A 72,089-nucleotide genomic window follows, 5' to 3' on the forward strand; every position below is an offset into this window, starting at 1 on the left:
AATGAAATATTTAAAAAGAATGAACTATCTATGGCTCATAAAAACTTGGTACAAAAGGAATCAGGTTTAGAAAAGAATAACAATGAGTATACACACTATGAGTAGTACAATAGAGATTTTGGTAGATGACAAGGTGGCAGAAGAGAAAGAGATAAAAACTTTAGAGGTGGCAGGTCATGGTGGCACAGCGATAGGTCTTAGTGCTAATTATGTGGCAAAGTAAGTCATATAGTGTGAAATTATTTTCATCAATTTAATTAGAGTTATCAAAATTCCCAAATACAGCACTCCAGTGATCTACCACCACTAAATTTAGCATTTCATCAGTCCTTAGCAACAGAATTAGCCACAATAACCTCCAAGATCCTGCTAGGATTTGGTTGAATTAGTCCCACATTGCTCAGGATAGCAAATGGAGTGGGTGGCCTAGGCTATAAATATGAGGCTAAGTTCTCCATTTGTTTTTGCACCAGTCAGAAACACTTTAAGCTTGTATTTGATTTTTCTTTTCCTCTGTACTCTTTATTAGAGAGTGTTGTGAGGTGTAGTTAGATATTTGCTTTGAGAGAGTGTGGGTGTACTGGGGTGCCGGTGAGAGAAAGAAGTCTATGTGTTGTAACAATTTTCACATAGTGATATTCTCTGGTTGTCATTTGACAACGGTCGTGGTTTTTTCTCCGGTAATTGGAGTTTCCACGTTAAATTCTTGTGTTGTGATTGTGTCTATTTTATTTCTCTGTCAAAGGTGTTTTCTCAAGGGGGAATGGTGTATTATTCCCATCAAGTGGTATCAGAGCTTCGGTTCGGTGGGATTTATTCTTAGTATGCTCTGTGGTTGCAGCCTAGTCTGACCTTCCACATTAGAAAATAATTTTGTCCCTGTGGCTTGAGGTTGATCTTTGGTTGCTGTTGTTGTTGCTAGAAGGCAGTGTGACACTGTGAGAGTACTGTTTGGAAAGGTTCTGGCTAAGGAAAGACTTGGTATTTAAGTGTGTCTATTGTGACCCACCTCTCTTTCCTGGGGACCCTTCCTAGTGCACGGTTGAGTTATACTATTCCAGTATACAGTTGCAACAATGTCAGGATATTCAAGTGCTGTGAAGCTTGAAATAGAGAAATTTGATGGAAGAATATTTTGGCTTGTGGCAAATACAAGTCAAGGATGTGTTGATACAATCAGGTTTGCACAAGGCGATCCTCATGGTATTATCGCACTGCCATGGATAAGGATGAGTTGTGGCAATCGGGTCCACAATTGCACACGGGCATTGGTTGGCGTTGAGATGCAAGGTGTGTGGCGGAGTTAGGTCGATGGCTGAAGAACTTCCAGGAAAAGCCAATTTGGAAGTTGCACCATGAATTTTCAGCAAGGTTTCGATCTGTACCAAGGCGAAATGCTTGGAGTGGTCTAATTCCAAGTGAGTATACTTTCATGGTGGAGTATGATAGTTCTCTGAACTATGATTGTCGGTATAGACAATGGCAGCAAAGAATTGTTGGTGTTGACAATGGAAGCTGAAGATGTGTGACTATTTCAATCAAGGTGGAGATTGTTAGGATTTGGTTGAATTAGTCCCACATTGCTCAGGATAGCAAATGGAGTGGGTGGCCTAGGCTATAAATATGAGGCTAAGTTCTCCATTTGTTTTTGCACCAGTCAGAAACACTTTAAGCTTGTATCTGATTTTTCTTTTTCTTTGTACTCTTTATTAGAGAGTGTTGTGAGGTGTAGTTAGATATTTACTTTGAGAGAGTGTGGGTGTACTAGGGTGCCGGTGAGAGAAAGAAGTCTATGTGTTGTAACAATTTTCACATAGTGATATTCTCTGGTTGTCATTTGACAACGGCCGTGGTTTTTTCTCTGGTAATTGGAGTTTCTACGTTAAATTCTTGTGTTGTGATTGTGTCTATTTTATTTCTCTGTCAAAGGTGTTTTCTCAAGGGGGAATGGTGTATTATTCCCATCAGATCCAACCTAGACCCATAAGCAATACGTATCTTTCCCTTTGGTGCAATTGACACAGGCTAGTATCCCGACTCTAGAGCTTCTCACCAAATCACCTTTGACCAAATGAACCCGATCAACAGTTTTGAGTATGAAGGTTCAGAGCAGATATTTGGAGGTAATGGAATAGGTATGAGAATTGTTAATATTGGAAGATCCATCATGCATGCATCTATGTCTAACCAGTTTTTAAGCTCCACAATTTGTAGTATGTACCAACCATTTCAAAGAACTTAAATTAGTAGTAATTCAAAATTTACATTAGACAATGGAGTTTACTTTGAATTCTAGCCTTATATATGTGCTGTAAAATTCTAGGAATCTAAAAGAATTTTGTTGCAAGGCAGGCTTAGAAATGGGGTGTATAGATTTGATGATATTTGGATTCCAAGATCCATAAGAAAAGTTGAAAAAGAAAACATTGAAAAGGCTGAAAAGAAACTGTGTGCAAATATTGCAGCAAAAAGAGCAGCATAAATAAAGATAATCTAGGCAGTTTTACTTCAATAAAAGAAAAAGAAAATTGTAATAATGACGATGATAAATATTTTTGTTCGTGCTAGCATTAGCAGCACTAGCAATATGTTTGTTGTTCACAACATTACTGATAATATTAATGATGTAAATGTTGAAAATAGAAATGCAAATAAGCTTATTGATTTTCTGCTAAGCCTATTGATTTTCTTTAATTACATGTATCACAAACACAAATACATGTGCTGCTACAATCAATAACAATACTGAAGTTTCAAATAAAATTGAATTATCTACCTTCAACACTACTGCTAATACTATTTTAGTTGATACTCTTGCTACAACAACCACACCTTGCAATTCAAATCATAACTCCACCCTCCCAACTCCACCAATTCCTCTCTTGATCTCTGGCACAAGGAACTTATTCATCTATCTCTTAAACTCACCAAACATGTTCTCACCAAACACAACATTCCTATACCTCATCATAACATCATCTCAGTACCTTGTGATTCCTGCTGCATCAACAAAATCCATAAACTTTCCTTTCCTCACTCACAAACCAAGTACACTCAACCATTAGAACTAATCTTTATAGACCTTTGGAGACCAGCTCCAATCCTCAATAGATCATTTTATAGGTATTATGTCTGTTTCATAGATGCCTTTAGTTGATACACCTATATCTATCTCTTACAAACAAAAGTCCAAACCTTCTGAGTATTTTGCCAATTTAAAGCACTAATGGAAACTAAGACTTGTTGCAAAGTCAAATACCTCCAAACAGACAATGGAGGAGAGTACTTATCTACAAGTGTCACCTAATACCTCAACTTTCATAGAGTTTAACATAGACTCACATGCTCACACACATATGCCAACAAAACGGGTGTACTGAGAGAAAATATAAATAACTTGATGAAACTTGCCTCATTTTACTCTCTCAAGACTCACTATCATTAACCTTTTGGGATGAAAAAATCCTAATAGCTACCTATCTCACAAATATACTACCAACACCAACACTCAATCTTCAAAGTCCATTTGAACTCTTACACAAAACCACACCAGATTACCACCATCTCAAACCTTTTGGATGTGTATGTTTTTTCCTAGTCAAACCATATAACAAACACAAATTTGATCACAAATCACATAACTGCATATTCATTGGATACAGTTCAGATCAAAAGGGCTACAAATGTCATTCCCCATCTAGTAGAATATACATGGCACAAATTTTTTTGTTCAATGAAGGTGATTACCCTTACTCTACCCTTTTCCAAACTCAATCCACTACCAACACCTCATCACCGTCCTTAGTTCTAGCAGTAACCTTCACACTCCCTTAGATAACTACCAATTCTAATAATGTTATTGAACCCTTCACCCCAATTACTCACCCTAGATGTATAGATATTCATGATGCATCTTCCAATAATGTATGTGCTTCATTACATTTTATATTTATTCAAACTGCTGCTAACACTATAAATGCGGATTCTTATGAGATTACCATTAGAGATTGCGATTGGCCCCAATATTCAATTAAGCAAAGTTGTTCCCTCACTATCAGCAGCTCAAAATAGGTTGCAATTGGTCCCAACATTCAATCAAGCAAAGTTGTTCCCTCACTATTAGCATCTCAAAATCAACATGCCATGACAATTAAAAGTGAAAATGACATCTTTAAGCCACGGGTCTTCAACACCACAGTCTCATCCTTGCTTGATTCTGATCAAAGCTTTTCCAAGAGCATTCTCCAAGCACTTGCAATCCCTCATTGGAGAATAGCCATGGAAGAGAAGTTCTCAACACTAATGAGAAATATCACCTAGACATACATTTGTTGATTTGTCACCCCAAACAACTCCTATGGATTGTAGATGAGTATTTAGAGTAAAGAAACACCCCAATGACACCATTCAAAAGTATAAGATTCATCTCGTAGCTAACAGCTTTCACCATAAATAAGAAATTGATTATGACCAAATATTTAGTCCGGTTATAAGATTAGCCACAATTCCAGTAATCATCAGTCTAGATTTTGCAAAAGGATGAAAAATGAAGCTATTTAACTTCAACAATACATTTTTCAATGGAGATCTCCATGTGTATATACTTCAACTTGAAGGATTTAGCTCACCAAATTCAAAGTAAGTCTGCAAATTCTAGAGGTCTCTCAATGGTCTCAAGCAAGCTCCTAGAGTTCGGTTCACAAAACTTAGCTCCACCCTTCACCAATTCGGTTTCTCAAATACCAAATAAGACATTTTCTTGTTCATCAAGTTCACTGCCTCTTCATCTATCTATATAATTGTCTATGTCGATGACATTCTAGTAACTGGAAGTCAGATGATAAAATCAAATGCATCATATCTCAGCTACACATCACTTTTTAACTAAAGGATTTAAGCAAAATGTTTTTTTTTTTAGTTAAAGTAAAGAAATATATAGTAGGGTCAATCATTCTTAGCCAAACCAAATATATCAGAGACCTCTTGAAGAGAGCTGGTGTGATCAATACTAAATCTCTACCTATCCCCAATGACCTCCTCACTAAAGCTATCAGAATTTTGAGATGGAGTCTTCAACAACCCCACCCTCTATAAATCAATAGTGGGTGAATTATAATATACAATAATTACTGTATCTGAGATCTTTTATTTTTTCCAATAAATAAAGTAGCTCAGTTCTTACATAATATTCTTAAAGTTCACTAAAAAGTAGTGAAAAGGATACTCAAATATTTGGCAGGCACACTCAATCATGGGATGAAATTTTTGCTTTTCAAGTTTTCAAATTTATGACTTTTGTGACTCTGATTGAGCAAGCGATATAGATATGATCGAAAGTCAACTAATGAATTTAAAGTATTTTTAGGGTCAAACTTAGTTTCATGGACAAGCAAAAAACAAAAGGCAATATCCAAGAGCAGCATAGAGGCTGAATTACAAGAAATAGCTGACACATTAACTGAGATAGTCTGGTTGCCAAACCTTTTTGAAGAAATCAGATTGCCTTGCATAATCAAACCAGTCATTTACTGTGATAATCAAAGCGCAATACTATTTTCACGTAATATAGTTCTGCCCAACGAAACTAAACACTTTGCTTTAAATTAGTCATTTATGAGAGATTATGTAGCAAAAAGGGAAGTCTTTGTTCAATATATTCCTAGATAGGACTAACTAGTAGACACCTTAATAAAATCTCTTTCAGCTGCAACCTTTCAAAAGTTCAGAGAAAAATTCAGAGTAAGTAAAACTAGTATGTTGACTTAAGGGACAATAAGTAGATAGTAACAAACAGAAGAAGGAACCATTGGTTTGAGGAACATGTTAGAGATGAAGTTTAAGCTAGTTAGTTATACTTTGACAAGTAGGTTTGGATAATTTGTGCTGCCCATAGCTGTCCAAGTTAGTTAACAATCCTTTTTTTTTTGTTCCAAAGTGAAGGTAATTGCATTACTTTAAGAAAGTGATACAAAATCCAATGTGAGACGAAAGAAATAGCAGCGGGGTTCTCCCAATTGAAGTCATAAGTGGCTACAGTAATAACCAATAAACTAACGAAAGAAAAATACATTAGGAAATTAGAAAATTTGTCTTCTATTTGTCTCCTAACAAATTTTTTTTGCTGAGTTCGAAATCTGTTGGATAGGAATTTTTTCAATTTCAAACACTTCTTTATTAAAAAAGAATTAGAATTGATTCTTTTCAATTTTCGCCACTCTAAATCCTTTTGGACGTCCCCATATTGCCCGTAGTGCACCAGGCATGGTACCAATAGAAAATGGCTTTCCTGCAAATATTTTACTGTCAAGCTATTGATACAAGAGCTTATCCCTATCCTTGTGTCTTTCTCATCCATGTTTTTCGTCGTTATCCTTTTTAGAGTACTGCATTCTGACGTGCTTTCAACTATGTAGAGAAGAGATTGTAGAAAAGAAAGAAAAAGAAAAGAAAAAAGAAATTTAAATGTGTAAGAAGAGAATTGACAAAAGTTAAATGTTGATCTAAATGACATAGAAATTCTATTTAAAAAAAAAAAAACTCTAACAGAGCATAGTTAACCCTAAACGATACAAAATACATTATCTTTTTTTCTTTCCTTATTATATATAGTTAGCTTGTAATTAATTGTACCTCATCTTTTTTTTATTTTTCAGTTTTTCTCTCTAATAAAACTCTCTACATTCTCTCTACTTTCTCTCTCAATTCTATCATCTTCATTGCCTCTCTCATCCGATTTTGATATCTTTCATTTTATTCAATGATAATTAAAAAAAATATATACAAAAGTTAAAGCTATATGGTACGGTAAAAGACAAAATCAATGAAATAAAAGATGAAACAAATATTTTGTTATTAAAAGAATCCACCGTACCAAGTAGAATAAATTTGAAAGGTAGGTGAGTTTGAGAGTAGAGAAAGATGAAAGAGTAAAGATTGAAGAATCATTCTTATGATGATTATCTTGAATAATTATATTACACAAAGCAAGTAATAAATTTTGCTAAAGTAATTGATCTTCCTATCAAAATTTATCCATTGATAACATTTATTTCTTTTGAAATGATATGTAAGTTTTCACAATATTTAATTTTTAGGCTCATTATTGTCGTAAATATAATTTTACATGACGTGTTTCTTCTTCTAAATTTTTGAGACAAGTGATTTTATAATATAATATTTTAGTTTTTATCATTAAAAAAAATTTTAAGTTTAATCATTGTTAATTTTAAAAGAAAACATTTTTATAGAAGACGAATAAAAAAATAAAAATTTTAAAAAAATTCAAAAACAATTCTTATGTGAAAGTATGTATACAAGTTATTTAATTTTGGGTTCTATAAGTTTTGATTAGTTAAATTAATCTATTAACATGAGTTGGAAAACTTTTAAAAGATTAACTTGAGTCAAACTTTTAAAAAAACTAAGTCAACCTAAAAAAATAAAATAAAATAAAATAAAAACTAAAAACAATTCACACGTATACCTAAAACAGACCAAGCAATGAATGAATGAATATTATTATCACGTGTAAGCACTCACAAGTCACAAGTGAGTTAGGTGGAAGCTCCAATACAAGTGAAACATGAGGAATGAAATAATGAAGAGTACTAGTTAGTTTATAGTACCCTTTGAAGAAAAAAATAATAAAGAAGAGACAGTGGCAAGTAGAAAAGAAGAAGCTGGCAAAGTGATACATTTGCAACACTAATGCTAGCAAGTTTTGTACTTGCATATTGCATGCAATCACATTTTTTAATTTTAATTTGATGTTGATGTTGGCCTTCGGATAATGTTTTTCAGTACTATTAAAATTTGATTTTTTTTTTTTATGATGTGGGGATCACAAACTTAATTTTTAGATTTGTAACTTTTGATTTTAATTTTTTTTAAACTATAAATCTGAAGAGCAAATTTATTATTTTTTATTTTAAATTTTTTTGAACATTCAAACCTTTAGATTTGAAGCTAATTTTTTTAAGGTGTTAATTGGACCCTCTAATTTATTTTATGGTGAAATAACAAAATTTACTTTAACACAAGTCAAATTACTCTTCAATTTGTGTACCATAAAATTTGACCATCAATTTTTTTATAAATTTTATTACCCCTCAAGTGAAGGTTCAATTTATTAATTAAAATTTTAAAAAATTATATTAAAAAAAATACATCAGCTAATCATTATATTAACTTACACAATGACAAATCTAAAAAATTTTATTAGTGGGATAAAATTAGTATATTAACAATAATAATAAATTAATAATAATAATAAATTAATATAAATATATTCACATATCTTAAATTAAGTATATTAACAAAATTCTAATATAATTTAATTAATATATCAAAAAGCATATTAATTAAGAAGTATTTTCTTCTTATTTCAATATTTTGACAATGTTGTGTTTAATATATTTAATATTAATGTCTTGTCAAATATTTTGTGCCTGTTAGATTATATATTATTAATTATTTTTTATATAATATGAAAAAAACTACATCTCAATATATAATTGTGTGAGAAAGATAACATATAATAATAAAAAAGATAAAAATTCAAATCAAACAATTATAATTTTTTTATATTTAGTCTAAATAATCAAATGTCTTTTTTTTAAACTAATCATTTAATTTTTATTATTTAATTGCAGAGTTAATACTCTATAAAAGTTATGGTAAAAAAATTTTGAACGAAAATAATCATTATATGCAAGACTAAAACTAAATTAAATAAAATAACAAAAATCAATAAATATATTTTAGAAACTCAACGGGGACAAATGCCCCAGACCTTAATGAATAGATTCGTGCCTGCTTACACACCACATCTTCCTCTATTTCTAAAAAAAAATAGCCTTGCAATTAGTGCATTCATTGCATGTGAAAAAATCTTGCATTGTGCATATTGCATGCATTTTTTAGTAGGTGGAAACTGAGGTGGTAGTGCGGTTGACTTTACGTGAAGTTGATAACTGAGAACAGTTAGATAATTTGACTGATCTGATTTGATTAATTTTTTATCTAACGGCTCTCAACTATCAACTTCACGTAAAGTTGACTGCACCTGAATTTTCACCTTTTTAGTACTATTCTTGTGTTTTAAACTTCCCGCATTCTTATAATGTTTGAGATCACAAAACTCAAACTAAATTACAAGACTTGTTAGCTTTTATATCTGCTAATTACTGATCGATTTAGAAGTTTTATTTTGGAAGTAGAAGAGGAAATAATAGACTTAAAGTACAAATAAGTTCCACACTAATTAAAAATATTAAATTAATGGCGATTATTATATAGTTACGTGAATATCATGAATCCAGAATCCTTAAAGTTTTCAGCTAAGATGTGACTTAATAACCATATGACTACAGTTTTTTATTTATTGATAATTTCTCAAACTTTTTATTTTTCTAAAATTATCCATTTGCTATTAATTATCTTCAATTATTCCATTAAAAATCGAAACATCCAAAAGCTTAATTATTAAAAGGGTTATAATTATAAAATGTGCCAATTTGCTGACCTGATATATATTGTGTTAGTCTATTATGTGTTCTATTTCATCGATGAAAAGTTATCACAGTACATAGTGGAGCCATATCTATATCCTTACTTTGTAAGATAGTGATGATGAAATAAATACATGCTGCTCAATAATTATATGACCCACCCACATTAGTGGCAAAATATGTGTGACATACATTACCCTTTTAAGATTTGGAAATTAAAGATATATAACACACCCGTTTAGCCTTAACAAGAATCCAAAGCCATATGAACATGTTCATCAAAAAACATGAAAAGAAAAGAATCCAAAGCTATATAATGAGAACTAATGGATGATTAGAAAAAAGGGGGGGGGTGTTTATTAAAAAATAAATTAAAAAAATCACCTTTTAATATTTGTAAAAATTTAATGAAATTACCAACTCTTAAAACAAAAATAAAATTATTTTTCAGTATTTTTGAAAGAATAGAATGGTTTCTGATTAAAATTGATTCTCAACTTTTTTCCAATAATGTAAAAATTAAAAAAAAAATCATGTTATAATCAGCTTTTGAGAATCATTAACAAACAGACTCAAACTATTAGATTAATTAAATAAGAAGGAGACCACTTTAATAAAGACACTAAAAATATCTTTTTTTAAAGACGTTTAAACATGTCATGTTATTATTGGACATTCTTATTAAATCGGTTAATAATTTATTTTTTATTATAAATCAGAACAAAATCGATTTATTATAGTAACAATAATAAACCTAATTGTCTACATTATAATTATTAGACCCGATCTGATCCGATCGAATCATACCATCTAAACCGAATATTTTTAATTTTTTTATAAAAAGACAATTATATCCCTGACTTTTTGTTTTTTGGATATTTAAATCCCTAAAAATTAAAAAATACAATTAAATCTCTAAAAAAATTGGATTTATTGTTATTTTTATAAAAAAATCAGTTTTATTCTAATTCGTTAAAAAATTCAAAAATAACTGGTTCATTAATACGTCCAATAATAATGCGACACGTAAATGTCTTTACAGAAAGATGTTTTACGCATCTTTATGGGAGCATCCCAAATAAGAAACCACAAAGTACGGAAAAATAGTAAAAACTATGCAACTTGATGACCTAAACTTTTCTAGTCACTAAATTTAAATTAATTTTTTTTTTCCAGAAAAATGCCATCCGAATTATGAGTAGCCAATTAATTTGCTGAGTGCATGGTATGTACTAGTAGACAAAACACAATAGTACCATCATTAGAATTTAGAAGAATTCTATATTCAAATTTCTCTTTGGCTTTGTTTTGCCCTTTGGATACTCCCTCTTGGAGGATCTTGCATTCTCCAGCTAATAAACTTTTCCATTTTCATGGAACATTCTGATTCTTGTGATTGTCTGGGGTGTTTTGCATGCTATTTTGTCCCTCTTATGCTTTACATTTTGAATAATGGAGCTCCTTTCAAATTTATTATGCACATTGTTTCAGGACATTAAATTATACACCGAGTCTTATTACCAGTACATTTGAGAAGATAGGCCTTGTTGGACTTAGCTTATTGTTTTTATTCTTAGACCACAAACATAACACTACTATTGTAGCTACAATATATATATGATAAAAAAAAGTAAAAAAATATATTTTTAGAGATATAACTTTATATATCTTTTTTTATTAGTTTAAATTTTTGAGAGAAGTGATTTTGTGATATATTATCAGAGATTCTATAACCTAAAAATCAAGAGCTCGATTCAATACAAAAATAATTTACGTAAATTCAAAAACAAATTTACGTAAAAAAATTATGTTAAAAATATAATCATTATATATATTTATTTCTGTCTACTTAAATTTTTAAAAGAATTAATTTAATAATGATTATTTTAATTTGCTTTGCATGGGAATTAACCATAAGCGAAAATGGGTAATAATACTTTAATATTTATATATTGTTGTAAAAATTAATTGAAAAAGAAGTCCCATATATTGGTATATGCAATGAAAGTAGCTTTAGGGTATGTAGTGCCAAGACACCCACTTGCATTGCCCCACCATATTCATGCATGTGAAGTTGTAAACATAGTGAAAGGAAATATCTCACTCGGACATAGAGACTTTGATAAGTCATGGAAGCATGAATAACCTTACTTTATCTACTCTTTAGCATTATTAATATCCAATGTATAACTTAATTGTAGCATCAAATAACATACATTTAATTTGGTCAATGTCTCCTTCAATGTTGAAATTTCATGGATTGGTTCACATCCGCAAACTACCCTATAGATATTAGATATATCAACAACACCACGCATGATGATGAGATAGATACTTCTTGATAATTAACTCATCATGAACTAAAATTTAACATGAACTTTATTACAATCAAACTTTTCTAAAATGAAAAACTAATAAAAAATCTAATCACTTTTAAATCAAAATAATAAAATTAGGTGAATGCTATTCTACTTTTTCTAAAGTAACATGTAAGTTATTTTCTATGATGTGTCATATTTTAATTGGGTGTATTATTTTAACCTGAGTTACTTTCTCCACTATTTCATCGTCGTTGCGCCTCCCAAGTATCACCATCTCATTGGTACTTCGTTTTCTCTTACCAAATCATTCTTTTAGAAAAGGTACTCCAACTCTCTCTAATTGCGTTTACTACTCCCCACTCCTTCGTCGTCGTCATTACGCCTCCCAAGCATCACCATCTCATTGGGTGTCTTATTTTCTCGTTTCAAATCATTCTTCTAGAAAAAGGTACTCAAACTCTCTCTAATTGCGTGTCTTGTTGGGTGTCTTGTTTTCTCTTCCCAAATCATTCTTCTAGAAAAGGTTAAATGATAAAAGTTATAAATTTAATGATAATTTTTTTTATTTCTCACGATATTTTTCAACCCGGTATATTAAAAACTAATTTATTGTAAATCTGAATTTCGTTTAAAAATTTGTCGCTAAATAATAGGTTACTATATGCACAAAGTAAAATTCGAACCCTACTAAATTAAGTAAACTAATAAATTAACTATTAGATCAATTAATATTAATTATTTTTTATTTGATTACTTTACCATTCTCTTATCTTACAGAACTTTGTTCCCTTTATGGTATAGGTCATGTATCTGTCAACAAAAAAAGCACGAAACCCTAGTCAAGAGGCATATATATAAGAGTAGTTTTTCATGCATTGTGATGGAATAGAAAATAACAAGAGCAAGCAGTTCAACAACGTGACTGTGCAACAACCTGCAATATATCTCACAGTCAAATAATTGATTATTATTCTCGGACAATTTAGTGTTCAAATTCACAACTATATACATGATCCACAACTTTAGTATATATATATAGAATTACAATTCTCATTTTTCTCAGCCAAGTATTTCCACAAGTTATTTTAATTTCACTTGAGTTCAATCGTTCTCTTTGTTAGAATGTATTGGTTTTATCATAAAACATTTTTACTTGTGAAATTTTAACAAGGGCCACAAATTAAAATTAATATTTGTATTAGGTAAATGTTGGTTTCTAATTGAGCAGGTGAGCATTTTCTTGTTGACTTACTTAGGATTCTTCAAAGATAAACTTGACAGGACTATGATGGATGGTGACTAGTACAACATATTATTATATATCCAATGAATTCAAAAAATCCTATCCTATTGATTGATTTGATCATCACATTATTTAATTAGTACGCTAATTAGTCATGCACAAAACTTTTATTAGTTATATTTATATGTATCTTATAGTTAATTAAGCAGTTCATACTTGATTTTTTTTTTTTTAACAAAGATAGGAGATTCGAATCCGCAACTTTTTAATTGAGTATGAGAAAATTATGTCATTTGAGCTATAATTCATTGACAACTTTTTGTTCATACTTGATGTTTGCTTCATTAATTTTAATTATATTAATCTAATTGATGTAAAATTACTCTTCCTAAAAATTTAAATTGATAGAAAAAAATAACATAAATAATTATATCTCTAACATTTTTTTACTCTTTTTTAAATAAGAGTTTTTTTTTTTCTGCTTACTTGACTTAAATATAGTCTTCTTTTTTTCTTTTATTTGTCTTACTTTTAGGTTTTACTAAAGATCGAACTCTAATCTTTTCGAATATAGAATTCTGATATCATATCATGAAATCACTTCTTTTAAAAGTTTAAGCCGATAGAAAAAGGCAACATAAATAATTATATATATAACACTAATTAACGTAAGAAGTAATAATTAAAATGATTTCTTAAAAATCTTATGTGTGACATTAACTTTTATATTGGCATAATGTTAAACATACTAATATGACGTAAAGAAAATACAATAAATTTAATCCCTCAAATTTAGAATTAAATTTATTAAACCCCAATCTTAAATCTATTTTTCATTATCTTCTTTTTTTTTTTAATCAAATCTACAACAAATTCAAACTCTTTCTCTTCAATATCTGAAAAGAGAGCTCTTGAACCATATACTAATTAAGTAGTTAATACTTAATACTTAAAATCTGTTTCATTATATTAACCTAGTTAACCAATGCAAAGAGATAACAATTAAAATGATCTCTCAGTTTTAATTCAATAATAGATATGTTCTTTTAGTTGTTAAACTAATCAAAATAGTCTCTTAATTTTAAAACATAAATTAAGATGGTCCTTCTATTAATTACTAAGTTAACACTGTTAACAAAAATTCTATGTATGTCATTAACTTTCATGTTGACATAATATATTAGGCGTAAAAAATATACAATCAATTTAGTCTCTTAAATTTGCGATTAAATTTCTTAAACTCCAACCCTGAATCCTATATGCTTTCTCATTATCTTCTCTTCCTTCTCCATTGTATGTGTAACAAATCCAAACTCTTTTTTTATGGAGCCACTCAAATAAAGACGCATAAAACATCTTTTTTAAAGATATTTTTTAACAATTAAAATTTAACATATGTAATCAATTAAACTGTATTATTTCTGTCATAATTAGATCGAACAAATTTATTTGGCCAAAAAATTGATGAACCAAATTTTAAACTGGTCTAAATTAATATTTTTTTATAAAAAATTACTACGATACCCTTATTATAAAAAAATGACTAAAATACTCATTATATATATATATATATTGAGAACCCTAAATCTTAACCCATGACGACATAGAAAGAAAAGAAGAGTTATGATTTAGGATTCTCAATATATATATAAAATAAGAGTATTTTAGTCATTTTTTAGAATAAGGATATTGTTGTTATTTTTTATAAAAAATATTAATTTAGATTAGTTCAAGATTTAGTTCATTAATTTTTTGGCCAAATTATTATATCTGATCTAATTTTAATAAAAATAATACAATTTAATTAATTATATATATTGAATTTTAATTACTAAAAATATCTTAAAAAAAAACATTTTAAACATTTTTATGTGAGTAACTTCTATTTTTTTTTTTTTTCAGTCTCTGAAAATAAAGTTCTTATCATGAATAGAGTCGTAATAGAATTCATTATAACAGCATGTCCACAATCCGAAATACGAGTCAATATAATTTCATGGATGAGTTTCATTAATAGCATTACTTTGATGATTAACGAAAGGGTTTTTTTTATTTACGGTTTAAATTGAGAAATTATTTTGATTAGTTTAAAAACTGCGAGATCATTTTGATTATTAAGTTAAAATTAAGAGATTATTTCAATTGCTATCTCTTAACCAAAATGTAATGTAGGTACCAGTTGGCCACGTGGCACATTCTAGTTCAACCATCTAAATTGGCCCCGTTCATGTGTTTTCATATTCACATGTTCATATAGTTTCTCAAATTCCATATATATAAAGCACTCGCAAACTAACCCTTTCTTTGTCCAACTTTTCTAAGAAGAAAAACAATATGAAGGTGATTCAAACCATGCATATTTATATATTTAAAAATTCTATATTGCATTGTAAATTTAGTTTATTTTGCTTTACTTTTAGTACTACTTAATTTATTTTGGATAGTCACATTTTTGTGTTAGTCCTAACTAACTACTATAGGCCTATGGTATTATTATTTCTTTAATTAATTTGATCTTCTTCAATTGTTGTTTATTAATTTATCACAGATCTTCAATTGGGTGCACAAGCGGTTCAATCATAAACCTCCAAAGGGTTTGATCTTCTAAAACTTAAACTTCAATTCTACATATATACTCTCATTGATTTTCCAAATAAATTACCTTAATGAACAAACAATTCATATTTTAACGAAAATGTTTGTAAACCAAAGAAAATCAGCCAAAAACAGCCATAACTTGCCTTATTTAGTATTCATTAATTGTTGTGATAATTAATTAATGTTAAATAAAGCAAGTTCTTGACTGTTTTTTTTTTTTTTTGTTTACCTAGTATTACCTTTTAATTTAATTTATAGTTCTAATAAATTCAATTGATTATTATTCTTTTTTTTTTCTTAGATGGGTTTGCTTCAGATATGAAAAAGAATGAAGTTACAATAAGCAATGATGATAATAATAAGGTTGTTGGGGATAATGAAGTAGCTTTGTTGAAACAAGTTGCACTTACTAATATGCTTGGTGGTTGGAAAGATGGGATTCTAACCATTGGAACACTTGGTTATGATCACAAAGAATATTTTGGTTTGCAAGTTCAAGATAAAAAATTATTAGGTGGTGATGGAGGGTTAAATAAAAATAAAAATAATAATAATAATAATGTTTTTGATGATTATGCTGAAAATGATGATGAGGAAGTGAATCCATTGATGCTCAACACATTTGAACATCACAACAATAACTTTGATGATGATGATGATGATGATGAAGAAGTTCATGTTGGTGGTGGTGCAAACCAAATTATCATTGATGCTAATTATAATGTTATGACCAAAGAAGAAGTGTTGATCAACAATGAAATTGTTCTTGCTGATGAATCGAATGATGATGATGATGATGGAGAGAGTGATGATGTTGATGATGATCAAAAGAAGAAGATTGTGAGAGGGGAAAGGATCACACTAGCTGATCTATTCTTGGCTGATTCTGAAGTTAAGAAGAAAATAATGGGCCCCACAAAAATCTTGGTTGAGTCAAATGATGATGAAAAATCAAACCTTAAAGTAAAGCATGGAAAGTCTTTTGCAAAGAAGCTTCTTCCCAATGTCAAGGATAATCCTCAACCAATGAAAGATATCAAGAAAGTAAGTATTGCTTAATATGTCAAAAATATTTGAATATTTTTTATATACTAAAAGTGTAAACAATTTTATACAATTATTTAATTAAATTACTTATTTAGATAATTTTTTAAATAATATATTTAAAAATTAGTTAATTTTATTAATGTGACAGTATATAATTAGTTGCTAGAGTAGCATTTTTTATATTGATAATATATGAAACTAAATTATAATTTATAACTAATTTATATTTATTATATTTTAAAATTATATAAGTGAATAATTATGTATGTGGTTTATTAGGAATATGAAGAAATTCTCTAATGTTTCTTTAATTGACTATGTATGAAAATCAAGAGACCCAATGAATTTTGCAAAGGTTGACCTAGTCAAAATTGTGTTTTGTAATCTTTTGTTAACATAAAATTATTTAAATTTTTGGCATAATTAAGTTTTTAGATTTTATAAAATTTTTCTTTTAATTTTAGTCTTGTAAATTTTAAAAGGTCTCTATTTTAATTTCTATCATTAGTATTTTAATTTGTCAATATTTAACTTGTTATGTCAACACTTAACGGATCAAACTAATAACAAAGACTAAAATAAATATCTTTTAAATTTTATGTTATCAAAACCAAAAATTGAGTATTTTATAAAACTTATTTAAACCTGAATTTTTTAACCTTTTAAAATAAAATCTACTCATAAATTTTGTTATCCATGATATTTATTAAAGCTTACTACAAAATTTTAACAATATTGTTGTTGATAAAGATTAAGTAGCTATAAGTAGTGATAGTTAATAGTTTTATATAAATAACAATCAATTTGCAACATTTCTAATTCCATATATTATTTCGAACTCGGAACATAAACTAATTCAGATATATATGTACTAATTGGCATGCATTTTCATGAAAATTAGTCTTTCATTAAGTATAATTTGTTGTGATTATATGTCCTTATAGCTCATGAAGAAAATGTTAAAGAGGAAAATCCACCCGGATTTCGATGCCAAAAATCAAAAACCAGAAAAGAAGGAATCCATTGATGGTAATCACACCAAGAAGAAGGAAGGCCGCAAGGCTTCAATATATTGTATTCCAATTTAAGGTGAATGTTTTTTTTTCTTGTAATTTAATTCTTTTTTTTTTTTTTTGGAGGAAGGTTTATGGCAAATCAGATATTGTGGTTGGTACTATGTTTTCATACATTAAGATACAACTATATTAAAAATACACTAAAATCATCTGTCACTAAAATTAATTATTAACATAAAATATTAAAAATAGTTAAATTATATAAGTAGTTGATTTTAGTATATATTTAATATATTTTTTATTAAGATATTGATGAAGTGTGAAGTGTCTTTAATTAAATATATGGAATTTTTTTTTCTTTGGTTTTTTTCAACAAGACAAATAGATAAGTTCATGTAGTTATCATAAACTTGTGGGTGCAAATTGTTCTGAGAGATGGAAAAAGAGACTCAATATGATGGTTTTTTTTTTTTTTTTTTTTGGTCATGATATGATGGGTTTATTTTTTAACTCATTAAAACCATTAATTTTCTTTTGGCCTATAATTATTAATATGTCAATTCATAAGAGCCCATAATTATTATTGATATGATCTTATCTCAACCGTACCCTACCAAATGTTTTTCACTCCAATTTTTCTTTATTTGTATATATGTTGGATCATCACAAAATACACATGAAAAGGGCCTAATTCTTGAATATCATTGTTCATGCATCTTGAGGGAAGATACATAGGTGCATGCTTGAGAAATATATGTTTCCCAAAAGTCATATTCAATTCCATGTATGTCATAATAACCAGCCAATCATTTATATCCTTAGGCCTACCTTACACAAATAACTAATAAAAAATCCAAACAAAAAGGTCAAAATAATGTAATCTATAACATTATTTATTAAAAAATTAATTTTGATACTGACAGTATAAAATATTTTATATAATTAATAATTATATTAATTTTTTTAAATGATTATTCATACAGTCAAAATAAAAAATAATTATTTTTATTAATATAAAATGAATTAAAATCAAATTTATTTATTAATCAATTTTTTTTTTTTTGGTCTCTGATGACTTGTTACAGGCACCAGCTATGCATTGCTAAGCTCTGTGGGAGATTCCCCTCTATTTATTATGTGGAGATGTAGTTTTGTTCACTATATATTATATTGTAAAATTAAATATAAAATATTATTATTATTATCATCATTATTATTAGTGTATTATATATGAGAAATGCCTTGAACCGTGTGATTTTGTAATTCGTGATTATCCCTCTGTTTGTTTGGCTTTGACTTTGATTTGACCTAAGAATGTGGATCCATGTCTCAATTATATATGTATGAATTAGGTTTAAACTTGGCTCTTCGTTTAATCTAGGCTTAACTTTGAGACTTATTATTTAATTTTATCGTATAGATCTGTGCTTTTTTATTATCATCTAACATTTGAACTAATGATCAATTATTAAAAGATAGAGTAATATACTTATTATCTTAATTAATTTGTATTTGATTATTATTTATTCATATTTAATTAAAAAATGAGCAGATTAATAGGCACATAATTTGTATTTATATATTTTTAATTTTTCATGTACTACCCTATCTTGAATTAATATTGTAGGGTGGAAATAAACAAAGGTTCCTCCAAAAAAAAAAAAGAAAAAAACAAATAGGAAAATCAGTCAACAAAATAAATTTAATTTATTTCTCCATCAATCTTAATTGTTCATCACAATAATTTTTTTTTTCTGCCTGCTATGTGATGTGAGTACCTACAAGATTGTTACTTAATGTTTGTCTTATCAGAAGAGTAGAATAATCGGATAGGGAAATTAAAAACAGAGAGAAAAACAAAAAATTCCAAAGTGAAAGGAGGTGAAAATATTTTACAAACACTGTTGCCAACTTGCCATGTAGATGACTCTGGTAAAAGAATAAGTATTTTCCCGAAAAAAAATGTCAAACAATATTCCTTCTTTATAGATCATTCATCGATGTATTTAGATATGATTTAATTTAGTCAACAAAAAAAATAAAAATAAAAAGTCACCAAAAGAAAGATGATTTAATTTATATTCAAATAACATATTGTTCACAAAATATAAAAAATAAAAAGATTACTGTTGTAATGATGATTCTCTGAAAATAATGGCTAGCCATTGAATGATTAATTATAAAATTAATAATATATAGAATTTTTTATATTAATACCATTTTTTTCTACAGTATCTCTAATTTAACAGACTAAGGATTAATTCGTTACGGATCTAAGTTTTATTTAAGAATTTGTTGTTGGCCAATAGGTTGTTGCATGCACAAGACAAAATTCGAATCCCTAATACTTACTTAAGCAGACGTGTGAACTGATTACTCGACCAACCCAAGTTGATTACCAATTATTTATTATTGGTATCTACCTTTAAATAATAAATACTCTATGTTTGCTCTTTCAAACAATAAAACAAAATCAAATGTTTTTTTTTTTTTTGGGGGGTCAAGAAATCAAATGTTTGAACATCATATTACAATTTTAACTGATTTTTTTATAGTTTGGGCTTAGGAGTAGATCCATCAAAGGCCCAATAAGACTCGCAAAAATTAAGCATCTCCAAAACAATCAGCTTGTAATAAGGCTCAGGCATGGAGGGCTAGCAATAATCTTTCCAGACATTAAAAAAAACATCATTTACATTAACGGGTCTCATCCTGACCAAAAAGCAGTTTTGCTATCATGTGTTTTAAACAACCAACTTGCAAGCCCAAAAAAAAACAAATCAACTTGCAACTGAGATTTTAATTGAGTGGTTAAATATATTGTCTCTTACTATGTTATATTCGGATTCAAATCTTAACAATAACCAAGTAGTAGATAAAATCCTTAAATATGTGTATGAGTGTGATATAATGTTTAAGATTGAGAACGGTCCAATCCATCAACTTGAGTGATTTTAATGATAAATTTAACAATTCCGCTAGGTAGACATGGGAGGTGTGAATAATGGCCTATACTCCCAATTCTCATAACTATGAAAAAATACCAGAGCCTAATTTTACTTTCACTTTTCATATTCTCCATTACCTATTTTCACTCACACCAAACCCTAAACCCTATTTTCACCGCAGCTTTCTACTGCCACCTAACGTCCTCTAAAACATTGTCCACCATCATTGATCAAGAAGCTGCGGTGTGCCACCATTGCCACCTCGTCCAAAACAGAGACGCTATTCCGTGGCTGCTCCATGCTGCACTGCTGCCTCTCCTCCACGCCGCATCATCGCCTCTTTTTCACATTGCACCGTCGCATCTCCATCTCTGAAGCCCGCGAAATGTCGTTGCTATCTCCGCCCTTGCTCAGTTGTTCCCCACAGTGGCACCGTGCATCTGTTCTCAATAGCCGCGCATTCCCAACGAGTGAGAAGGCCGCCAATCGCCCAACTGCGCCGTGCACAACCGCACCGTTCTACTGGTTCCCTATGACACGCATTCTTGCCGAGGAAGAAGGTTGTCCGTCATACAGCCATACCGTGATGACACGACACATCTCTACTTTGTCCTCGTCTTATTTCACCCAAATGATTTGATCCAAATAAACATTCACATCTCAATGAAAAGAACCATCCGTATACATAGTAAAATAAACATCCAGTGGAGCATGTAAATGCAGAATCAAGCAAATCAAGTAAAATACTAATGATATACCCAAATAAACATGCATTTTAAAATGAAAAGAACCATTCGCATACACAGTAAAATGAACATCCGACTTAGTTGATAAGAAACAAGTAACGAGACAGCAGCTGTGGAGGGCACCAGAGTTGCGATACAGCAGCGGCGACCCCGGCGAGGATGGCGGCACAAGATTGCGAGAGAGCGGTTGCGACAAAAATAAAAAAAAATTAAAATTATGATTAATCCTAATTAATTCAAAATTTAATTTTTGAAATTAAAATTAACTTTCCTTTTTTTAACCTATTATTTATGTTGTTAAGAGAAAAAGTGCGCTTTTTATTTTTCGTGTGAGAGAGAGATATATTACAAGATGCTGTGAGGAGAGAATTATTTTACATTGCTGTGGGTTATACAAATCAGAGACACCAATTTGTTTGTATTGTTTTGTTTTTTAAACAAACAATCATAAATCGGACGGTTCGATTTGTGTATTTGAAAATTTAAAAAAATTAATATTAAAATCGGACCCTCCGATTTTTAATTTATTTTTTTTTTCAAATAAATCGGACCGTCCGATTTGAATATTATCAATTAAAAAAATGCCATATCAAAGAAAAACACCTAATCTTTCAATAATAACGTATTACATATATTTAATCAATATAAAAAAAATTAGCTGAAAAAGTGTTGTTCCCTATATTTTCTCTAAATTTAATTGATAAAGAGTGCAACATTTTTACTTAATAAAAATTGTTTAAGAATAAACTATTTAAAACTTAAAAAATTATTTTTTATACAAGATAGCTAAATCTCACCTTTAATTAATGCGTATGATTCATTTGTAATTAGTAATAGTACTTAGTGAGTCATTTTATTTAATGAACTTTAATTTCAAAGAAGGTAACTCACCTATATTTTAATATCTCGTTAACAACGAGGTGCATACAACTCTTATAACCAATTAAAATTTAGATTTTATTAAAAAATATAAAAATATATAAGATTCTCATAAGTCATAACTCATCTCACTAGAAAATAAAAACACAATACTTGGTGAAGTGCCTGACTCATCCACTTTTTCTGTCAATTGTCATCACTCATCTCAATGTAAGACATTTCTTTCAAACTCTTCTTGTCCATTTAAAATATAAAAATGAAAAAGTACTCTCAATGATATTTTTCTTGATATCTTCTAGTATTGGAAATTATTTTTCTCTATTATGGAGTGGGTTTTATGAATAATTTTGAAGTGAGGTGTGTTTGGATTTGTATGTGAACAGTCAGAAGAAGTAACAGAAGCAACATGAGTTCAAAGATTTTTACTTTTGAAGATGTGGCTAAGCACAATCACAAGAATGATTGCTGGCTTATAATCAATGGAAAGGTTAACTTTTGACAATTGCTTCTTATTCTTGATCTGTTGTTCTACATTCATCTGTTGTAGATTTTGGGTTGGATCTGATTTATACTCATCTATGCTTCTAATAAGATGAATACATATATCTGATTCGTATGTGTTTGAGCATAAAAGAACATATTTTTACTGTTTACAAGGACTGAATTGCAATATGATTGGGTTAATTTGGCATTTCTAGAATTATAGGAAAACTGGATTGGCATCTCTAGAAATATTAGGTTCTGGGTTTTACCACTAGAGAGAATACTAATTGAGAGAGCATCAAAGAGAAAGGGGATTAGTCTCTTTCAGTGTACAACCTAACTATTTTACTAGTTTTGTAACTATGCCTTTGATTCTCTTAGAATTACAAGAAAGATAGTAAATTTACTGAGAAATTGTTTTGCTCTGATCTGTGGTTTCTAACTGCTTTTGGAGCAGTTCCATTCACTAGGAATAATTTTAAGAAATTGTTTATTGAAAAATAGGGTTCCTATAGATGTATATTGGAAGGTTCTAGAAGTCAAAAAGGGATAGGGAAGAGGGATACCTTCATAAGCTTGTGCATGTTGGTATTGTTAATTTGTTATATATAGCAAAACTGCATAGTACTTACCTGTGTACTTATTCGTACGCCAAAATCAGCCACTAAAATCAGCCACCAATATATATGTGTGGTTTAATTTTATTTTCAATGTGTATTTGTATTCCAACATGTATTTTATACTTGTGGCTGACTTTGGTGGCTGATTTTGGTGTATACATAGCATAGTCGAATTCAAGCTGTAGGGTAGTTAGACTCATTCTGTATTTTCCTTGATGTTGTTCTATTTTGTTTGGGCATTCACTTATCGAAAAATAAAATAAAATGTTTTGATACATCAGGAAGAGTGTTTGACACTTTGACTTAACTTTCTATTATCTTAAAAAGTTTTACACAAGCATCTAATTATATTGTCAGTGCATAGTAATTAAATTCTTTATATTTTAGCACTTACTTACCGAGTTGAAATGCTTTGTAAAACTATATGGCATTTGCTATCTGGGTTTGAACACAACCAACACTGCTCATTATAGATATTGCCTTAACTGTAGTATGTTGAATAAGGCTATCAAGTGCTGGAATTAACTCGAATCGCGTCAAGTTTAGGTTCCCAATTTGCTATTCAAGTTTACTTAAACTCCACAAGATTATATTAACTCTCAAGTTTCATGCCCTTGGTGTTGAATATTAATTAGCTTGAAGGGGGAAAGAAAATTGAGGGATGTCCTGAAAAGATAGGAAACTAATGTAAGATGGAAGAGAGTATTTGAACTACAATTCAACATGCTAACTATTTGAATTGTGTGTTCATAACCATCATGTAGTATTAGAATCGATTTTTGTTCAGTAGTTGCGTCCCTCGCAGATGTCCATGCTTGCAAATTTTACACTCCAGATGTCAAATTTGTCAAGATTTTCTTGTTTGAGAATCTCCCTCAATTTGTCCACAAAGATTCTTCATGTTCTAGTTTGATCTTCATCACATACTAATTGGGGGACTGTGAAATGTTGGCCTTATGAATTCATATAAACGCGACTATCTAAGAACATCGATGATGGAAATATTTGAATGTGAATTGACTAATCAATTATGCTTCAACACATTGTATGCATATGCTGTGAAACATCATGTTAATGTCTTTTGATGCCATGAAAACTTTGATCACCATCTTTTTAGATTCACTATCTAACATTAGATGATTTCCATTGAAAGAAAAAATGATAGATTTAAGAAAATAATGGCATGGAAAATTATAACATGCATGTCATTGAATCAGGCATATGATGTTACCCCATTTTTGGATGACCATCCAGGAGGCGACGAAGTTTTGCTAACATCTACAGGTAATTAGATTCTCTTTCTCCATCAGCGATTTTCGACTAAAAAACTCTGTTCTTATTTACTTGTTATGATGATGACAGAAAATGAAAGCCTGTGATGGTTAAAAATACTTCAACTTTTTTCATGTATGCATACTGATATGTGTCTGTGTGACTCATTTTCTGATAACAAATTGTCATAGCTATACCAATGATCATACTGAAATCTAGAAAAGAAGAGAGAAAAGCTAAGAATTTTCACATGTGTTTGTTTATAACAGCAAAGGATGCTACCATTGATTTTGAGGATGTTGGCCATAGTGACTCTGCTGTAGAGATGATGCAAAAATACTTGGTCGGCGAGGTAGATACCAACACACTTCCGGCAAAAGCTAAACACAATTCACCACCACCAACACTAGCACCTTCCTCTAGCAACCAATCCTCGGCCGGATTCGTCCTTCAATTCTTGCAATACGTGCTGCCGTTGCTGATATTGGGATTTGCATTTGCTCTGCAGTACTATGGCAAGAAAACCAAGCCAGAAGAAAACTGAGAATATGAGCTTGAACCATGGTTTTTGGTATATCCATTATTGTTATGATTATTATTATTCACACAAATATCATTTTGGTAATCATAGACTTGAGGCAGTGTTGTTTTAACTTGTTTATTTTAGACTTTATAGTATATGAATTTGTTGAAGTGAATTTCATCATAAGCATTGTGGGTAGTCTAAATATTTATGCTATTATGATATATGCCATGTTTAATTATGTAGCCATGGCTAAATGTATTTTTTATGAAGAGAAATGGGTCAACAAACCTTACTTAGATCAAAGGCTTTTGGTTGTGACTTACATCACAAGGCTTTGTTCTTTTTTTTTTTTTTTTGAGTGTGATCTTCATAAGAGCGTGGCCCAATATTAGATAGTGTAATATGTTGGAATAGGCCCAATGGGGATTATTAAGTGGTTGATTACTTGTTCAGGTCCAATACCAAAAATAATCTTGATTAGGCTGTAAATAGTTGTACTACCAACCAAGTTGGGTTGGTCTAGTGGTTAGCTCACTAATCCGTTTAAGCAAGTGTCGGGGGTTCGAATCCCGCCTTGTGCATGCAGCAACCCATTGGCCAGCGGCAAACCCTTAAATGGAGCTCAGTATCGCGACGGATTAGTCCTTGACCCCCCGGATTAGGGGATATCTTCATAACTTTCAAACCAACAAAAGATTAGTTTATTCGATCGTAGAATCTCAAAGTTGAAAAAGAAAAAGAAAAACAAATTAATCGTAACTCATAAAATTACCTCGATGAGGTTCAATCTTAATAGATCATAGGTGATATTTTCATACTTATTCACCATAATCTTTCTCCATATTCTACTGGAACTTAATTATTGCTTGGGCACTTGGTTTTCATGAAAACATTTCTTTTTCTTTGGAAACAAGGTCTAGAAAATTAGAACTTCTTGGAAGAAAAACTAGTGTAACTAATGGCTGAATAAACTCCCTCTTTCCAACAAACAATGTACTTGACCACAATAATATTATGAAAGACTTGTGTCTCAAGTTTATCCTAGTTAGACTAAAACAATTAGAAATATAATTATTAATGTTACTTTTTTCTATTAGCTTAAGTTTTTAGGATTAGTGATTTTATGATATGGTATCAAAGCTTTATGTATGAAAGGTGAAGAGTCAGGTCTTTGGGAAACCTCAAAAAGTAAGTTAGATGCTTAGAGAATTGCAAAAGTAAAAAAATAGCATAAGACAAATAAAAGAAAAAAGAAAGTCTACAAAAAATCAAATGAACCCAAAAGAAGCTCTTATTTAAAAAGGAATGTTAAAAATATAGCCATTAATGAAGTGTTAGACATATAACTCCTAATAGTTATTTTAAAAGAGAAAGTCTAGAGGGCCAACAACTTTTGTGTTTTGTTGCCAACACTTAACCATCAAAAGAAAAGTGAGTGATCTCCCACCATTTAATATAATCTCACACCATTAAAAACACTATTGATGGCCAATTGATGGTTACAAAACACAAAAATTGCTGGCCCCCTAGCATTCCTCATTTTAAAACTTGCAATTTTTTTTCACAATATCTAGGGGTGAGCACAGGTCGGTTTTGTTCGGATTTATGGTAAAATTAAAACCGAACTGGTCAAAATGTAATTGGTTTAGTTTGGTTCAAATTTACGTTTTTTTTAATATGTACCCGAACCAAACCAAACCGATTAAAAACGGATTGGTTCGGTTCGGGTAATTGGATACCAATAACTTTGAAATTCATAAAAAAAACCAATTTTTTTATCTTAAAAATTTAATAAATACAATAAACATGTAACATCAATAGAAATAATCCAAACGTGTTAAACACCAAATACATTAAAAACTAAACTCATTAAAATCCAAACATATTAATATGAATAATCATAGTCTAATAGAAAAGTCATATATATTTTTTATTTTTTTATTTAATTAATATATGATCAGGTTTGCAGGTTGGTTCGAATTCTATACCCTCAGAATCGATACCCGAACTAATCACTAACAAAAGTCATTAGTTTAATTTAGGTTGAACCCAATTACTTGTTGGTTCCAAAATCAATTTAATTGATTCCAGAACCAATTTAATTGATTTAGTTCAGATTCAAATGAATAATCGAATACCCACCCTGTGCTCACCCATAACAATATCCCCTGATTTAATATCGTAAGGACTAATCCGTCGCGATATTCCAAACTTGCAGCTTTAGCGATATAGAAGATGATGATAAGAATTTCAAAAAAAAAAAGATGATGATAAGAGTATGTAATAGAAAAGTTTTGGCCTCGGCTCTATGTATATCCATTGACAAAATGGGCCACATAGTTGTAGACATGATATTGGACCCTTGTTTTTTAATTCAGAGGGCAATAGACAGATGGAGTTATGGAATATGGAGAACCATGTTTGGGTCATAATATTATTAAATGATTCATTATTTTATTATTATAACTTGCAATAATCCACAATTGCTTTTTTTTTTCTCCTTGCTTGTTATATATCGGAAAGAAATCTCTCCCTTTTAAACTTTTTTTTTTCGTATTGAACAATCTCGTCTTTTGCCAATTTTTATTACACTCAATTTTTTTTTTATCATTTTGAACGAAGAAAGAACTGTTAATTTAAATCTTGAAACCCTATATTTTTCGAAAAAATATAAAAAAATTAATTTTTAATTAGTTAACATTACCCAAATCTTTTTAAAAATTCTAAAAATTATCCTTTTTTGAGATTTTAGAATTTAAAATTTTTAATTTAGAGTTTAGATTAAAAGTTTAGATTTTAGAGTTTAAATTTAAGATAAACAAAATAATTTTTAAAAAATTGTTTAATTGACTAAAAAAAGTTGATTCCCTAACAAATTTTTTCTATAATTTATATAGTTAAAAAATTGTAAGTGTAAAAAAAAAAGGATGAGATTTTTCATTTTTGCCCTCTGGATTTTTCTCCCACTTCTCTTTAACTTATGGTAGATAGAGTGATGCTTCTTCTAATAATGCTACTACTATGTTGTCATTGTCATTCACACTTGATAGGGTTTATTATGGTGAGATTCTTTCATGTCTTTTGCTCTGATGGACTGTAACAACCTTTATAAAGAGAAAAGGATAGCTAGCTCCAATCTCTTATTCTTTTCTTTAATTTTTTAGATATGTTATTTGTACTTTTTTTATTTTAAAATTAATTCATAACATTTTTTTACCACTAAAAAGGAGAATAGAAAAGAGTGTGTTATTGACCCGTGATACAAGGTAAAATAAGAATAAGTATATATAATAGTTCTATTTTGTTTTACAGAAATATTAGAGTAATTTATGTTGATAAAATAAATGGAGTCTAAAATTATGCAGATGTCTTAAATTAAAATTGGTTGCATATTTTGTTATGAATATTTTTCTATAAATCAACTTGATTTGATTTATATAGAAATGTTCAACATGGCCTGTAACCAATTTTAATTTAAGATATATGCGTAATTTTAAATTTTTATTTATTTTATCAACGTAAATTACTCAAAATATTATGTATACTTAAAAAATTAGTCAATATGTATTTATATATTAATATATGTATTGTTTTATTCATTTTTAATATATATTTTAATATTATTCTATACCATTTAATACTGATTATTTATGTATATAACTATACATAACATAATTATTTATTTTATTTTCAAAACATCGTTAATGATAGAAACAAAGTTTAATCTTTTTAAAAATTTAAAAGAATTAAAAAAAATAAAATATATTGCAGATGTATCTAAACCAAATGTTTGATCATATACATTCTTGAAGAAGTTCATGAAGAGTTGAGGTTTCTCTATACATTATTATAATATGATTATATTCTTTTATGTATTATTAGACCTTGTGTGAGTTCACACTTCCAAAAGAAACAAACAAAGCTATAAATAATCCAAAAGAAGAATAGATCAGATCAAACGAAATTCTAACTTACCTCAATGAACTATGATGTTTAGACAAATTCATATAATAGGAATTTATTTTAATAACTTTTATTAGAAGTTTTCATCATATATAGCTTAATTTTAAAGGAGAATGCTGTATATATTTCGGCTCTAGTAAGCTCATAATAATTGAGATTTTGGAAACCTGTAAAGCAAATATCTCTCACTAGTGAATACCAATAATTATGATTACTAGAATTCATTGCATGCAACATTATTTCTAGCTTGCACGTGAGCACATTTATCACAATTTTGTTACTTTTAATTCCTAATTATTTCTAATTAAGAAAAATGTGAAAATTTTTTATATTCTTTTGCAATAATTATAGAGTAAAGTATCGTTTTTGTCCCTGACGTTTGGGGTAAGTTCTATTTGTGTCTCTAACGTTTAAATCGTCCTATTTGTATCCTTAATGTTTATAAAAGTGATTCAATGTTATCCTACTATCAATTATACTAACAAATCAGATTATATTTTTCAATTATTCTCACTTGGATGTATTCATTCTCAATTAGGTCTCAGTTGGATGTGTTTGATTTTAATATTATACCCACTATTTGTGTTTAGATTCAATTATGTCCCTAAAAAAGTGAATTATGTAAATATTGTAGGAATTAGTTTTAACATTTGATGAGCTATTTTTCGGAGTAGATCATCGATTCTATCACAGACATTTGTATTCTAACTTTAAGAAGAGATTTTTAAAACTCAAACTAAAGCGCTCATGACGTATAATTGACGGCAGGATAACATTGAATCACTTTTACAAACGTTAGGGATATAAATAGGACGATTTAAACGTTAGGGACACAAATAGGATTTACCCCAAATGTTGGGACAAAAACGATACTTTACTCATAATTATAATAATTCAAGCCAAGAATTTTAGTAATTTCTTTGGAAGTATTTCAAATTTTTACAGAATTCAACATTTTTTCTATTTAATAAATCGATTATATAGATTAAACAAATGTCAAAAACAATGAGCATATATATATGGCAATTTAATTTCCTAAGAAGTGATACTTATTGAGATTAGTTATCCAAGACTTTTCATATTGCATGTGCATGGTTTTAATTAGGGTCCGGAAAAGTTGAAACACTTTTGGAAAAGTTCAATGCACTCTTATTATCACACAATGGGGTTTCCAAATATATATATCATATATACTTATTGAGACTAGTTATCTAACTTTTGGATTGTATGTATGTGCATGATTTTATAGGGTCCGAAATAGTTGAAATTCTTTGGCAAAGTTCAATGCACTCATATTTATCTCACAATTAGCTAGGTTTACTAATTAAGATTCATGTGATCACACTATAGTTATCTAAGACTTTTTCGTGTTGCATGTATGTGCATGTGCATGGTTTTAGGCTCGGAAAATAGTTGAAAAACTTTGGATAAGTTCAATGTACCTTGTTAGCTTCAGTGATGTATGTATCCCAACAATTTTGGAGGTCCATATATATGACCCCAACAATTTTGGGTGTGTGTATGAGCGAAAAAAAGAACAATAAAATTCTCTAATAAAAAAATTAATGACATAAAATATTAAACAGAAAAATTCTTTCATTTATACAGATATTTAGAAAAAATAATAAAAGTGATGATTTTCTAGTAAAAAAAAGTGTAGAATTAGAAGATTTTTTTTTTGTCCTAGTATCATCTTCCACTAAAAATAGTTGAAATCTTTCATGAGAATGCTAGAGGAATTATCTTACCCTGTTTTATTTGTATTTAGCTTTTATTTATTTTTTTTAAAAACATTTGCCCCATTTTAATGCCAAAATATATGTGTGTACGTACGCGTTAAATTTTTTTTTTTTTACTCTTGTGCTAATTACTAAAGAGGTGTATCTACATTAATTAACTAAGTTGAGGGAGATTTAAGCTCAGAGTTAAGTTTTTTTTATATCGTAATTCGTAAATGTTGAAAATAAAATTAATATATATTATAAATTAAAATACAATGTGTGTATTAAAATATATCATTTTAATGCAAAAGTAAAATTACGTAGCATAAAAAATATTAGTTAAAGAATAAATTATTTAAATTCATTTAAAAAATATAATTTTAAAGATATCTAACATTTAGAATAAATAAAATTGAACCAACTAAATAAACATGACCAAAAAATTACATCGAGTCAAAACTATAAATTTAAAGTCAACCTAAGAAATTTTATGTCATACTATATTTTTATTTTTGTTAGTGTATAATTAAGATCAATTAACATCAATTAGATCAATTAGCATCAATTAGTATATTTTTATTATAAGATATTATATTTTTATTATTTTAATTTTTTTAGTATTTATATATATCTTTGTATATTATATTATTTATTTATAACTCAATAATACATTATTTTTTTTAAGAGGAGTGTTAAGGAGTCATCAAATTTTATAATTCGTAGTTATTAATTAATCATTATTAGTATTTTTAATGTGTGAGATTATATTTAATGATATAGAATTGCTTACTTTTTTTTCTGGTTAAGTGCTGATCAAATTTTAATAAAACTACTGGTCCTATAATTTTTTTTTAATTTAATCTCTTATTTCTAACCCTTTTTATTGGGTTGGATTATAATTAAACACTCCTTATTGTGTTATATATTATATTCTATTTTGTAATGATAAGATGCATTACGATAGTCGCACAATAATTACAGAACAATTAAAGTAAATCATTTCATCACTACAAAACCAACTTGTGGACCAAAAAAGCCCTTCGAAAATCAACACTATTTAAGAAAATGGATTAATCGAATGATTAATTTATTCATCTTTAAATAAATATAAAAAATTTAAATTCTATTTCATGTATATATATAATAATTTATTAATCAATTAATAATAAACTTATAAATAGATTTTAAATTTATAACAGACTAATTCTTGATCTGTCAACTGCAAATACGGTAAAAAAAAAAAATTCACATTCCTAAGAACAACTTATTGCATTGTGTTAATAAGTTTATCTTCATCCATTAATTGTGTCACAAACACTGCGAGATTTGGGGGATATGCCACGCTAATTGGTATGAATGACTAATCGGATTAGACACTAAGAATAGCCAATTCCACCAAACAAAAACATGGTAAAATAGAAAGGTTGTCATGGTACGGTTATGTCAAAATCAAGTATAGGGAGAAACATTATTTAGTGCACCACATCTTAGATCATAATTAATCTATTTGATTAGGCCTAGGACAATAACATTATGTTGTTTCTACTCATTCACTGTTTCTAACACAATTTTAGTCTCATACAAATTACAAAAGTAACATCCACATTAACTACACAACCTTAGTCATGGTGCATGAATGGATGAAAACCATCAAGTTTTGCATTAACAATCCGTTATACTTTATTTCTGTTGCCAAGTTTTATTTGGCAATCACATCATTATTTTTTATTTGTTTAAACTCTTAAAATAATTAATTTTATGATATAATATTATAATTTTTATAATTAAAATGTTTAAAATTTAATTTTATTGACACTTAAATTTTTTTTAACATATGAAAAGTATAAAAAATAATTTATATAAAATTTAAGAATTCCATAACAATTTTTATTAAATAAAGTGTAAAATATCTAACTATCTAACTATTAATGTGGTCTAAATTTTTTGGATAAATAATTTTTGATGAAAAAAAGTTACCAAAGATGATTTTCTTTCTAAATTATCTTTCACCATTTTGAAGGAGATGATTTTCAATTTAGTCCCTGAATTTGTATACGAGTCTCAATTTAGTCTATAAAATTTTAATTGTCTTTATTTAATTTCTAAATTTTGCGAACATGACTCATATTAGTCCTTGAAATAATTTTCAATGTATAGACGTTAATAGAATGATGTCATAGATAGGCGGACACTGCGCTAAACTCTGTAAAATAATGTCATTTCAAATAACTCAAAAACAACATCATAATTGGTGTTTATTGAAACTTTACCTAACAAAACAAGTGATGCAACATCATTTTTAAGTTATTTGAATGCCAAAATCAAAATGATATCATTTTATAAGTTTCAGTGTGGCATTTGATTATCCATTTCAACGTTCCATTAATATTTTTGAACTAAAAATTATCTCAGGAACTAATATGAGACATATTTATAAAATTTTGGGGACTAAATAGAGGTAATTAAAACTTTAAAGACTAAATTAAGACTTGTGTGCAAATTTAGAGACCAAATTGAATATTAACTTCGTTTTGGAGAGTTGAATTGTACAGTTTAAATGTTTGTGATTTATTTAAATTGCACATGGGCAAAATTCAAAGGCTTTTTTTTTTGTTTCTATTTTTCTTTTCTTTTCTATTTATTAAATTACTGGCATATGATTAGTTCTATTATTAAAAACTAAATTAACTAAAAACAATCCAATCCAACCTAGCTGATATCCTGTAAAGAAGGGTTAAGTGCTTAAGTTCCTAATAAAATTTATTTCCTATTTTTATAACTAAAACCTAAAACTTCTTATTAAAGAACCAAACTACCTACCACTTTTACCAACCTCAAGGTCGCAATCGAAACATTATCAGTATACATATATAGAAATTGTCTTAATTAAAAATTGCACTAGATAAACCTTGCTACTATACTTTATACGTAAATAACAATCTTTTTAATCATATGTGTACTTTGAGATATACATTTATACGTACTTCCCCAACCACTCAAAGAACTTTGTAGCTAATCCAAATGAAATATATATAAATTGTAACATGTCAATGTCACAATCCTGTAAATGAGTGGTCCTTAATTAGCTTATTAGCCTCAAATCCCCAACATAAAGATTCATTGATATTATCATGGTGTCCTCAAACACACAAATATATATATATATAGTCGTGTTCCTTAGTTTTTTACAAAATAAAGTATTATGATGATATATCAAATTAATTTTAAATTTTTGAAACTTTCTTGGATTGATCTTTATATAATATAAGATCATGTTAAAATTCAACTGTTGAATTGATAAATTTTGTTGCACACAAAGATATATATATTAAGAAAAAATCTAAAAAACTAACTATATCATGAACCAACTCAAACTAATTTTTTGTATTTTTAATTTAAAAAATTTGAAAAATTAAGAGTAGTGAGGTTTTTTTTTTTTTTTATAACAAACCTTCTATTTTAAAATTAATCGGTTCTAGTTAGCTATACCCGCTAATTAAATTCGTAACAAAATCGATATATTAATTTGTGAATATTATTTTCATTAAATTAAGGCAAAACAACTGCCACAGGTATAAGTATCAAACAACTATAGCATATGCAAGCAAAAATAAGCATCCATCTAGATGTGCGATATCAGATTGAAATGGACTTGTAATATGTGAGCCCCCATTGGAATAATAATAATGGAAAACATTATAGTTTGAGCACACTTATCCAAACAAGGGATATTACCTAAGAGACACGAACACTTTCATAAATTATTGTAATTTTATTTTTAATATATATTTTTGAAATAAATTTAAAAATAATATATATTATTATTAAAATAAAAAATATTTTAAATATTTTATATAATTAAATTTTTTTTAAAAAATTAAAAATTAATTTATATTTTATATATATAATATGTCTATATATTTTATACAAATTTAAAATTTATTTATTTGTGTATCTCTTATCGTATCGTATTCGTATCCGTAGTGCATAACATGTTATCCTTTTGTTCCTTGTGCTTGGATTTGCTCTTGGGTCAGTGTCTCTATCTAGTAAGATGCGGGGCAAGCCTACTTTAGGGAAGTGGTCATGTAATGACTTAATTAGGTGCTAATTTTTTTAATAAAAATTATTAATAGATATCTATATATCAGATTCCTATGTGTTGTGCATGCAAAACATTATTTTCGGTTACATAAAATCGCAATATATGATCCTAAAACATTGACCAGTTTTTTCTACAATATATATAAAAATATTTTTCAATAGGTCTCTTTAATTTAAAACTTTTGTAATTAAACACGTATACCACAGGATAATAAATAATTGTTTTTTTTTCTAAAAATTTGCGTACAATTTAAAAAGTTTATCACATAATTTATAAATTAAAAAAAATATTAAATAATAAGAATTTAATTTAAAAGCCAAAAAACAATAGTTCAAATGACATAGTCTCCTCATACTCAATTAAGAGGTTGCGAGTTTGAGTCTCAATATCTTCGATAAAAAAAAGATTTAATTTAAAAATTTTAAACTACCGCGACTTCAAAAAATGGTGTGCAACAGAGAGAAGTGACTCCATCATAAACTATAGAGAGACTTTAAAATGAATAAAATATTATTTTAGTTTATAATATTAGTATTAAATTTTAATTCTGTCTTTAATATTTAAAATATTTTATTTTTATTTTAAATATTTTATTTTATTTTATTTTAATTCTTTAGTAAATTTTTTTTCAGAAATTCCCATTAGATCTTTTATTAGGTAGTGCAAAAAATTGTAATTATAGTAATCATAGTTGTGATTTTAACGATTTAAGAGAAAAAATTATAAAAAGAAAAGAAAAAAATAAAAAATAATAGAAAAAACAAATATATTTTTAAAAATAATTTAATTTTAATTAGAGGATAAAAATAAAATAAAATCAAATGTTTAAAATAAAAATAAAACGCTTTTAACATAAAAATGAAATTAAAACTTAACCAAATTATAAAAAAATTAAAATAATATTGAGTAAAGTATCGTTTTTGTCCCCAACGTTTGGGGTAAATCTTATTTGTGTCCCTAACGTTTAAATCGTCCTATTTGTATCCGTAACGTTTATAAAAGTGATTCAATGTTATCCTACCGTCAATTACACATCATGAACGCTTTAGTTTGAGTTTTAAAAATCTCTTCTTGAAGTTAGAATACAAATGTTTGGGATAAAATCGATGATCCACTTCGAAAAATAGCTCATCAAAAGTTGAAACTAATTCCTACAACATTACATAATTCACTTTTCTAAGGACATAATTAAATCTAAACACAAATAGTGGATATAATATTAAAATCAAACACATTCAAGTGAGACCTAATTGAGAATGAATACATCCAAGTGAGAATAATTGAAAAATATAATCTGATTTGTTAGTATAATTAATAGTAGGATAACATTGAATCACTTTTACAAACGTTAAGGATACAAATAGGACGATTCAAACGTTAGGGACACAAATAGAATTTACCCCAAACGTTAGGGACAAAAACGATACTTTACTCAATAATAGTTTAACTTTCAATGAAAATTGAAAGAAATTATATAAACTTATAGAGTAATTAAATCTTTACTCAATGCATATCTTAATGAATGGTTGGAAAGTCTTTATCAAAATTCAGTATTAGGAGAAAAGGCCTAATTGTCTCTTAGATCATTGTCATGGTGGGTTCCATCAAGTTTCTTCAACCGTCTTAATAAACATGAGCCAAATAGGAAAAACAACTTAGAAGCATGGTTACACGTAAGGACTGACCAATTAGCATTTGTTTGATCATAAGCGTTCACTCAAATATTAATATTAATTAAAGACCCTCAATTGAACAAGTTTAGCAAACACTAACCATGATTAATTAATATAATCATATATAATAAGTAGCTATTGACTTTTAATATTATACTAGCTGTCCACCCGCGCCTCCGCGCGGTAAACATGGAAGAAGTAATGCTTCGTATTGGCAAAATTTGTATCGACATGTGTGAGTATGAATAACAAAGTTTGAAACTTAATTTTAATATTTATTAGGGTTAATTTGAAGATGATAAGCTTGCGATGTAGTACATTGCAAAGCATTAATGCCATATAATTATAATGGAGTAATAGATTAGACAATATGTGTAGGTCATAATTGGGAATTATTTATACAATGAGTTTGTCGTTATGGCTGTATTAATAGACACAATTTATGATAAGAAAATATTTGTGTGCGTGTTAGTGTTTGATCAATTATCGACGCATTTCATATTTGTCATGAATATTTGTGAAAGAAGTTGGTTGGATGAGTTGTTTTTGCAAGTGATTCCAAAGGTATAATGAATCCATTATATGGAACCTAATATTAAAAATGATAAATATATTTATAGACATAGAGATCATACATGGTTTGCTCAAAATGAACTTCTGAAGTTGTGTAAACAGGCCATCCCCTGAAATGATATCAACAATGAGTTTTTAGCATGTTGAGAAAGGTTACTTTTTTTTTTGTTAGAAATGTCAAAAACAGAGGATACATGAAAAGTGACAATTTTTATATGCAATTACTTTCGTAAATTATTGGTGAAGTTATGAAGATAGCTTTATAGAATGTAGGATTAAGGGCTAATTGTTATTATCGATAGAAGAAAATATTAGATGTAGTTGACCTAAGATAACAATATAGATATAGAAAGACATATATAGAAATGGGATTGTAAATTTGAATACGATAGTTGTAATATGGTAATCTGGAAGGTTTGATGTTACCTGATTATTTAGTCAATAGAGTATGCATTTTCAGAATGAGATGAAATGTTCCTAAAGACTTCGTAATAAACCACATTCCTTGTTTCAGTTGAGTTGTTTGAATCATCATGTGAGATCACAATCTTCAAACCATTTTTACTTGTGACGCGCGAGACGGCAACATAAAGCTGCCCATGTGTGAAGACAGGGTGTTTAAGAAGCAATCCAACCTGATTTAAAGATTGTCCTTGACTTTTATTAATAGTCATGGCGTAGGACAGTATCAGTGGGTATTGTCTCCGTTGAAATTTAAAGGGTAATCTTACATCAGAGGGAGTCAAAGTCATCCTAGGAATGAGAACTTTGTCACCAGCGTTGTCTCCTGATAACACCTCTGCTTGAATAATCTTTTCTCCTAATTTAGTGATGACTAATCTTGTGCCATTACAAAGTCCTGCTGAATGATCAATATTTCGAATAAGCATTACAGGGCATCCCTCTTTAAAATTGAGCTCATGATTTGGAAGACCTGAAGTTTTGATAGTTGCCAAAAATTCGGGAGTGTGAAGATTGTCAAACGTGTTATTACCACCTTTAAAGGAAGCTGAGTTACAACTTAGGTATGTTTTCATTTCGTGACTGTTCAAAGAAAGCATGTAGTGATTGACCTCTTCAACGATGTTAGTAGTTGGAGCTAATATTGCGCGACCTTGAAGATGACTAAAATCAGTCGAGTCTTTTAAGTAATCACCATAGATAGCTTGAACAATTGCCTCAATTGGATCATCAAATTCCTTTATAAGAAGCTCAGGTGGAATACTGATTACACTGGCACTATCTTCTAAGTTTCCTAGTTTTCCATCACCCACATCAAGAATCCAATTTGCAAATTTCCTTAAATCTTCAATGTTTTCATCTCCATTAGTAACTCTTAGACGCATATTTTGTGTTAACCTAAGTAGCTTACATTGTTGCCAAAGATAGGATGAATTGATTGATGCATTAACAATATCCTGCCTAGATCCTTTTGTTATCACTGGAAGTATTTGCCTAAAGTCTCCACCTAGAACAACTGTTTTTCCTCCAAAGCTTAATCCCGAGCTTGATTCATTGTTAACTCGTAACAAATCTCTCATCGTTCGATCTAGTGCCTCAAAACAGAATCTATTCATCATAGGAGCTTCATCCCAAATAATTAACTTTGTTCTTATGATTAATTCTGCCAAAGGAGTACCTTGTTTGATATTGCAAGTGGAATATTCATCTGGTGTGAGAGGAATTGCAAACCTAGAGTGTGCTGTTCTGCCTCCAGGCAATAAAAGAGATGCAATACCACTTGAAGCCACTGCTAACACAATTTCACCTTTTGATCTAAGTAGCTATTGACTTTTAATATTATATTTGTCTTTGTTAATCAATGTTAAAGGCATATACATAAAGAGTATTTTGTGAGAAGAGTTATTTGTTATTTAGTATGGATATTTCTTAGTCTAGAATTTAAGTCACCGAAATATTATTTATAAGATAGATTGTGTGAAAACTTTTAATTTTATTAATAATTTTCATATTGAATCTGATTTTGTTGATCTTTTAGTACTTAAGATCAGGAATATCATGACTTGAAAATAATACATATGTTGATATGTGTTGATATTCATTTGATTTTGAAAAATATAAATACGTTGATGAGATCTCATTATTATTACGTGAAACTTTGTTGACCTTAAAAAAAGTTTAAGAATAGTATTTAACGAAACTGCTATATTTTTAAGCACTTTCTTTATTTTTCTTTTTCTATTTTTTTGTTCGTTACTTTTAAGTCATAAAAAAAACATATACATAAAATTAGTTCATACAAGTATAGTAGGCTAGCTCAACTAGACCATATAAATAATTATAGCAAAATAAAAGAAAAGAAAAAATAAGAGAAAAAATTTTAAATAATTTTTGATAATTATTTTAAAAGATTGCTCTATTAATATTTTTTTTTCTGTATTAACAAAACAAGCATACATAACATGTTAAACTGTTGATTTATACATTAAGAGTCAACTAGGATTGACAAATTCTTTTTTATTGAAAATTTCGTTGTCTTTTAAGGATAATTATCAATGCTATATAGTTTTTTTTTATATTTTTTATTATCTTTTTTAAATATATTAGCTAAATTTACGGTATAAAACTAAAAAATATTAATAATTTTTAAATTATTTTTACTTATAAAAATTAAATAGAAGATATATTAGTAATTAACGTGTCACATAAATATGTTTTGAAAAGAGATCGATAAGAAGTTAATCATCCTGCAAAGTTAAATATCAAAATTCGAAAATAATATTTTTTTTTATTAAAAATCTCAAAGTCTTTCGAAAAAATTATTAGGAGTCGAGATGAATATTCACCCAAAAAAATAAAAAAAATGAATTAAGAGAGCATTTGATTCAATTCTTTGAAACCAAATTAAGTAAACCAGTGGATTAGTGAAGGAGGCAAATTAAAGAAAAAACTAACGTATGAAAAATTCCACAATGTTGGACTAGAAACATGAACAAACTATCAAGAAATGAATTAGGGCACAATTAATGGTTTAATACTGATGACATGTGCAAAACGTATATATATCTTTCACGGCTATACCAATAATCTAAGTAGTAGAGTGGGGAAAGGCAAGGATTAGTCATCATGGTTTAAACAAAAAGTTGATGTGACAATTAATATAAATAAACAAATATTTATGTTAGTAATTTCAAGTGTGTTTTGTAGATACAAGTACTCATCAGTGAATACGTACGGTATATACGTATCCATTTGATGATGTTGATGATATGAGTTTTTAACCGTTCCTAGTCAAAATTTTAATTTCATCCACTAAGTTTAACTCTATGCATGCTGATATATTTTTAATTTACTTGTCAACCAAGTCATCATTATAGTACTAACTAACCCACTGAATAGGGTGCTTTTATGTACTAAGTAAATTTTTTATTTGTATTATTAATTTTTATTGGCTTTAATTATCATAAATTTAGTCTATTTTGATGGTTTACAAGATTAATTTAATTAATTTTTGTTAAATTCTTAGTTTATTAAATTCTAAATTCATTTTAATATTTTAGAAAATTAATTTTTATTAAACCATACTAAGGACGCTTGAAATTGTGTTTAAATTGTGTAGACGATATTTTAAATTTATATTTTTATTGAATAAAAGTTTAGAATTTAACACCAAACCAATCATATGTGCATAGCATATTCTAAATATCAAAGAAATTTGAGAACGGGAAGGAGATAAATCCCAAGATAGACAGAACAAAAACATTGGCATATTTCTCTATGTCGTCCACCAATTTGGGATTGTCATCCCAATACTCATGTTGTTTCCTAAAATGTTGGAATGACAAGTTTAATGTGTTTGGGCCCATTTAATTTCCATAAAAGTGCTACTTTTGTATGAACTATATAGCCTTAGTTCTTATCGTGAATGGCTGTTGACATTCAATAGTTTTATTTGGTTCTTAGTGTTACGGCCTTGTTAATTAGCTGAAAATTTTCAATTGTGAATTCAATTTCATATTAATGTTGATAAGATTATAAAAATAAAAAAATATTCTTATTTATATATATTTATGACATAAAAATTTAATCCCTTTTATATACATGATTTTTTTTCATCAAATTTGAGATATGCTAGGTAGAAATGTAGAATATTTGGTTATAAAAATGAAGAAAAATGAAGTTTGTTAGGCAAAAATATTTGGTTATAATGAATGACAATATTTAGAGTTAAATTTCATTTATTGTAAAAGATTCAAATGATATACATTTTGATTTTCTTTGAATAAGATCTTGGATTTAAAATTTTGTATCCGAAAAAAAAAAGAAAAAAATCTTATAATTAAAATCTTATAATTCAGATTAATTATATCTCTTAATTTTATAAATATATATGGTTTAAAATGAATATAGAAAATGAAGTTATGCTACCTTATTATATAAATGAACCATGAAAAAAGAAGGGACAAAAAAGTGGGGGAAGAAATCATAAATTGACAAAAAAAGGATAACTAAAGACCATAGTCAACAAAACTTAATCGTCCAACTATGGTAATAGCAATCTATGTACTCATAGAATGTCGTAAATGTCCTTTTGCAATCATAATTTATAAATTCTTTTTACCTATCATGCCATCATGATAATAACCATTTTCATTCAAATGGGAGTAAAGTCACTGCCTGAAATTAATTTGAATTGTCCAAAATGAGAAAATATGACTCAACAAAGGGAATTATATGTACTAAATCTTAGTAAGATTATTGTACAACACTCTCTTGTCAATTTACATAGATAAGTTGAAGTTACAACTATATTCATACCATTCCCTGCAAATGAAAACCTAACAAATAAGGGTATTAAAATTGTGATCCAAATTCTATAAAGATAATTAACACAACTAGTAAAAAATAATTCCTTTATAAAAAATGAGTTTGATTTTTGCTCAATATAAAACTGAATTATTTTAGTAAATAATTTAAAATTTTTTATAAATATTAAAAATAAAAAAAAAATTAAATCTGATCACAATCATAATAGAATAATCTATCCTGGCTTTGGCTAAATAATTTTAAATCTTAAACAAAAATGTGTGGTCCTATTTTTGTGACAAGGAAAGAGCTTATAGTATAGACAGTCATGGTGGAAAGGAGGACAAGTAGAAAAACCAATATAGCCCCACACTAAATTAATGGCAATGTCTGTGTGCGTTAGAGTCACAATCACAGTTGCCAAGAAACTAGAATGCCTAGGGAACCATGTAGTATGTGAGGAGTCACATCATGCTAAGGTTTTCTATCTGTGATTGTATAGTGCTAACTAGTTTTAATTTTTTTTTTTCAATAATTAATATATATTTTTTAATTTGTGTTGTTCTATTCTAACAATTCAAATATTTAATCCTTATTCATTTATTATTTTTAATAATTTATTAAATAAAAAAGTTGATTTCTTAATGTAATTATTAGTTTTAGCTTTGCTTTGTAACTAATATTTTAATTCTATAATCAAGTATTAGTATATTAATTTGATTTAAATTTTATAATTACTTTTTCAGATATAGTCCTTTAAAAAAAACTGTGTTTGAAGCCGCAAAGAAAAAATTTCACAAAATCTAATAATGTTAGATCAACTCAATAGTGGTTGCATAATGCCAAATTGCCGATATCATTCAAAATTTTATATATAAAAATTAATTAATAATTTAATTTGACAGGTCCTTGCACGATAGATAAAGGACCATCCCAAGTTGCAAACAAAAGCATATTGGATCATGCAATTTGGCTTTCTACTAAGAGAATTTTATACGTGCATATACCCTTAACTATAATAATATTTTATTTTATATTTTATTTATTGTGCATCTTTACAGTTATGTGCTTGTCATAAGTAAAAAAAAAAAAAAAAAAAGTTAATTATGCATGTCAACTGGTTGACAAGAATTGTTTAAATAATTATAATAGTATACACCAGCAAAAGCTAAATTGTTGTTTCTTTCTTTAGTGTTATCTTTGTTGATATTTAAAAATTTATTAAAAATATTTATAAAAATTTAAATATTATAAGTGATAAATATACATAAAAATTTAATTTGAATATAATTTAAAAAAAATCTAAAATCATTAATGAAAAAAGTTCACTAAAATATATATATAAGTAATAAAATTTTTTATATGATATTAATCTCCTTGTTAATAATTTTATCGGAAAACATTACTTCTTTGAAATGAGATGATTTTTTTTAATAAATTTATACACAGATCTTTTGTCTAATCTTAAATTTTGGAATACTTAAATTTTGAAATATATTTAATTTTAGTTGTATAAAGATAAAATACTTTAGTCTTTCTAAAAAGAATGTTTTGACTTTGCAATAAGTGCCTCAACTTTATTTGATTACTTTTCATCATATTTCTTAGCTATCTTGTTTTGTTATTGGGATTAATGATTGACAAAGTGAACAAATTATTGTATATGTATGTACTAATAAAAAAATATATATTTTGATATTATTGGTCAAAAATATAAAGTTGCATGTCTCACCTAAGAATAAATAAAATAAATAAAGCATGGCAAAGAATTTGGCTTTCTAGGTAGTGTGGATCAAACAAGAGATTTGGCTTGATCATCTTTGTAATATCTTTTATCCATTTAGTCTTTTCTCTTCTTTTTTCTATTATTATTTTTTTAAATTAAATATCCACAAAAGACTTAAATCTTCTACATACTAATCATACTTAAACACATATTCATAAATTTGACAACACTTTTTTTTTTTCTTTTTTGTCTTGTTTTTTTCTTTTTTGTCTTTTTTTTTTTTGGTATAATTTTACTACATCTGAGTGGAGGACAATCATAAAAGAAGATAGATTCATTACAAACTTGTATGGGATACAAATGCATCCAAATCAACAAATGACTTCAAGTTTTTCAAGCTTTAAAAAAGGTTACAATATAATGAAACCTTTGTACTAATAATTCATTGTCACGAAAAACACATGTTTACAACTTATACAACCTCCACAGTACACTTTAAAAACAGATAGTTTTCTCCCTTTTTTTTCGCCATTCATTGAAAACAAATTTATGATAATTGAGTTTGTTTAATTCAATTTAAAAAAATGTTATTAAATATCTCTGAGTACTTCAAATTAAATTGAATAAATTTTAATTTTATATTAGAACTGAGTACTTATAAGATATTCTTAGTTCAAGCAAGATTAGTAACAAAATTAGGTTGTTCTATCTCTCATAATTGAATAAAATATTATATCTATTTTACATTTTTTATTAAAAATTTCATTAAATAAATCAAATAATTAAGTTATTATTATTATTATTGTTATTATTATTATTATTATCCATCTTTCTAATATGTTGTCAAGTTATTGAATCTAATATAATAACTAATAAAAGAAAACATGGCAGCATGGATCGCTAAATAGTAGGCGATTATGTTAGCTTTCTCTATATGTGTGAAAGAATAGTAAACTGATGGAACCACACAAGGCCTGCATAGTGTTAAGAGAGTACTATATATATCATAGTTGTGAGCTTTATTCACATTAATATTTTGTCCTAACCTTATAATAATTGATACTTATATATTTTTCTATGTAATTCTTTATAAGGAAAAAAAATTGTCTTATTACTTAATGATAATAAATTTGTAGAAGGCATTAAGCTAAGAAAATGACAATAGAAAAAAAGATAAAACTTAAAAAAACTTGTATTAATTCCACCAATATTTACAAAGGCTACTTCCACCTTTAACACTAGGACAACTTGATACTTAATTGTTAAATAAAACAAAACTAAAAATAAAAATAAAAGTAGAAAACCTGAAAAACCCATCATAGAGAAAAAGAGCCAACCCCATCCTCATTTGTTCAATCAATTATCCATTGATTCCATTCAAAAGACCATATATCTGCCACCAAACCCCTGCCACATGCTTCACCTTAAAACTCTTGTCTTCATTCTTTTCTTTTTTTTTTTTTTTCCTCATTTTTTCTCTTACCTCCTTAATATTTTCCCACTTAAGATTAGCATACTTTTTTCTAATTTTCATAATTAGCCTTAATAATATCATTAGACACATGCCTAGGGCAAACCTTAACCGTGAGAGGCTTAGCCATTTCACAAGAGAGCCTTAATACCTCGGAGAGATCAACACCGTCCATTCCATCTAAAGGTAGCCATTCAAACTTGTGTAAGAGCGATGCCACCCAAAACATCACAGTAGCCAAACCTAAGGTTTTTCCGGGGCAAACCCGTCGACCAGACCCAAAAGGAGCAAGTCTAAGATCCGACCCGAGAACAGAAAACTCAACCCCTCCTTCATTCTCAACGAACCTCTCGGGCTTAAATTCAAGCGGGTCCTTCCATACAGACGGGTCACGAGCTATAGCCCACATGTTGACCATAGCCGTAGTCCCCTTGGGGACATGATATCCATCAACGATGGTATCGGTTATGGCCAACCGGGCCCAGGAAAGAAGTGGACCCGGAGGGTGAAGCCTTAGAACTTCCTTTACCACAGCCGGGAGGTACACCAATGCCGCCATGTCATCCTCTGTTATAGTGCCACGTGAGCCAATCACCATATCCAGCTCATCCTGAACCTTGCGTTGCACGTCTGGATGAAGGACCATCCTTGCTAGTATCCACTCTATCAAAACCGAGACGGTGTCGGTTCCCCTAAAAATCATTTCCTGAAAGAAAGAAAAAAAAAATTAAACTTCAGCATTTTCAAATTAAAATATATTATTCAAACTTGCGTTGAATGATAAATAATTTTGGTCAGAATACTCCCAATCGAGCAAAGTTTTTTATTTATGTTTGTTGAAAGAAACAAACTTTTTATGATTAGGCATTATCTGCACTAAGGTGTGGGCCAATAAAACATATTAAAATCACAAATATGCATTTAAAAGTACTTCTAAGATTTGTTTTTTTTTGCAAAAATTAATAGTTCTCACTATTTTGCCTGGACATTTCTCATATGGTATAGACAAAATAGATAAAGTTTGATAGCATATTTTCTCATCCTTCCGAAGTATTGTCTCGCATAAATAAAATATTGCAAAAATTTTACCAACTCATCATATGTATAACTATTTATAATAAAAATTATTGAGCCTCAAAATTAATTAAGTGTATCTAAAATAAAATAATAACTGCGTATGTATGAAATGTTAAATTTGTAAACACGCCAGAATTTCTCAAAATGTTAAAAAGTGTAACATATTTTAAACGTAGTAAAAAAAATTCTAAAAGAAAAAGAAAAGTGTTTCTGACTTACCCAAAGAACAGCAATCATGTCGGATTCAGACAACTTATCGGGTCCTTGGAGAGAGAGCAAGACATCAACAAAATCCTTGTTGGCGCTGTTCCTGTTCTTGTCGGTTCGGTGTTCATCGATGATCGAACCAACGAACCGGTTCACCTTCGGAACCAGTTCCGTACACCTGAACCGGATTCTCTGAAAATCAAAGTCCCTTAGGAAGGGCAAGTGATCCCCCCAGTTAAGGGTACCCAATAGATCATATCCTTCTTCCACTAATCCTCTGAGCTCACCTTCCATTCCCAAGTTTTTCTTATACCCAAAAACCAACCTCATCATGTGGCTCAACGACGCCGTTTTGAGCACTTCACGAACCGTGACGGCGGCGCCACCGCAAGCACCGCCGAGTCTGGCGGCCATATTTGTGGCGATTTCGGCTCTCTGAATCTCCGAGGCCTTAATTTGTTTAGGTGAGAAAAGGTGTGTGGCGGCGATGCGGCGGAGGGTGCGCCAATAAGTGCCGTGGGCCGCAAACCCGATGGCCCGGTTGAACATGAGGCTATAAGCTGATTCCTTAACGGGACGATCAGCAAAGACCGTCCCATTAAGAATCTCACGTGCCACATCAGGATGGCACGTGACTATAGCCCTTGTGTCTCCCAAACTGAACGCCATCAGCCTCGTGGCGTTGCATGCCTTTGCAGCGGCGAGGATGCGATGGTGTGCTAGTTGGGAAGACAGAAGGGCCATACTCCCAATAATAGGGTATCCTTTGGGGCCAGGGATCATATTTTTATCCTCGTTTGATGAAAAGCAACGTTGTTGTTCTTGGTGAGGTTGTGTCGGTAATGATGTCTTTTTTGATGTCCAACTAGAGCAGTAACGGTGGTAGTAGTAGAAGTAGGAATAGTACTTTCCCCAAGCAGGACCACCAGGGTGAGACCAGTAATAGAAGGACATGGTTAGCCATATGAGTATGGCCATGATCAAAAGTGACCATGCAATGTTCTCTTGTGTGCATTTTGAGGCCAAGGCCAACACCCAAAGGTTCTCAATGTGGCTTGTCATGGTTACTACTAATTCAAGGTATTAGTATTAGGGTTGAAAAGTTGAAACTTGAAATTGAAAAGTTTGAGACTTACTAGAGAGATTTTGAGAAAGAGAGAAGAGTTTTTTTTTGGAGAGTGAAGGTTATGTGTGACTTGTGAGTATGATGGAGTTTGGTTGGGTCACCATGGAATATATATAGAGGAAGAATTGAAGGGATATGAGAGAGAGAGAGAGAAAGAGAAAGATAAAGGGGTGAACTCATAACCGTTATGCTTATGTTATTACTAGGCAAAGAAATAATATGTGCTACTAAAGTATTCTGAAACCGTATATTTGCCCAAGACAAATACTAATGATTAATAATTATTGTTATTTAATTAAATTAATGAAAATATTAATGGAATTAAATTTGTGGTAATTTTTTATATATTTATTTATTTTAATTTTTTAAGTTTTTGAGGAGGCATTGTTAGAGCTGCGCCGCCACGAGTGCATGACGAAATCTTCGGAAAAAGTAAGCTCCTAGATTGGGTTGTGCTTCGCCCGCACGCGCCATTGTTACTTTGGTCTATACGTACACCTTTTTTTTCCCTTTATTTTTTCTTTTGTTTTGCTTTAAACTAATTTTTGTTGCTTTGTTTTCTTATAGAGGAAGAAAGTTGTTGGTAATCTTCTCATTTATTAAGTATAGCGTGGCTCTCTTTTCTTATTTTCTTTGTGTAAAGGAATATTCGATTTGATGAAGAGTTTTATTTGGTGTCATAACACACACAATTTTTTATGTCTAATAATCAAATATAAAAATAATTTAGAAATCTACATGCATATATGCATGATGGGATATATCTTACCCAATGTATTTTCCCATAACAAACGGAATAAAAATGGCACAACAACCCGTTTAAGTGTGTATTGATGAATCTTGTATGTTTTTTTTTTTTTCATATTCTAGTGTTATTTTTTATGAGATTTTATATATATTCTTGGGTAGTATGAGGACAATATAATAGTAACAATAATAGTTAGATCCTTAGATGTACGGGTAACACATGAAATATGAGAAGAATAGCAAGTTGTCCCAATGACTTAGGATATCACGGACGACAAGAAGAGAGTAATATTGAATAATTCTTTTTTAAATGAAAAAATTATAAGGAGAAGAAAGGAAGTTTAAACTTCGTTTCATGTAAAGTAGCCTAAAACAACTCACGAGAGTACTTTATTTCTTCAACGATGGTCAACGTAGCGGTGACCGGTTCTTAACCCTTTTTTTTTTCTTCTGAAAAATAATTATATAGAATAAATGACCATTTATATCATAAAAGATGAAAACATTGACATATATATTCACACTAAATCAAAACTAAATTTGTATTTTCGTAAGATGTTTTTTGTGTGACAAAAGTACCCTACGTGATACTTCAACCTTTTAAAGACAGAGTATTTTTGTCACACAAAAAAATCTTATGATGGTACAAATTTAATTTTAATTTAGTATAAATATTTATGTCAATATTTTCATCTTTTATGGGTACAAATAATTATTTATTTTAATTATATAATATAATTTATGAAACTCATACACAATTTTTTCAAAGTGAGACTCACTGATAATTAAGAACTGTCTTACGGTGATTTAGTCAAATTTATTAAATTATTTAATATTTTTTAAATATTAATTTTACATAAAAATAATTATATGTAAATTTTTATTTTTTTATTTCTTTATCTGCAAATAATGATTGTTTTAAAAAACAATTAAAAGTGACCATTTTATATATATTCTTGATCAGCTAACTAATAAAACAAATTTTAACTTATAATACAAAAGGAAAGGAAAATTGTAAAATAATCAATTTTCTTTTAGTAAAATCACAAGTATTATCTTACTCAAAATTAATAATATTATTTATACTATAGTACTGGTTTTAATATTTAACCTTTATGTGAAGCTTTAGTTTCATTTCTAAGTCATATCGTTATTTTAAATATTTTATTTTGTCCTATTTTAATTTTTTATCAAAATTAAATTTTTTTTTAAAAAGATACTTTTTTTATTATAATTTCTTTTTAGATAGCGACAAAAATTATAATTATAGTGGTCATAGCAATGATTATAATAATAATAATAATAATAATAATAATAATAATAATAATAATAATAATAATAATAATAATAATTTCAGAATAAATTTTTTTATTTTAATTAAAACAGTAAAATAAGATAAAATAAAAAAATATTTTAAATATTAAAAATAAAATTAAAATTTAATTTAAATATTTAAAACTAAAATAATACTTCCCTTATTACTCACTATAAATTTATATCAATAATAAGTACGAGACATTACTAATTAACAGATCATATATTACTAGTGGTAGAATTGACCATCGCTTGTAATATGAATTATAAAATACATACAGAATATAGATTACAAAATAGTAATAATTAAATTAATTAATGAACAAGATTCATTTTCAATAAAAATTATTAATCGAGAAATAAATTACTTTATTACTTTATTTCTTATTTCAAAGATCTAATAACAAAATCTTTATTAATGTATTATTTATTATTTTTTCTCATAAACTTTTTAAACCCAAAAGATTAAAAATTAATCTATTATGAATCAAATTTTATTTAAAAATTTATTACTAAACAATAAATTATTATATGCACAAAATAAAATTTAAATTTTTAATATTTAATAAAAAATAAATTAATTAACTACTCAACTAACCTAAATCAATTATATCATCTGTAACTATTATAAAAGAGATTAAGGTGTGTTTTGCACAACTTTTATTTCCAAATTATTATAGTGATTACAGAGCAATGTCTTTCTTCTTTTCTCCTTGCACATGACATGGTCACAATTTGCCAATAGTTTCCACGTTTCCACTGATAAAATTAAAGAGATGATTTCATTTGTTGGAGAAATAGTATTTTGTTTTTCTGTTTTGGCGGTGAGGGAGTGGAAGACACGCGGGGAAGAAGAGCGTGGGAAAGAAGTGAATCCTGGGACGACAAATTAACGTGGGAGCAGTAAAAAAAGAGGTTAGGTTGTCTGACACGTGGGGGGTCTTGTGGCGCGACACTGTCTCACAAGGTGTGTGTGAGTGTGCACATGAGGCCCATAGTGAGGCCCATCCACTTATGGCTCTCAATCTCTCATAGTCTCATACATTGCTTTTAGTCTCTCACCTTCACAGGACTCTCCTCTCTCTCAGTACTCCCATCACTTATCTGATCAAATTCCTATTTGTCCATTTATGTGAGGTGTATTCATTTTTAAACAATGAATCTATTTATTTGGAAAAAACTTATTGATATTTGGAAAATTTGTCTGTTCAAATAAAGAGAATTTCTTTATTCATCTTTTATGTCTTTTTTATAAAATTATTATTTATTGTCAATATAAAGAATTTTAAATAACAAAAAAAAATATTTTTGCCAAAAACTAACACAAATGAATGTTAACATAATAGTATTGACAAACCATAATAGATAAATACTAATTAGAGATATATTATTTATATATATATTTTTATTAATTTAAACTCTTCACAGAAATAATATTTTAATATAATATCATAATTTTTATGATTTAAAAATTTAAAATTTCATCCAAAATTAATTGAAAAAATGACAAATGTTACTGTACTCTTTAAATTTTAAAAATATAATATAATAAATAATTAAAATTTATTAATTGACAAAAAAAATACAATAATTTTTATATAATAATGAATGTTTAAGAATGAATCTGATATATTATACATACACGTGATATCAAAGTCAAATAAATTCTCCTCAAATCTGAATAATAAAACAATTGGGTAAGCAAGTTAATAATTAATAAATGTGATGTTAAGTGAAAATAAATATATATATTAAGTTAGTTTACATATCCGGTAAGTCCAAAAAACCGTTAAAGTTTTGATTTGTCATAAATGTATAATGCCATTCCTATCTTGTAATAAGTTTTCAATATTCTATATTGAATGGAGAGTTATGTTATATGAACATATGGAAAACATTAATAATACGGAGAAAACATAATCATTTGATCTACCTAACCTGCATTTAAATTTGTTACATATTATGTGAACAAGAAAATCTATTAGATATTAGAGTATTCAATCGACTTAGGTTGGTGAGTAGTCATCGTTCATTTAAATAAACGTCAAAAATTTAAATTTTATTTTATATATGTAATAATTTATTGATTAATAACAAATTTTTAAATAAAATTTTAATTTACAACAAATTAATCTTTAATCTGTCTGTCGAATAAAAAAATATTATATACATACAGCAAAAAAATATATTAGCGTATTTCTTAGTTGATTTGGGTTAGGTTGTTCTTTTTTTAACACGTAGAATATTATAAGCGTTTTAAATACGTATACTAATTAATCCTGCATAAATTCATATATAATGGGAATGCTTAATTATATTTGAACTAAATTTTATTTCAGATGGAACTTAAATGTGATTTTTTTTTTCCTCTTACATATATCATGACAATTTCCATACTTCATCCAATATTCATGCACATACAGATATCTATCTATAGGGCAAAAACATATCTCTTTATCAGCAAACATTTCTTGAATGATTTTTATAAGGAAAGAGATTACTTAATTCACGTGCGTAATGAAGAAAATAAATTGGGAAGGAACAGTGGTGGTCTTCTCTTAACCATAGTTATTGATGTGCTATAGCGGATAATTTGAGTTTTTTTATTTATATAATTTTTTATTTAATTTTTTATTAATTTTATATTAAATTTTTTTAGAGTTAATATAAATTAAATTTTAAATTTTAAATTATAAAATTTTGATATTATATAAATTTTGTTTTTTTAATTTAAACTGATAGAGAAATATACATAAATGTGTATGTATCTAACATTATTTAAAAAATTTCTTATGTTTAAATTAAAAAGAATGTTCGAGAGATAGTGTTATTAGGAATCCTGCTAGGGAGACAATTGACTATTTGTACAATGTGTATAATGGATTATTGAGTTACAAAATAAATATCTCTCATACTATCTAGAAGCTTAAACTGATGATTATATCTCTAATACTTCTTAAATCTCTATTGTACAAATATTCTATTGGCTCATCATACTTTTCCTTAGATAAAATACTTAACAATAAGTTTTTATTCCATCTTATAATGAGATTTGGACGTGGCTGAAATCTTTTGTGATAAGAGAAATTTAGTAATTATTTTTCTATCTGGTAATGCTAGAAAAAAATTATTTTATTTAGTATTTGTTAAATAATTAACTAATATTAAATAAAATAAATTTTGATTATTTTAATTAATTTTTTTTGTTATCAAATATTTTTTTAAGGCTATTTAAATTTAAATCGATCTAAATTAAACCACTCATTCAATCCAATACAAATTGAAAACCGATTAAAATCGCATTAATTTAAATTTGATTGGATTCTATTTTTTGTAAACCGCTGGATCTGATCATATTTTAAATCTATTAAGTTCTTGGAATGCTAGGGGGTTGAGAGGTGTTGCAAAATTGAACATGATCAGGAACTTCAAAAATAAGTTTAGATTAGATATGTTGGGGTTGATAGAAACAAAAAAAGAAGAGGTGAATAAATATGATGTAGCTAGAATTTGGGGTAATGATAAAGCGAGCTGGGAGTGTGTTAATTCTGTTGGAGTGTCCGGAGGTTTACTATTAATTTGGGATGAGTCGTTATTTAAATTGATGAATTGCTATAAAGGAGATAGGTGGTTATGTGTAGAAGGTGTGATGACAAAAGATAATTTTTACTGTGCGATATGTCTGGTGTATGGCCCGCATGTGAGAGACGAAAAAAACTTAATGTGGGAGGAATTAAGTTATATTACAGGTTTGTGCCAAACCCCATTTTGCTACATAGGAGATTTCAATGAGATTGTGCGTATAGAGGAAAGAAAAGGGGCGACCAACTTGTCAGCTTCTGCTGAAGACTTCAAAACATGGCTCAATGATATGGAGTTAGTGGACGTGGCAATCAATGATTGGAAGTATACATGGTTTAGAGGTCAATCCTACAGCCGTATTGATAGATGCCTGGTTAGCTTGGAATGGCTAGATGCGTACCCAGATTCTCGCCTAAGAGGAGGCCCGAGGGGCCTTTCAGATCATTGCACTCTGATAGTAAAAGATAGAAGAATAGCTCAGGGACCAAGACCGTTCTGAAGTTTAGACGCATGGTTCACGCACGAAGGCTTTCTAAAGATGCTGAAGGAAGAATGGAGGGGTTGGGCGACGTGCAGTTCCTAGATAAACTGAAGGCACTAACAAAATCACTGGGTAGATGGCACAAGCAACACTTTAGGAATATACATGAGAAGATCCAAAGGTTTGAGGAAGAGATCAAGAAAGTGGATGACATGGTTAGCAACGGTGTATACGATGGTACGATAGAAGCAAGAAGAAAGGCACTGGTAAGATGTTGTGAGGTATGGTATGAAAGGCAAGATATACACTGAAAGCAAATGTCTAGATCTAAACGTGCTAAGGAGATGGATAGGAATACCAAATACTTCCACAATATTGCATCAGCAAGGAGAAGGAATAACCGAATTGAGTCTTTAGTGATTAATGGAAGGTTGGTAAGGAATCATGCACGGATTAAGGTTGCAATTAGAGATTTCTACAGGAACTTATACCACCAGGACGAATCACCAAATATCAGTTTTAGAGATGGGTTAGTTAATCGCTTGGAGATGGAGGAAGCTCAAGCACTAGAGGTGTTACCGACAGTGGAGGAAGTAAAGGAGACAGTATGGGACTGTGAATCATCTAAGGCTCCGGGCAGTGATGGGTATAACATGAACTTTATAAAACGATGTTGGAAGGAGATTGGAGTGGAATTCACTAAAGCTGTGATGAGCTTCTTCGAGACAGAAAGACTACCAGCAGACTCCAATATTATTTGGGTAGCGTTGGCTCCGAAGATTGTGGGTGCAAAGGAGATAAAGGACCTTAGACCGATCAGTATGGTTGGTTGCATTTACAAGGTGATATCAAAAGTGTTGACAAGAAGAATGAGGAGCGTAATGCCAGGATTAGTGGGAGAATCACAGAGTGCATTTGTCAAAGGCAGGCGAATACATGATGGAGCATTAATCGCCTGTGAAACTGTGCACTGGCTAAAAATGAAGAAGAAGGCATCAGCTATCATCAAATTGGACTTCCAGAAAGTCTATGATAGAGTCAAATGGAATTTTGTTGACATTGTACTAGAAAAGATGGGGTTCGGTAGAAGATGGAGGGCATGGATTACAGAGTGCATTAGATCAGCGTATATATCGGTAATGGTTAATGGAGCTCCTTCCAAGCCGTTCAAGATAGAAAGAGGACTTCGACAAGGCGACCCGTCATCACCTTTTCTATTCGTCCTCGTTGTAGATGTAGAGCTATCTCACCTCCAGTTTGCTGATGAAACTATCTTGTTCTGCCCACCAGAGGAAGAGACAGTCAGAAACTACAAGAGACTCCTGAGATGTTTTGAGGTCATGTCGGGATTGAGCATCAACTTTGACAAGTCTAGTTTGATACCAGTAAATTGCAGTCAAGAGTGGGCCAGTCAAATGTGCAGGTTGTTAGGATGTCAGGCGGCGAATCTACCAGTAAAGTATTTGAAAATTAATTTAGGTGCAAACCCCAAGCTGGTAAAAACGTGGAAGCCAGTAATAGATAAGGTGGAGGAGAAACTGAGTTTGTGGAAAGCAAATGTACTAAGCAAAGTGGGAAAGCTGGTTCTCATCAAATCCGTGATCAATAGTTTGCCTACGTACTATTTGAGCTTGTATAAAATGCCAATTACGATGGCCAAAAAAATAATCACATTGCAAAGAAGATTCTTTTGGGGGGAAGGACGACGGACGGCCTGGATTGACTCTTGTAAAATGGGAGATGATACAGGCACTGAAGAAATTAGGGGGACTAGGTGCGGGAGATGCGATGATTCGTAACACCGCATTGTTGTTTAAATGGTAGTGGAGATCCTCTAAAGAAGAGTGTCCTCTATGAAAAAAGGTTGTGTGCTCATTCAATAATCTAAACCCTGGGCAGTTATTGTCTACTCAAGCTATACCAGCAAAAAGGGGGACGTGGAGGGATATTTGTAACTTGCAAATCAAGGAGCAACATGTAAGACAGACGATGATTGACGGGTTGGCTATGAAAGTAGGCGATGGCAGACTAACCAGATTTTGGGAAGATACATGGTTACAGTCGGGGAAGTTGAAAGATTCCTTTCCAAGACTCTACTTGATTTCAGATAATAAAGGATCCGTGATTGGGGAGTGTGGATTTTGGGATGGGATAGAGTGGGTTTGGAACTTCCATTGGAGGAAGGAACTCCGACAATGAGAGACCAACAGTTTGAACCAAATGCTTGAGACCTTGCAAGCTGTGAGACTGATAGCAGACACACAAGATAGAGTGGTGTAGAAATTTGAAAAGGAAGGCGTCTATACTACTAACTCTTTTGTGCAGGCTTTGCAGGTACAGACATTGACGGATGATGTACTCAACTATAAATTCACAAATGGAATATGGAAAAGAATTGTTCCACCGCGGGTAGAGTTGTTTACTTGGTTCGTACTTGTAGGCCGAGTGAGTATAAAGGATCGCTTGAGCAGATTAGGCATCATTGAACAAAGTGATAACATCTGTGTTATGTGTAGTAAGGAAATTGAAACTGTCCAACATCTGTTTGTTACGTGTGAATTTGCTTGGCAGGTGTGGTGCGCATGGATAAGTCATGTGGGTCTTGCTTGGAGTTTCCCAGGTTCCATAAAAGAACATTTTGAGAGCTGCAGGACGATGAATTTGAGAAAAGATGTGCAGAAAACATGGCTAGTGAGTTTTTTCTCAGTTATATGGAACATCTGGTTATGTAGGAATGAGGTGATTTTTCAAAATAAAGCAGCGACAGTGGCAGATTGTGTTGCTAAGACGTTTTGTTGCTTCAGAGAGTGGTGCGAAAGGTAACCCATGTTGTTGATGGCTATGCCGAAGATAACATTGGAGTTGCAAAACTGTACTTTTGGCTCTTGTATGCTCCACTAAATGTGTTGAGCTCCCTTTTTTTTCAAAAAAAAAAATCTACTTTTCATAACCGATCCAATCTAATTCAAACCGCACAATGTGCTATAATATTATCATTTTATTATTATATTTATAATTATACTTATAATATGTTCAATTTGTTATATATGTTATATTATTCATATAATATTATTATTTAGTCACCAAAAAAAATATAATATTATTATTTAATAAATATTTTATTTTTAAATTATTATTTATTTATTTATTTTAACTAATCTATAATTTTAATTTTTATTATTGGATTTGAGGCTTGTTATATATATTTATTTTTTTAAATTTATAAAACCGCAAATCCAATCAAATCTAAACCGCTTGAAATTGGATTGAATCAGATTTTTTTTTAAATTATCCAACCCAAATTGCACGGTAAATAAAATTAATATTTAAATTGGATGAATTTTTAACTCAAAATCAATTCAAACTGCATCGCAAACACCCTACTATTTTCTAACCATCTCATAATTCATTACAAGATAATCTCTGATACCATTCTAATCGAGTTAATTAAGCAACATTATTATTATTGACTCCCCAAAGTTTGGTCAAGGACTCAACGTCCCATATCCATATAGTAGTTTTTAAAGATTAAAATGGAGTAAATTGATATTTTTTACTATGAGATATTTAGGTGTAAATAATTATAAATATAAAAATATAAATGAACTTTATATTTATTAAAACAAGAATTAGTCATAAAATTTTAAATTAGCACAATAAACATAATAAATATAAATATTATTGTTTGCATATAAATTTATACTCATAGTACACATATTTTTGCATATAACACAAGTCTTTGCACATAGTACAAATTTTTACTACGAATATATTTTTTTAGTTGGGTGAGTCAATATTCTGAATATATAATCCTCACAAAATTTTTATGCTATACATAAAAAATTTCTATGTTAGGCAACACGATTTTTGTATTGTTAAAAAAAATTTATGCGTGTGTTTAATTGGTTGAGTGTCAATATTTTGAATATGTGGTCTTTGAAGATTTTTTATGCTATATACTAAAATATATATGTATATCAAAATTTTTATACTCTCTAATTTTCTAAACATTTATAAGAAAAGACGAAAACGATGATAATGATAATTAGAAAGGAATTGGAGAGAAAAATAAATAAATTAAACAACAATAATAACATTGTCAAGAAGAAGACAACTGTTATAATGTTATAACAGAATGACAAAGACGACGGTGGTGCGGCAGTGACGACGACAAAGAAAAGAGAAGTAAAGCGCCAATAAATTTTTATTTTTAAACAACTTGTTAAACTTATTACTCGAAAGACTTGGACTAACATTTTTGTTAATGAAAATTAGTAAAAAATTAATTTAATTTATGACAGTATTTCTTACCTAGTAACCTAATAAAATTGAAAGGTTAACTTTTTAAAAATTAAAAATTTATACAAAATATTTGAATGATTATTTTGAATAATATTATTAGAAATATAATGATTTATATATTTTTTTATTAATTTAAATTTTTTAAAAAAATAATTTTATGATATAGTATTAAAATTTCTATGATTAAAATGTGTAGAATTGGATCTTTATTATTCTTAAAAAAAAATAATATAAAATAAATAAAAAAAGGGTTTACGTAAAAATTTAAACAAACCTAAAAAGATTTTTACTTAAAAAGACGTGTTAGAGATATGATTATGATTAAAACAGATCACGAATAAGATTTAGAATCTATCCTATTCCTATCTACGAGTCTAAAATCTCTCTATCTACGAGTCTAAAACTTTTCTGCAATTCAACCGTATTTTATAAAGGAGTGAAAGATCTATCAACCCCATGTACAATATTCAATAAAATTAGTTTTAATCATATACAATATTCAATTATTTTATATTTTATAAACATATTAAAATTAAACATAACAAAAAATCATAATAAAATCGTGCTAAAAAAAGAAAATATGTGTTGGATCACTGTCAACTTGATATATTGTATTAATTTTTAATGGCATAGTATAATAAACATGCAACTGACCAAATATTTTTAGACCGAGTACTAATAAATATGGTTTGTAAATAATAAGTTAAATTTATTTTCAATCAAATATCATATTTCATATTTTTAAATTAAATACCTAATCTTATGACACAAATACATCATATATTAAGAATACGATTCAGACGAATAAGATTAGTTTTAGTTTTATCCTCTCTAACCCTTATTGGATAGGTGGACTTATCCACCTGCTTCGACTAAAAAAGAATGAATTAGATACCAAAATACGAAGACTAATATTAATCTTACCCTTATTATTCACTGTGCATGTGCCAATAGCACTGTGCATATGCGAACAACACGTTATTAAAAAGGACAGACAGGGACAGTTATTGATGGACTAAAAGAATTATATATATTTATATTCAAGGATTTAATAATTATGAAAAGACAAGAAACATTGGCAGAAACCGTAAAATGTGAAAGAGACAGTGGAGTACATAACACGCTTGACACTGCATACAAGTCACTGTGCTATGTACCATTCACATAAATCTGACTGAGACAACAGCAATTAACAGTACAATACATCTCTCCTCCACACCACCCAAAGCAACTCATTTCCAATTTTACTCATCTCCTTTATTAACAGAACGAGGGTAAAAAGGACCCTTCACACCCGGACCACCACACATGGGGAGGCGGAGTATCCGCTGAAAGGGTCTGGCAATCTGGCGTGTCAAAAGCAGTGAGTTTTTAAGAAAGGTGGGACTCACAAGAAACAACGGTCCCTATTCAACCCTTTCCAGCTATGTCCAACCCTGACCGTTGATTCTATCATTGCCGTACGGTCAAATGGTCAACACTCTTTATTCAGTTCCCTTTTGCTTCATACTGTTTACATGCAAAACTGATAGTACTTCTTTCTTCACTCGCTGATCTATGAATATGACGCTCGTGAGAAATTGAGTATATTTAAAAATTAGTGACTAAACATAAAATTAGATAAATTATAGTTTAATATTATAGAAATATAACAAATAAAAAAATTATATTTGAATTTTTTTTTATTTTTATATAAATCGCTGTGATCTTTGTAGGATGTAAAAAAAAATACACAAACAGATACAATGAATGGTGGTTTACGTGAAAATATAAACAAAATATAAATTATACTACAGAATGTAACAGTTTGTGAGTACATACAAAATTAGGTAGCAAACAGCAACAAAAAATGAAATTTGATGACCATGGAAATTTTCACCTTACAGTGTATATAATTATTTATATATATTTTAAATAAATTAAAATTTTGAAGTTAAATAATTTTATAATTTAATATCAATTTTTTATAATAAAATATTAAAAATTTAATTTCTGTTATCTAAAAATTTAAGATAACATGTAATATTGATATATTTAATAATATATAGATGTATAACATATACTAACTATTAAAATATACATACATCAGGTTAAATTAGCTATAAATTTTATTTTTTATTTTATGATTTATTTTAAATATAATTATTTAATATGACAAAATTATTATATTATATCATTTTTATTTTTGTAAAATATATTGAATCTTATACTAGTTAGAGTATTTTATCGTATTCTATTATCATAAACTTTTATAGTTAGAGGATCACTCCAAATATTTATAAAAATATTTATCATACACTTAAAAAGTTGTGTGTTAGTTGTACAATGTACTTTAAATTGGATTTATAGTTAATTCAACACGATTTATATATATTTTAATAGTTAGTAAATACTATACAATTATATATATAAATATTATATGTTATTCTACATAAATTTTTATTTTTATTTTTATTTATTTTAAATTTTATTTAAATACCAAAAATTAAATTTTAAATTTTTATTATAAAAAATTCATATTAAATTATAAAATTATTTAACTTCAAAAATTTAATTTATCCAACAAAATATATAAATAATTATATACTTTATAGAGTAAAAAATTTTATGTTCATAAAATCTCATTTTTTATGGTAGCTTATTACTTTATTCTCGCGTACTCAAAAATAGCTATACCTTTAATAATTTATATTTCGATTATCTGTATTCATACTCCTGCATGTTACAATGGTATATAATTTGTTTAAATCTTCACACAAACCGTAATGTACTATAGCGATTTATGTATATTTGTTTAAAATTCTAAGAGATATAGCGATTTATATAGAAATCAAAGAGGAGTCAAATGTTATTTATTGTATTTGTGTAATATTAAACTATGATTTATTTAATTGTGCAAATTACTCAATATTATTTTCACATAAAAATATTTTTATTGAAATAATTATTTTAAAAATTATTTTATAATATAAAATTTAATAAGTTTAAATAAATAATTTGTCTCTAAATTATACATATTTTTTCAGTTTTTATATAAGAATAATTAATTTTGATTCATGAAATTCAGATGTTATTTATTTTGGTATGCATGGTAACAAATTTCTATTAGCTTGTTAAAAATTAAGACCAGGGATTAAAATAAAATATTTGTATATTTATTATGTAAATTTGTTATTTATTATGGATGATAAAAAATATTTTCTATTTATAAATATTAAATAAATAAAAATTATAAAAATAATTGTCTAATTTAAATTTTAATATAAATTATAATCTAACTCATATTCAAATATTATTCTAAGTTTTTGTTTAAATTCGAGCGAGAGTTAATCATCTTAAGTTTAAACACAAAAACACAAAATCTAGTAGAATAATAAATCTTGTTAAAATTGTTACCAGTTTAATCGAGAGATCTAATAAAAAGCAGGTAAAACTACATATCTTAGAAATTTGTATGCAAACATGATACTCGAAGTTTGAATTATACACAAAAATGCTAGAATTTCAAATGCAGATAAAACTAGGGTTAAAAATAAGTCGAATTAGATCAATTTAAACACCATAATAAAAGCAGCATAAAACTCATCTTACTAAAATTCAAAATGTAGACAAAATTTTTGCGCAAAATGCAGACGGAACTAATTGAACAAACTAATGATAAGAATTAAAATAAATTATTTATAAATTTTATTTAGACAAAATTATTTATTTGATAATATATATTATTAAAATTCTGAAAATATTTTGTTGTAATTGACATTATATGAAAAATTTAAATTTTATGTTTAAATATAGAAAGAAATAGAAATTATTTCAATAATATTATTATCCCACTACATACAGGAATGAAATTTTACCAAAATACTTCAGCCTAATATATTTTTTATTAAGATAAAAATAATAAAAATCTAAACTGGTCCTAATAAAATATTAACTTGGTCTTCGAATTTTAAATATTCCAGTCAAACAATCGTGTATGTATACAAATCAATGGAAATGATATGCTAAGTATTTATTACAATGCAAAAAATCAATTCATCGGGTGATACCTGTTTCCATTAGGATCCCCTAGACAAAATTGGTGATTACTTAAGAATTATATTAAAGAAAGAAAATGCCCCATGACACTTCAAACACACTGTATGTTTTGACTCATCATTATTCCTGATATTTTCACGCCACTGCTAATGACTCACGCTAGGGGTGGCAACCCGTTTTGCCGATCCACTAAGCCCGCTAAAAAAGACAGACTAAAATTTGGAGTCCGTCAAATTAAAAAAATTCGCCGAACCCGTATCGCCAAATTAGCATGTTTTAGTGGAGCGGGGCGGGTTGATCCGCCGAACAGAAGATTTTTATTTTTCTTTTTTTTTATTAAATAAAAGAGTGATTACTATTATAAAATTAATAATTATAAAATTTTTAAATATTTTTTTATTTTTATTTTAATTATTTTTTTAATTATTAATTTTATTTATTTTATTTTACAATTTCATATATTTACTCAAATTATGTGACTTATTTTTTAAAATAAAGATGATTCTATTGACAAATATTATTTTGAACAATTTTATTGAAGTTAAAAAAATATAGTGAAAAAATTATATTATAATTTGACTATTTTTTATTTGTATTTGATTTTTTAATTATTATTTTTTGATTAATTTTAATGAATTTTTTTTAAAAGAATCAAGTGGACTAACCCACCGACCCGCCAATCCACTATAAAATGAAACGAACTAACGGTTTAAACCCATCTTAATTGACGGGGCGAACTGTGCGAACCAGTCCGCTCCGTTTATAGGACGAGCCTCCCGTCCCGCCCCGCTTTAATTTGCCACCCCTAACTCACACCAACCACGAATTTATTCAAAATTTTCCTTGTCATGTACGAAGAATAATTCTCACCCTGGATTAATTTTCTTCCTATTATTTTAAGCTCAATAATGTACTAGAATTTTCTTTTATTTATACTATAAATTTGTGTGTTTTACAACATTTTTATTTTTGTTTTATAAACATCTGATGATTTATTTATTTATTAGTAAAATCAATAAGTTGGACTTTGATTTTTCTTTTTCATCACGTGCGTGGTGTTTCGTATTTCAGTCTGACCATATATAATTCTTCAATTTTAATTTCAAATATTTTGTAGCAGTTATCTTAGCTGTTATTAAAAATCGTCGCTAAACAATTTAACAGCACTTGGTTGGGTACACATTAGGGGTGTACATAAGACCAGGTAAAATCGGGTTCATTTTAATTTAGATCCGATCATAAGTAATTATTGGGTCTATTTTTTAGATTTTTATTCGACCTTAATCGAATCTTAATTATTCAAGTAGTTGATCTAAAGATTTCTAATACATAATATGTCACCGTTTATGGAAATTATTTACACCAATAATAAGAATCACTTAAATTAATTACATATAAATAATTAGAAATCGATTAAAAAATTTTAAATTATAAAAAAATACTTTGTCTTTCGAATAAATAGCGAAGAACTAAACATTTGCTTTATTTAATTATATATGTCTAATTCTTTTCAGATAAAGTTTAAATAAGACGACTTAACATAAAGAACGCCAAAGTTTAGCGGACGAAACCATGAGGGAAAAAAAAAATAAAAAAAAACTTTAGTTAAAAATTGTTTGATCCCAAATTTTCTTTTTTGTTAATAAAGTACAGTTGCTTAAGTCATCTCATCACAATCTTCTTTGCCCACGTGTTTTATCTAAGAAAAATCAAGCCTTTTTTTTTTCCCAATAATTTAATTTTAATATAATTTAAAGTTAATATATAGAATGATCTTCATCCAACCAATCAATTAAATTTTGAATTACCCTAGGTGTCAATTGAATGGCAAATAAGCACAATTAAATATGCAATTTTTTTTTCTAATGTCACATTCCGAAATCAAATTTTGTAACTTGAAATCATTATCAAAATAAACTATATTTGGAGGACAGACAGAGCATTCTAATGGACTATACTTTGACCATTATGTTTCTATTTTATTTTTATTTTTTAGCGAAAAAATTAGTAATAAATTAAACTTCATTTTCTAAGAAACAATAATAAATACATAATATAATTACTAATGTCAACATGATGGTGTATGCATGGTTTATGTAGATAGAGATTTATATACGTTAACATTTTCAATAAATATATTCCATTCCATCCCAACCTGTCGCTAAATTTTGTTGTTGATAGCACTGGTTAACCTAAATAATTTCCTCATTATCCATGCAATTGAAATTTAATTTCAATTAATTATTGTTGGATTCAAACTCGAGCCAATAAAGTGTTGTTCTTCAAAGTTTCACACACGTCGGAGAGCAATATATTTGCCTAATAATAATAATGAGTATGGAAAGGTTCGTGGATATGTAGCTTGATCCAGCTAATTAGTTAATTAATTAAAATTTTTAATTAAACAAAGCACCACAAGCATTTGTTGAAACTTTTTAATTTAATATCCCAAAAAACAAATCAACTTTAAGCTAAGCATGAGTGACCCATGGCTGTTTTAATTTTTTTAACTCCCAAAAGCAATTGTGATGTCCACTTCAAGAACTTTAAGTATTTTAATCAAGCAATAAATTAAATATAAATAACTATTAATTAATTAATAAATTATCATAAAATTATTTCTTTTAAAAATTTAAACTAATAAAAAAATATAAAAATAATTATATTATTAACACACCATTCACGTAAGTATTTCTTTTGGAATTATGCGAATTTTTTACATAATTTTTTTATATTGGTTTTATGCTGAAATGGTTTTTTTTTTTTTTTTGAAATTAATAAGGATCAAATTTTAGATCTTTAAATTATAAAAATTTTGATATCATTTGAAGTAACTTTTTTTAAAATTTAAACTGATAAAAAAAATTATGAATAATTATATCTCTAACATAAGTATTTATAAAGTTATTTATAAATCTCGTATCAAAAAACTCTAATAGAAAATATAAGAAAAGGCCCGAACCCCATGCTTTTGTAGGACATGTCTTTAAGTCTTGATTACCTATACTATCTCTTATTGGCTAAATTAATTAATTTATAGTTAATTAATTAATTAATCAAAGTTTAGTCTACATAATTAGGCAGATCAAATTATACCTTGGCAATGTCGTTATCACCAACAAGCAACCTAGCTTCTAGGAAACCTGTTGTGGGATAATCAATGGGATTAAAATATACAAAAATCCGTTACACCGACAAATATAATATAGTCTCTATGAACCAGAGTTGTACTTGACAATGCCAAATCCATATATTTAATTAACATTGTTGTTTATTGCATGCTTTGTGTCTAGTTAGGTTAGTTTAAGGAATTTAATGAGAATAATTCTCATATGCTGGTGGTTCCCGCGGGAACTAGTTTCTTTGAATAGAAAAACTTAGGTGCATTTGCTAGGAAACTCTTTAATACATATGTTGCTAGTGTCATGAAATAATTTATGAAAAAGTATACGTAGACAATGAAAATACTAAATAATATAAATAATAGATATATTGGATATTTATTTTATTAAATGTGCGGATGGTTATTATAATATTAAGATTTAGGTGGGTAATTTGGAGATATAGTGTGTTTTAATTTGATTGGTAGTTATTCATGTTGTTCAAGAAAGTTATTGGTTATCTAATATAACCCATAATTTATATATCTCAAAAAGTTTAAATTAACATACTCTAATGGTTGGTTAATAATGTGTTTGAATATAAACGTATATAACAAGCTAATTAAAATAGAGAGTTTACCCAAACTTAACTTGTGTAGCTTATAAAAGTCACTAATTTGAGTTGAATGAAGATAGATCGTTTAGAGAAGATTTTAAATTATAGAAAAAGTGAATTGAGTGATCTAAGAATAGAGAAGGAGAGAGAAATGAGTTTTGATCTCTAATCAATTGATGTATTATTCACTTCATTGTTGAATACACAACCCCTACATATTTTTTATAGAAGGTTGTTATAACATATTCTAAGCCAAGAAAATTAACTGCTTTTCTTTGCTAGTTTCCACTACTGTTAATAGAATCAGTTTTGACATCTGATTTCTGTTTTATCATCATTCCTATTAGTCCCCTTTAAGTTTAAGGACACTTTTTTGAGTGATCTTGAACTTAGATTTAAACTTACTAAACGTAAAAAAGAGAGTGGTTTATTGTAGATATCAATAACTTGGTCAATCCTGGTTCCTAGGTATATGAAAAATGTTCAACTTATGTTGAGTGGCTAAATCATAAACAAAATGAATGTTGATTTCAAAATGTTTAGTGCGCTAATGAAGTATAGGATTAGCTGAAAGCTGAACAGAACTAGAATTATCGCAATAGATAGTTGGAACATCAGAGGGAGTGAAATGCAACTCTGCCAATAAATTTTGTAGCCAAATAATCTCTGTAGTTACATCTGCGAGTATTTAAAATTCTACTTTTGTACTTGAACGACTGACACGGTGCTGCTTCCTGCTTGCCCATGCTACAATGTTTTCTCCCAAAAACACACAATAACCTGAAGTTGATCGTCTATCATCCACATCAAATGCCCAATCAGCATCTGCAAAAGAAAATATGCAAAGATCATTAGAAGCTGGGACAGACCTAGGTGAAAAGAAGAGGGGCATTTGCCCCTACAAAGATTTTGAAAAAAGAAAAACAACCATTTGTACCCATTACTTTTGCGAATACTGACAAAAGTACCCATCAAACAAGGACAATAATGTTATACCCATAAAAGATGGGTTCCGTATGACAAAAATATCCAAACCTTACCTTTTTGTTGACTTTTTAATAAAATTGTCAAATTACTCTCACCATTTATCTTTAACCCCAACTCCACCACCGTCTCTTTTTCTCAAAATTTTAAACTTTCACAGCCCTTTATTACCACCACCTTACCCACCTCTTCTCTTTTCTGCTACTTCGCCTTTGATCCTAAAATCCTATGTCTCATCATAAAACTTTTACAACCTTTAGCCATCTATCACACCCAAAAAGAAAAGAATGAAAAGAAACAGAAAGGGCAAGAAGAAAGAAGAAAAGAAAGAAAGAAAGTAGGAAAAGGGAGAGGATGATGGTGGTAGAGGAAGAGTCGCCGCCACCGAGCAATTAGAAAGGAACAAAGAGAGACGGATGAGAGAGAGAGAGAGAGAGAGAGAGAGAGAGAGAGAGAGAGAGAGAGAGAGAGAGAGAGAGAGAGAGAGAGAGAGAGAGAGAGACGAGGAAGAATGCCATGATGACAGACCTAGGACAGAAAGGCTAGAATAGTGACCAAAATCGAGCAGCGAGCAAAAGCTAGAACATAGGCGCGGAGTTTGAATTTACAATGCTCTAAGGAGGAGGATCTTCTGGCAATACTTTTGAAGGAGCAAGCGTAGGCATCAAAGAGTAAGTAGGATAGGTCTGAGCCTATGATATGTGGTGCAGGCGTCGAAGGTTGGAGGTGACAGTGGTAGGATTCTCGTGCAATTGCATCCTATTTGAACCACACACTGCGTAGGAGGAGATCACGAGTAAATCCAACGGATGAGACAGAACATAGCAGCATGATGTTGTCCTAAAATCTAGAAGAAGGATGAAAGATGATCTTTTGATCCATGGAGCCAGCAAGGTATCTCGAGACACGCTTGACTAGTTTCCAGTGAGATAACAAGGGTGTTTGCATGAATTGACTTAGTTTGTTTATTGAAAAGGCAATTTCAGGTTTTGTTATTAGTTTGCAATGCACCAACAATGGATTGATAGTATATAGTATTTTCATAAGCCTCTAAACCATGGTGTGATAGCTTTTTAGATGTGACTATGGGGGTTGGGATATGTTTAACATCACTCATTGCTACTCTTGGCAAGAGATCCTTAATATATTTGCTTTGACAAAAATGATAAACTCCTGAAGATAGTTTTTTTGCTTCGATTCCTAAAAAGAAGATAAAAGTGCCAAGACTTTTCAAAAAAAAATAATATAATTCGGTTTATGCATTAGATGTGAAATCTGTTTTGGATTATTCTCTATGACTAAAATCATCAATATACACTAGAATGTAAATAGAAGAGGATGGCGAATAATGCACAAATAAAGATGGATCAGAATTGGTACTTTTAAAACCAAATGTTGCAAGAGTTGTAGACAATGTACTCTATTAGGCTCGAGGAGCTTGGCGTAATCCACATATAGCCTTATATATTTTGCATACTTGGTTAGGATTATCATTTGTAAAACCTTAAAGTTGCCTTAGATAAACAATAATTTACCATTCAAAAAAGTAGTATTCAAATCATATTGATATATTTGCCAATTAGAAGAAATGGCTATAGTTAGAATTACTCGAATGGATGTTGGTTTGATGACAGGACTAAATACCTCATCAAATCAACTCATTCGGTTTGACGATTTCCTAAAGCTACTAGCCTTACTTTTTATCGAAGGAAAGTCCCATTTGGGTGCCTTTTGATGAAAAATACCCATGGCAAATACCCATTTAAAGCCAATAATAGTGTTATTAGGAGGTGGAGTAACTAGATTCCAAGTGTGCAAAGCTTCAAGTTCAATTTGCATAGTTGTTTTCCAGTGAGGAATAGTAAGAGCAGTCTTGATTGTTTTTAGAACATTCTGTAGATATAAAGGATCAGAAGTTGATTGTGTTGTTGTACTAAACAATGCTTTCAGTTTTGAACTTTTAGATTTGGAGCGTGTGATAATGTGATGGGTGTTTGTGTTAGGAGTAGTGTGTGATATTGTTGGAAGAATAATTTCAATACCCAAAATGGGTATAGAAGATATTGAATTTGGTTGAGGTGGAAGTGGTTGAGATTTTGTAGTTGAATGTGAAGGATTAGTGTGAGAATGATCAATTCAAGTGTTGAACTGAGATGATGAGTGTAACATCCTCTCTATCAGAATGTCACGCTTTCAGCTGCACCACTCTGATAGCAAGAAGTATTACGACGACTTCATACACTTAATAATAAAATAGGAGCCTTTGACTCGAAATTGTATCACTGTTTTCTTTGAAAAGTCAAAAAAAGACTTTATCTTGAAAACAAACAAACATAGACATAAATACAAAAGTTCTTACATAAGTAGCTTATGAATATAATATACATACAAAACATACAATTCCTACTCCTCTTACAAAAATTTTCGTCCTTGAAAATTGATACAAAATGAAAAAGTTTATATCATCTTCACTTTTGAAACCAGACACTTTAACTCCCTGGATTCCCCCATGGGCATGCATATATATATATATATATATGAATTTGAGCTTAGGGCTTTGTCTCTCCCCATGGATGAGCTTGAGATTTTTTCCATGGATATTATTGAGCTTGGGGATGCGCGTACAGAGGGACTGTCCAATGGTTAGCTACCATAGACATGTCGAGTTGGCTGTATAACCGACAGATGAGCTCATTAGCCATAGGGCAGACATGCATCATATGCATTTGCATGATTTGTTTGAGTTTGAATTTGTTTTGGTTTGCCTAATTGCTTAACTCTTATTAATTGCTATCTGAGCTATTTGCTGTAACTGCTATCTATTCCTGTGTTTTTCTTGTCTGTTTTGCCTGTGTTTGTTCTAGTGTAGTACTTTTGTTGATTGAGTATTGATGCTAAATTGATGATAGTGTTGATTGATTTTGTGTCTATTAAATATCTTCTTATGACAATTCTGAAACTCCGTGGTGAGACTGTGTGATTAGGTATCACTTTTCGATACCGCATTTCAATCTTTAAGAAAGTTCCAAAAGATTTTGTTTTAAATTCGTTAAAAATTATATATCAAAGATCACCACGTACTGATAATCACATAATTACTAATAATAATAAATCTTATACAAATAAATCAAAATAAAACTCAGATACAACACCTATCCCTTTGTATAAAATAGTTAATAAGAAAAACAGGTTAATAACGTCTTACTTTTGGTACGATCATGACGTACTGGAAGTTGAGTCGTTACAATGAGGCCAAAGAATAATTGGAATTTCTAGGACCTAGATCAGCGGATGAATGAAGAGAATTAATTTGCCCCAAAATAGGTATACGAGGAAATTGTTGAGGAATAAATGGTCCAGGTGCAGTATTTGATGGAAATAAAATAGAATATGAAAACTTGCTCTCATCAAATAAAACATGGCATGTGATAATAATATTTTCAAATTGTGTAAGGCACCTATGACTAAGGTTAGGTGTATATATAACCTAAGAACACAGTCATTTGAAATCTATAGTTTAATTTGTTGTCATTATATGATCTCATAAGAGGGAAACATTCACATCCAAAGGTCTTTAAAGATAGATAATCCGGTGCATGATAATGAATCTTCTCATAAGGTGATTTATTAGAAAGAGTTGGAGAAGAAAGGCGATTAATGATATATGGCTAATAGAAAAGCATCATCCTAGTGAGATATAGGGATAGAAGCCCTTGTTAATAATGCCAAACCTACTTTAACTATATGATTATGCTTTCTTTCAACTTTACCATTTTGTTGATGTATATATGAACAAGAAAATCTACAGGATATACGACTCTTAGTAAGAAAAGAAACAAATGCTTGAGAAAGATACTCCCTATCATGATCTAATTGAAGCGCCTTTATCCTATATCCAATGTAGTTTTCCATTTGCAATTTATATTGCATAAATGCTTGTAACACCTGTGATTTCGAGTGAAGCAAGAAAATATAAGTATATCATGTAAAAGTATCAAGACAACATAATATCGAAAACTATGGTATGAAGGAGATGGAAATGGGCCTAAATGTATATACCATTTTAAGAGGTTGTTGAAATTGAAATTTATCATTAGAAAATAGAAGTGGATGCATTTTTGCCATATAACAAAATTCACACAAAGTATCATTACTTGTTGAATAAGAAATTGGTATATTACAACTTGAGAGAATCCGGTTCACTACTTTAGATAAAATATGTCCTAAACGATCATGCCACTGTGGGTATTGAGAATACTTTGTACAATACACCCTAAGAGCACACCAATTTGTAGAGATAGGTGGCATAAAATTACAAGAAAAAGAAAAAGTCTAAGATGTATCTTGATCCGATTTAGCAAGATTATGACTGCTATGCAATTTATTACAAGAAAGAGTAGAAAATCTAATAGAGACATAATCAGATTTATGTGGAGATAAAATAGCAACATATTCAAAAGTATAGACTCCATTACTAGGCACTCTTTGTAGGAGAATATGATGATTGGCCTATGAAATTACAAAACAACGAGATTAGAAATAACAATTATTATCCTCTACCAGTTTTTGAATAGTAATGAGATTTTCACACATTTTAAGTGTATGTATAAAATTTCGAAGAAAAAACGTTTTATTAGTATCCAAAGAAATCAAATAATTATGTCCAATATTAAAAATTCTAGTACTTGATCCATTACATAAGAGGATGTGGTCAAAACCTGTGAATTCAGAAGCAGTAATTGAGTTTGATTGATCTAGAGTTATATAATGGGAAGCACCTGTGTGTGGATACTAGGAGCTTTCAGAAAAAATTGGAAGGAGTCACTATATATACTCTAGGATTATGGTATGAGGATGGTGGTGGTGGTGGAAAGGCTTGAATTGAACTTTGAGATGGTGTGCTAAGATGGTTTGATGGTCAAATATGTGAAGCCATGAAATGGCCATGTGTCCAAATTTACTAAAAACATGGCAGTGTATTTTTGATGGAGAGGATCCTTGAAATCTTGAGAATCTACCAGCACCTCTTCCTACTCCTTTGACTTTTCTTCTAGAAAAGCCTCTACCATTTTCTCTAGCAAAAGAATTGTATGTTTGTGTGAAATTCGATTGTATAATGTGTGTCTACTTTCCTAAATCTTTTCATCATATCTTCATGACCAAGAAGTAGGGATTCAACATCAAAAATGCTTATTGAATAGGATATTGCCTAATATTTAATTAAGGGTTATAACCATTAATTAGTTCTTTTATATGCCTTATCTAATTGTACTATTTCTGCTCTTGCCACAGGGTCCGGCCAACCTT

General features: G+C 28.9%; 3 protein-coding genes across 3 annotated transcripts; 2 read left to right on the forward strand and 1 right to left on the reverse strand.

Moving 5' to 3' along the window:
* The first annotated feature begins 15,334 nt into the window (after window positions 1-15,334).
* On the forward strand, window positions 15,335-19,110 carry LOC107628138 (protein TILLER ANGLE CONTROL 1-like). Its single transcript, XM_088505279.1, has 5 exons — window positions 15,335-15,413; window positions 15,622-15,667; window positions 15,973-16,715; window positions 17,663-17,807; window positions 18,820-19,110. Exons 1-4 carry the CDS (start codon window positions 15,408-15,410, stop codon window positions 17,804-17,806), a joined length of 939 nt encoding a protein of 312 aa, XP_088361405.1. The 5' UTR covers window positions 15,335-15,407; the 3' UTR covers window position 17,807; window positions 18,820-19,110.
* Window positions 19,111-22,386: 3,276 nt separating this feature from the next.
* On the forward strand, window positions 22,387-25,539 carry LOC107624023 (cytochrome b5). The gene is made up of 4 exons (XM_016326461.3): window positions 22,387-22,517; window positions 22,691-22,794; window positions 24,628-24,694; window positions 24,952-25,539. The coding sequence occupies exons 2-4, from the start codon at window positions 22,714-22,716 to the stop codon at window positions 25,224-25,226; spliced, it is 423 nt and encodes a 140-aa protein (XP_016181947.1). The 5' UTR covers window positions 22,387-22,517; window positions 22,691-22,713; the 3' UTR covers window positions 25,227-25,539.
* Window positions 25,540-44,912: 19,373 nt separating this feature from the next.
* On the reverse strand, window positions 44,913-47,851 carry LOC107624031 (cytochrome P450 78A3). Its single transcript, XM_016326468.3, has 2 exons — window positions 46,504-47,851; window positions 44,913-45,913 (listed from the first exon to the last, which is right to left on the reverse strand). The coding sequence occupies exons 1-2, from the start codon at window positions 47,551-47,553 to the stop codon at window positions 45,260-45,262; spliced, it is 1,704 nt and encodes a 567-aa protein (XP_016181954.1). The 5' UTR covers window positions 47,554-47,851; the 3' UTR covers window positions 44,913-45,259.
* Between the last annotated feature and the right edge of the window lie 24,238 nt (window positions 47,852-72,089).

This window comes from Arachis ipaensis, chromosome B2 (assembly GCF_059453495.1).
Source record: "Arachis ipaensis isolate K30076 ecotype BB chromosome B2, ASM5945349v1, whole genome shotgun sequence".
Lineage (NCBI taxonomy): Eukaryota > Viridiplantae > Streptophyta > Magnoliopsida > Fabales > Fabaceae > Arachis > Arachis ipaensis.

What these genes read in the sequence shown, in the direction of transcription:
- LOC107628138 (XM_088505279.1), top strand. An exon ending in CAATCATAAACCTCCAAAGG is followed by an intron (nt 15,668 to 15,972) that starts GTTTGATCTTCT and finishes TTTTTTTCTTAG; the next exon opens with ATGGGTTTGCTTCAGATATG. An exon ending in CAATGAAAGATATCAAGAAA is followed by an intron (nt 16,716 to 17,662) that starts GTAAGTATTGCT and finishes ATGTCCTTATAG; the next exon opens with CTCATGAAGAAAATGTTAAA.
- LOC107624023 (XM_016326461.3), top strand. Translation starts at nt 22,714, where the DNA reads ATGAGTTCAAAGATTTTTACTTTTGAAGATGTGGCTAAGCACAATCAC. An exon ending in GGCTTATAATCAATGGAAAG is followed by an intron (nt 22,795 to 24,627) that starts GTTAACTTTTGA and finishes TCATTGAATCAG; the next exon opens with GCATATGATGTTACCCCATT. An exon ending in AGTTTTGCTAACATCTACAG is followed by an intron (nt 24,695 to 24,951) that starts GTAATTAGATTC and finishes TGTTTATAACAG; the next exon opens with CAAAGGATGCTACCATTGAT.
- LOC107624031 (XM_016326468.3), bottom strand. Translation starts at nt 47,553, where the DNA reads ATGACAAGCCACATTGAGAACCTTTGGGTGTTGGCCTTGGCCTCAAAA. An exon ending in ACATGATTGCTGTTCTTTGG is followed by an intron (nt 45,914 to 46,503) that starts GTAAGTCAGAAA and finishes TCTTTCTTTCAG; the next exon opens with GAAATGATTTTTAGGGGAAC.